The sequence below is a fragment of the Lissotriton helveticus genome, chromosome 4_1 (assembly GCF_964261635.1).
Source record: "Lissotriton helveticus chromosome 4_1, aLisHel1.1, whole genome shotgun sequence".
Classification (NCBI taxonomy): domain Eukaryota; kingdom Metazoa; phylum Chordata; class Amphibia; order Caudata; family Salamandridae; genus Lissotriton; species Lissotriton helveticus.
Genome location: NC_136063.1, coordinates 250,311,594 through 250,383,682, shown reverse-complemented (window position 1 = coordinate 250,383,682; position 72,089 = coordinate 250,311,594).

Here is a 72,089-nt window from a genome sequence, read left to right as displayed (position 1 = left end):
AAAAACCTTAGAAATTCACTGAAAAATCCATAGGTTTCAGGGGTGTTATAGTTAGTTGGATATTTCACTCATACAAAACCTTTGAAATTCCCCCGTTACAGTTAGTTCAGCTAACTATAACTCGCGCGCCCACAATGCACTGCTGATGACGTCACATATTACATCACTCATGACATGGTCAGTGACATCACTCAAGACATCACTGATGACATCTCAAATGACATCACTGATGACATCTTCCTTGTGAAAGAGTGGCAGACCTCCTCTCACCCTAATATAACCTTTGATACACACATTCAAAAATAGAAACTAACATTTAAAAAAAAATTGAGATAACAATACCAGTTACAACAACCTATTAGGTAATTCCAACATCTACATACACATCCACTCATTCACAAACAGTTCTATATAGTCACTCATATATGTACTCAATCATTATATGTTCTCATACACCTATACATCCTGTTTCACACTGATACTCATCTATAGAGTTACTCACACACATACTCACACATGCAAATAAACATCCATTTACTTGCATATACAGCTATACACACATCACTACACTTACTTCTACAGAAACGTACACATACTTACTGTCTTAAACAAATGTCCAGCTAACTAAAACATGTGTGAAACCTATGGTTTTTTCAATACATTTGCAAGGTTTTTTAAATACTAATTCCTAACTATAACGTGTGTGAAACCTATGGTTTTTTCAGTGAATTTGCAAGGTTTTTTAAATGCTAATTCCTAACTATAACGTGAGTGAAACCTATGTTTTTTTCAGTGAATTTCAAAGGTTTTGTAAATGATAATTATTTAATGTATTAATTATTATATTTCTTTCTTTTTATACTAATTTCTTATATTTTTATTATACATATTAATATTTATTTTATTTTTACAATTATATTTCACATTCCTAATGTAAAATAAGAACAAAACTACATTAAAATTTTTTTTTTATTGATTACATTTTTAAATAGTAAATTAAAATTAGATTCTATATAATTCCTTTTTTATTGTTTTTTTTGTAATAGTACGGTAGGCGTACTGTGATCGCACCATACTTTGTACGGCAAATCGTACTCTGCACGTACCCGCGCATACATTACGAATGCGCTTTGACGTTATGCGTCGCATCAACGCTTCCATGTGACATCATGTACGGCACCCCGTGCGGGTACGGCGCAAAAGTTTCTAATTGTTTAAAAACATATATATTTATGTATTTAATGTACATACTAAGGGAAGACAATATCTGGGATAATCATGAAAATACTTTTTTTAACTTTTAATAAGCGTATATTACTTTTGAAAGCAATTACAAAAATCCAAACGGTACATCGTACGTACTCGCAGCGTAAACGCACAGTAAATGCACCGTAAGGGTACGCAAAGCCATGTGACCATAAAAGGAAAGACTTGATTGGTTAATAATGCTTCCTATTTCAACTGTTGAAAGACCCTTCCCATTTTGATCATTCTACTTGGACTTTCTCAGGAGAAGCGTCTATTCTGTGAAGCTGTAGTCCTTTAGAACCAAACTATACAATGGCTGCTCTTTTTGAGACTTCATCAGAACATTCCTCTGTGGAAGAATTTGTTGCTGAGCAACCTCAGAAAAAGAGAAAGGAAGCTTTCATTTGGAAGTTTTTTACATATCCTGAGGGACTGAAAAAAGTCAATGCACCGAAAGAAACTTGCATGATCTGTGAGGTTACTCTTTCCAGGGGTGATCCCACTAAAAAGTATTTTTTCGGTACAGCCAGCATGGTTCACCAGGTCAAAAATGTGCATCCAAATAACTATGCAAGGATGGCAGCACAAAGGTTGCAGGAGAATCCTCTACCTGCAGTTCCTTTTTAAAAAAAAATTTGATTGATTTGTTCGTCAACAAAGCAGCCATGTCTCTTCATTACATAATACATTCCAAACATAATTTCATAATTTCAAATAGAGCAAAAATTCAAAATTCAAAATGCCTTAGTTCATAACCAATTAGCCAAAGGGGACCAAAGGTTTTGCCCAAATAACTTTTTCCTAATTCCTTCTGATTTATAAACAGCAGTCTCTAAGTAAAAAATAGACAGTAATCTAGATTGCCAATTAATAAGAACTGGTGGTTCAACATCTAGCCATTGGGTTGTTACACACAAACGAAAAATTGACATACAAATAAATAGAAATCCCTCCTCTGCTACAGTCCTATTTCTAACTGGATTTGACTGGAGGCCCATAATGCTCAGTTCTGCTGATAGCTGAACCTAAATCCCCAAACTGACATTCAGGAAATATTCCACATCAGTGATAAGTTGGCTCAGTTTGGGACACAGGAAAAACATGAGAGCAGCATCTGCGGCGAAGCGACCGCATCGATTACATTTATCCCCTTTTACAGATTTCCATTTGGCCAATTTCGCCATTGTGTAATATAGATCAAATAGAGACATAAAATGCTGGCTTTTTAAGGAACCATGATATAATACCTTCCGTGATAAATCAATGATTCTAATCAAATCTATTCTCTCAATTACGAGTTTTCTCTGCCACTTCTCCTCCCAAACGTCCAAATCATCCTCTAGCTTAGTAACCAAAAATTGATAGATTGGACCAATTTTAACTCTTGTTCTAATTGCTTCAATAATGCCAACTTTATCCGTCAGTATTTGATTTTGTACTCTTCTAGAATCCAGAAAACTTCGTAGTTGGAGATATTTGAAAAATTCTGTCCTGGGTAAATTATATTTCTGCTGAAGAAAAAGAAAGGAAGCTATCTGGTCACCCTGAAATAAATCGCCTAATATATGTATCCCAGCTAAATACCACCTGGTCATCACCTGATCCCTAATCAACCTGCAGTTCCTAGTACCTCAACTGCACCACCACCTCCTCCGAGCAGTCCTCATCCTATTACTGTGCCACAGTTTGCGGATCTGAAATTTCATTGTTAAATATTGCAACAAATTACTTTGTTAATGTGAGCAGTCTATTGATCTCATTGTGAAGAGGAATGAAGAGCACCGTTGTCCAAAACATTAATTTTTTTTTTTTACTTTTTTGTTCCTGTTCCACAGTTTTTTTGTTTCCAGTTCCATTTTTTATTTTTTATTTTTTAAACTTGTTGAAAAAATAGAAAACTAAAAAGACAAAAAAACAGTTCTTTTCAGAACTACCTTCACTGGTCAAAGAAATAACTATATTTCTATGTTAGTGTGTAAAAGTTTGTCAAAATAAAAGTGTAGTTCATAAATAAATGAATGAATACATTAGTAGTGTATGGTGAATGTGAAATTGCCAAGTGAGAGTGAGAGTGAAAGTGTCTGGCTGAATGCATAGCAGCTTCACTTTTAGAACAGTATATACATAAGCACATACTGCTAAATGACTCACTGCAACATTGAAACAGTAGTGTGAGAGTGTTTGGTGAACGTCTAATGATACAGACTGGGGAATAGAAGCTATAAAAGACAAGTTTGCCGGCGCATAAAAAAATACATATGTTGTCTATAAGGGTTCGAAGCAGTCCATACCCTAAGGCCCACTTTGCACCATGAGTACTTGGGTAGTAGCTGAATGATTACAATTCTGGAAGCAGAGTGTCTCAAACCATTATTATTATATAATAATAAATGTATTCTTGTAACGTTTCATAATTTAATACAGCTTCTAAAATAATTTCATCAGGTATTTCATTTTCCTGGTTATCAATTTCAAAAGTCATCTGATGAATCTCAATCTCATCTAATGCTTCCACAAAAGCATCATCCAAGGCTTCATCAAGAAAATCACAGCTGATATCTCCAGCATTCATTTATTCAACTTCATTAACGTTGCTCGTAAAAGATATGTTCATATCTTCTACGACAGTGTTAGTATTTTCAAAATCGTGTTCCATATTATTTTCTTGATTTTCCATTGTAAATTTGTTATGCTGAGGTCCTTCTACAAAAACATATACACTTTATTTTATCATTTTGCCTAATACAGAACACAAAACTAGCTTTATCAACTAATTTGCCCTTTAATAAATATTATATAAATACCATTATCAACTACTTTATAACATTATATAATTATAATTATTTATATGAACGTTCAGTTTTAAAATTTCTTAAATTTTCAAACCAGTCACTCCTTATCACTATCGGAAAAAAACAGGCTGTTATTATAAAATGCAGTAATAAATAAAGTACAATATGTCTATTCACCTTATATGGTCCAAACTAGTAGATGTTTTGTAGTAAAATGCAAAGAATACTGGAACACTCAGTATATTTATATTTTAAGTTTTTCAAATGTATATAAAAGATACAAACCATCTTTGAACACTTATGTACTCCATCCATGTTTTGTTATTTCACCTCTGTAGAAGCACAATCCATTGGCCATTCTTAACAGTTATTTATACTTACCTTAAACATAATAAATAATAATAAAATTATATTTTATAAAATTAGCATCTGTGGAAGACAAAAAAAATACAGTTACAATATATCCTTTACAACACCAAATCAATTGCTGTTCTAAGAATATATTGAGTTCAATTGTACTCATCGCATAATAGCGGGCAAAAAAAGACAATCAATAAGATTATCTTAAAAAAACAATCAACATTCTCAATAAAATAGAAAAAATTTAAATAAAACATATGTTAAATGTTTTTTTCAAACAGCAATTTCTTACGTAACTATGAGATATCTAAAAGAATCTTAAAATACGAAAACACTATCATTAATTTTCAAACACTGTAAAGAAAGTTACTTTTAAATATATGCTGAGAAAATAGACAACAAATAGTCCTTAATAGTATTATACCCTTTTCCTCATGGCCAAATAGTACATCTCAAATTCTTAGTAAAGAACTTCCTCAATATTAAGCCTCAGCATCCGTCTCACACCTTTCTGATCCAAAACCTCTGACATCATTTGCAACGTCCCCCAAGGATCATCCCTCAACTTGACGCTATTCAACATTTACATGGCACCCTTACAGAAGTGGCCCACCATCACAACCTCAACATTATCTGCTAAGGCAACGACACCCAACTCATCTTCTCCCTCACCAAGGAGCCACACACCACTGAAAGATGTAACCAAATGCATAAGGATCAACTCTCTAAATCTCAACTCGAACAAACACCTACAATGAGTCCAACGAATCCAAAACACCTCCGCCCGACTGATCATCAATGTCCCCTGCCCCAAGCACATCCCCCACCACCTGAGAGACCTACACTGGTTGCACGTCAACAAGAGGATCACCTTCAAGCTGCTCACCCTCACTTACAAAGCACTCTACAACTAGAGATTCCTCTAACACTTGAGACGGGAACCTGGTGATTACTACTAGGCTGCTCCGGCCACTAGCGCAATAATTTTCCCTTGCACCTGAGGCGGAAGCCGGGTGGTAGTCAGCTTGTATTTTTAAACGTTGTGTAAATAAATTTCATTTGCGGCGAATTTCTGACATTCTGTCATTTTAAAATTATTATCCCCACTGCTTGAAAACTTGGATTGCACCCCCTCCGAGCTCACAAACGACTAGGTATTGTGGCCGGTAATCGCGGGACCAGACCCCTGTAAACTCCGGGGGGGGGAAATACAAGTCCCAGCGCCCTTGCTGTAGAAGGGACTACAAAGGGGAGGAGCGCCCATTGAGCGCGAGATTCCTCTAACACTTGAGACGGGAGCCTGGTGATTACTACTAGGCTGCTCCGGCCACTAGCGCAATAATTTTCCCTTGCACCTGAGGCGGAAGCCGGGTGGTAGTCAGCTTGTATTTTTAAACGTTGTGTAAATAAATTTCATTTGCGGCGAATTTCTGACATTCTGTCATTTTAAAATTATTATCCCCACTGCTTGAAAAACTTGGATTGCACCCCCTCCGAGCTCACAAACGACTAGGTATTGTGGCCGGTAATCGCGGGACCAGACCCCTGTAAACTCCGGGGGGGAACTACAAGTCCCAGCGCCCTTGCTGTAGAAGGGACTACAAATACAGATGGCCACTGCTTCGCGCAGCGAACGCAAGCAGCAGGCGTGCCATGGTCGCGCCGGTGTCGCGCCTGAGTCCACCCCGTCGGCGCTCGTCCGCGCCGAGGACGGGCCTAGGGCCACCTACTATACTCAGGTGACTCCCTTATCCAGAAACACCATTCTTGCATTAAATGATAGCTGTTCCCATTACCATCATGCCCTTGACGTAGACCAGTGGGCAGGTCCCATTTGCTGTGCTATCTGCAGAGATACACTTGAACCCTATCATCCCACTGTTAATCAACCCACTCCTCACTTCCTGAAAGGTGGTCTGATTAATGCACGCTCAATGTGCAAAAACTCACTTCATATATTTGATTTAATTAGCGAAAACAATTTAGACTGTTTATTTATAACAGAAACCTGGCTTCGCAACTGCTCTAACCCTGATATAGTCCATGCCGTCCCCCCTGGCTACTCTATATGTAGACAAGATCGAGTAGAACAGCGTGGTGGTGGCTTAGTCATCATTTATAAAGACATCTACAAATGTTCAATTAGAGAGCTTCCGGACATTGAAGAAGCTGAGAGCTTATATTTTTGTATTCAGGGGCATGACACTTTCTCCTTTTCGGGAGCACTGCTCTATCGCCCTCCTCGTAATCCCACGCAGTTTCTTGCAAGTGTGGGGGAAGTGTTTAGTGACCTGACTCTTAGATACTCCAATTTCACTATAGTAGGTGATCTAAACCTTCACCTAGACGACCCTAATGATAATCACGCCTCCAATTTTAAAGAAACATTACAGTTCCTGGGATTAACCCTCAAGACTCTAAAAACAACTCACAAGGCCGAACATTCCCTTGACTGCATTGGCTCTAATGTGGATAAAATGATGGTTAAGGATCCCATACCTCAGACCTGGACCGATCACTACTTCATTGAATTCCATATTGAATTCACAGGAAGCCAATCGAAGTCCAAAGAGGCAACTAATAAGGGAAACGCTCTACCCAATTGGGGGAAAATTATGAATCACCCTGATCTTATGAGTTGGGCCAAGAAAAGCAAACCTACTCTTTCGGGAAATACTATCATAGACTATCAAAAATTTGAAAACTGGATGACGGATATTGGTAACAACATCAGAACCCCAGAAAGAACCAGAGATCCCATAGGAAAAAGAAAAACTTCTGCTCCCTGGTTTTCAGACACCCTAAAAGAGCAATTAGTGAGAATTAAACTCTTAGAACGCAAATGGCGACGGAACTATGACAACCACGCTAAAGTAATATATAAGACAGCGAGGAGATCATATCACTCTTCCATTAAGGACGCAAAAATTAACCACTTTACCTCCCGTATTGAAGCAGCAAATAATAATCAAAAATAAATATTTAAAATCGTCAACAATGTCACCAAACCTACTATTGCAACCCAAGAAATTCCTCCGTCCCAGACCCTATGTAACGATATAGCCTCATACTTCACCCAAAAAATTGAAACTCTCACTAACGACTTTCCCCAATTCTTAACAGCAGAACTTGAGAGTGAAACTGTTCTCAAGCCCCATCAACCCAGATGGGAAAAATTTAGTCACATTAGTCTTGACGACACTTTACAGGGAATTTCTGCCCTTAAATCAGGATCCCCTTCTGATCCCTGTCCCCCTTCATTTCTTAAATCCATATCACAGGAGGCCAACCCCTATAATAACGCCATCATTAATTCTTCCTTCCAATCTGGGGAGATTCCTCCTCAATGGAAGGTAGCAATAGTGAAACCACAACAGAAAAAGGTCTCACAAGACCCCACTATACTATCCAATCTACGTCCCATCTCCCTTCTTCCTGCCATCTGTAAAATTGCAGAATCTTTTGCAAATAAACAACTAATGGCATTTCTTGAAGAAAATAACATATTACATCCTTGTCAAGCAGGTTTCAGGACCCATCACTCCACTGAATCTGCACTCCTATCCTCTACTGAAACAATTCGTGCTGCCTTGGATCAGGGCAAACATGCTGTCCTGATCCTATTAGATCTTTCGGCAGCTTTCGACACGGTATCCCATGCTATCCTTTTACATCGCCTTATTAATGCAGGCATAGCAGGAACCATGTTCGAATGGTTTAAAAACTATCTAGCATTCAGGCACCAAATCGTAAGGCTAGGCGATTTTTCTTCAGAAGAAAAAAAACATTAAAACAGGGGTTCCGCATAAACTTCAAATGGTCCAACATGCAGCTGCCAGACTGGTCCTCAGACTGCCTAGGAAATCTTCGGCCTCTACAGCTCTGGATGTACTACACTGGCTCCCTATACATAAGCGCATACTTTTTAAAGTTCTTACCATTACTTACAGAGCCTTTCACCACCACGGCCCACTGTACCTGCGCAAACACCTTAAACAATATCATCCGTCAAGATCACTCAGGTCCTCCACGGCCAATCTACTCCTTGTCCCTAGGTTCAAAATGTCAACTAGAGGAGGAAAATCCATTGCAGTCATCGGCGCGAAAGCATGGAACAAACTTCCCTCTTTCCTGCGTCAATCCACAACTGAACTAAAATTCAGAAAGTCTTTAAAAACATGGATCTACTCCTTGTCCAACTCCGAATGCATGGGATTTATATGATGTGCTTCTTAGACTGGTAGTTTTTTCATCTACTACCTGCTGTTTTCTGGAATCCAAGCGCCAAGATACTCCATGGAGTGGTAGTGCGCTATATAAGTCCCTTCTCACATCACATCACATCACAACACCAGTCCAACCAACCTTAACAGCAGTAATCCTGAAAGGCCAAATTTTGTTCTTAGAATTTTGGCTTCAAAAATATTAGGTAAGAATTTGGTAACTCTTTAGGCAAACGTTGTTTAAAAACCAATTGGCTATCATTACAATGTGTCCAACCTTTCAGACATTTTAAATAAACAGTGTAATGTCCAGATGTTGTATAAGGTCCATCATGAAAAATAATTGCAACAGCTACAAAAAGTTCTTCCTGATATTGAAACTTGACCAGCTACAACATTTTTTATTAAAGTTTCCAATTTTCTTCTATCAGCTCTACAACGTGGCAGCATTAAAATTACATACTGTCCATATCTTTGTATAAATAATGTTGATGACATTTCTGATTTACATTGTCTACACTCCATGTTTTGACTTGCTCCTCCAATTAGATTGTTAAAAGACACTGATTCACTGTCAGGTAAAGTCAAATATATGAATCTTTCACTGTCAATGTTACTGCTACATGTTAACAAACAATTTTCACAGTTATGTTCCGATTTATAAGAAAGGCCAAAAAGATTTTCAATATCTAAACCTTCATCTTCCAATACAACAAGCATATACATTACAAATTTCTCACAATCTTGCTGAATATTCTGCCTAAATTTAGTAGAACCAGAACATATGTCCAAAACATTTCGAATATCAGAAACACTTTGTATTTTATTTTTATCACTACTACATTTCTCATAAACAGAATACAACAACAAACAGAATCTTTCTTTCCGATTTTCAACAATTTGTTGTAGCAAACTTTCAAGAAAAAAACAACATTAACAACTACATTAGCATAGCAGTTGACACCAGAACTATTTTCAAACTGATAACCAACATTCTCTTCAACACTGTCCTTTTTCTTTTTGCCTCCAATCACAACTTCATCTTGTTTATTTCTTTCTCTACAGCTTCACTACGGATATTCTTAAATCTTCTTTTTCTACCTACTACACACTTTTCAAATATTGGATATTGACCTAGATTGGGTGCATATTCTCTTCTTAACCTATTATACTCTTTCACACAACTTGCATCTGCACTAATCTTTGTCTGATCAAAATCAATCAAGTACAATCCAGATAAAGTTCTCACTCGCAACAAAGCAACATATGCCATACCCTCTTTAAACACAGTACTTCCAATATTCACTAAAGCACTATCTACACTTAAACCTTGAGATTTATGAATGATCACCGCATACACCAAAGAAATAGGAAACTGTTTTCTGCGAACATACAAATCTTTTACAAGCAAAAACCGAGCTGAACAACGACTAAATTGTTGTACTTCTTCAATTTCATCAAATTTGATTTTCAAAAATTCAATACCATCTCTATTTACATATTTAAATAAATCAACAATTTTACCCATTGCTCCATTTACTAAACCTTTTTCTACATTCAAATTACGTCGTAAAATTACCCTACAGTTTACACATGCATATAAATTATTTTCTAGACCAGAAGTTTTACTTATCGATTTCTCTAAAGAATCCAATTTCCTCTTCAGATTTTCAGTCAAAATAATAGTGATTCCTTCATGTTCTATTTTATCAGTAGCTTCCAATTTAATAATTTCTTCATTTTCTAACTTTAAAATTACTTTATTGAATATAGAACATTCATGCAGTGTTGGCATTAAGCATAATACAGATTTGTTTTCTGCAATTCTCATACATATTTTCTCAGGAACAATATTTTCATTTGGAAACAAATTGGAAAGTAATCGTCTCTGTAAAGCTTCTTTGCCATGTATAGTCACTTTTCCAATTCTTATATCTTGAAGAATAGTTCCAGAATCAGCATCATTTGCCTGTCGCATATTTGTAATAAGTTCCTTTTACTCAAAATATGACCAAATGTTAACATTTCCAATGCTCCCAAAGACTTTCTGGTATCTTCATGCGCCAGTGTTTTAAACACTGGTTGTCCTTTTACAGGAGTAAGTTGTAGTAGATCTCCAAAAACCATGACGTATTTTCCTCCAAATAATACGTCACACTCTGTTTTAAGAATTTGCTGCCTTCTTAAATGCACAAAGGCAAGCATTAAGTTTGATACCATGCTTACCTCATCAATCATTGGTGATAAAAGACATCATAGCTTCTGATCTATGATTGAAATACCTACATACATTAACTGGATCCAAAGAGCACAATTCTCCAGGTGTCTTGTATTCAATATTTAATATATTTGCATTTGCCTCTCGAAGAAATTGAAGTAAATCATCACAAGCATATTCAGCACAGCTTATAGTAAGGAACCATGTAGGAGTTCCTAAGTTCCTTGGCATATATTTCAGTTCTCCATGACGACGGTATCAGTACTCATTAGTACCACGCTGACATGCCATGAGATTAATTAGCTGAGATTCCAAAACATTATCTTTCTGCAGTACTTTATCCATGAATTCCTTTGCCGTAACATTTTGCAGACGTACACCTGTTTTCAATATATGGTTTACTGCATAAGAAAGTCCAGACAAATCACACTCAAACAAAAGATGAAACAAATACGAAATACATTGTCGCAATCTTGGATCGTCTGCATATAATCTTGATGTCTGGTATTCAGATGCAGGAATCTGCACAGGTCGGTCATCATATCGTCCTCCTTTTCCTGTGGGAAACAGCTGCGGAAACAACGAGCTTCCAAGCTTTTTTCCCATACACCAATGGGACTTCCTTCTTTCATTTGGAATAACTCTATAGTATCCCCCATCACTTCTTTAGAATGCAGTGGATGAACACTGTAATGTTCGTAGATTTCTTCAGTTCTGGACACATCCACTTTTTCAATTTGTCCAGATGGCGAGTCTCTATCTTCTTCTACAGTTATTTCTTCTTCTCTCACATACACATTTTTATAATATTGATTATTTTTACCAGATACAACGTTGCCTTTTTCACTTTCCTAACTTCTTACTCTTAGTAGGAACGCCATTAACAAGAATAACTAAAGGTTCATCTTCTACATTTTCTACACCATTTGTTTCAATATTTTTCTTTAAATCTGGAGGCAAATATATAACTCTTCCCTTTAATCCTCTCTGTAAATCTAAAGGAAGCAAATTTCCTGTCTTAGGCTCCATACGAGCAAAGTCTGAAATGGATGCACACATTGAATAAGAATAGACTCATAGGTATTTAAATCCATCAGTTCAGAAGGAATATTTACCAACTCAAGATTATTATGCACAGCTCTAGCAGGCATTTTGTTCTCATCTAATTTGTTATAACAATATTTACAACTACGCTGATCAGAACCCAAATCAAAACAATTCTCTACCAACAAATAAGTTGCAAAAACCTTCCACTCATTATCATTTTCCTTTTCACTTTTTAAATACAAATCAACAGTTATGGTCTGATTTTTATAATGAGTTCGTCGACAACAGATACAAGAATAATTTGGCCTTTCACCTGAAATCACCTTAAACTTTGTAATTTCTTGCTCAAAATTTTCTATACTACAACATTGTAGATTGTACATTCTCTTCCACATTTCCTTCTATTAATGTCTCAATTTCTGCACTGTCTTCCTGAGGACCAAAGTAACTAACCTGAATTTCATCACAAACATGTGTTACATCTGATACAGATTCATGCAAAAGATCACTGTTCAACCTTTTTAACATTAGTGCTGGACTTTTTGCATAATACAACGTTCTGACTAATTTCCTCATTTGAGTATGATGAACTGCTAACATCCTGAAATGGTGAAAAACACTTCGACATACTTTTTTAGAAAGAAAAGCCAGAGAATGACCTTGCAAACCAGTATTTTCTCTCACTCTGCAAGGGTCTAATCCTTGCAACATCTTAATCTTTTGTTTAACACTTTTCTTAGTATAATTACATAAGAAATTGCATAAAAAATCAATAGATTCTTGCCGTACATTACAAATACTACTACAATTCCAAGTGTACACTGGAGCTTTAGGAGGTCTCCCTAAAACTTCATCAGCTAACACCTCTTCTGCATTTCTAGGAACAATTTTCTCTTTCTCAATAGGACAACCTTTTTTAACCTCATAAGCACGACCACTAGTGTCAACTGCATGCAACAAGTCATTACTCTGAAGATAACTCTCTTCATTAAAAAAAGGCTCAGAACTTGAACTATGTTTCCATTCACCCAAAAAAACCTCACAAAAATTACTTCTGTTAATTACTCTTCTCCACTTATTTTTGGCCTTCATTAAATGGATTGTCTTATCTAGTGATCGAATTCTATTGATTACTAAAACAAATAATTTCTTTTTCAATTCCAAAGCTTTCTCAACTACATTTTCTATACGTTTCTTCTTCTTATAAAATGCTGTTATTTTTTTACATTTCTTAACTTCCTTAATCAAATTGACACAACTCTATTATAAAAAATGTTTTCCTAATTTCCATAAATAGGTTTTTCCTCCTTTTACTATACACTATTTTTTTAGGAGTTGATTTTCCACGATTGGTCTCTTTATTCTTCTTTTTCTTTTTTGTTGCAGATACACCAATAATATTTTTCTCTTTGTGCACACTACTCTTAGTGTTTAATATTTTCCTCAGAAAAGTCTTCCGCTTACCAGGACTTTTTTTCTTTTTGTTAACACATTGTCTTCATGTAAATCTTGTGGATGACTTCTCTTTAAATAAACACCTTTCTTTCGTTGTTTCCTCTTTTGAGCTTTTGTAGAATCTATTATAAAAAAATATAAATAACATTACAAAAATAAATATATGGAATATTCTATTATATTACTTGTAAGAAGAGAGGGAGGATTATGAGGACAAACGTGGGACTATGAAAATGGAAGGATTTACAACCGAGAAGGAATATGAAACAAGGGAAAATATGAGGAGAAAGGGGAGTATAAACAAACACTGCAATATAAGGGGATAAAGGGAGTATGAATAAACTGGAAAGTATCAATAGGTAAGGGAGAGTATGAAGAGAAAGGTGGAAATATGAGGAGAGAAGAAAGAGTATAAGAAGAAAGTAAGAGAGTGAGAGGAGAGAGGGGGCACTATAAGAAGAGAGAGAAAGACTATAAAGAAAAAAGAAGGAATGTGTGGAAAGAGGCGCAAGTATAAGAACAATAAAGGAATACTAGGAAAGGACTGTGTGTATAAGGAGAGAGAATTACAGTACCAGAAGAGAGCACAGAGAATGTGAGGAAAAGTGGAGCACAAGGAAAAAAGGGGTGTACAAGAACAGAGGATACAGTATGAGGAGAAAAGGAGTATAAACAGATGGTTGATTATGAAGAGTGAAAAGTGTATGACCAAAGAGGCAGAAGTATGACAAGAGAAACAAATATAAAGTGAGAGGTCAGTATGAAAAGACAGAGAATATGAGGAAAGTGCTGTAGAGTGTATGCAGGGAGTCAAGGAGGAGTAGGAGAAGAGAGAAAACACTAAGAACAGAAAGAAAAAGTATAAACAGAGAGGACAGAAAATGAAAATAGAAAAGGAATATGAAGAGATACAGGAAAATATGAACACAGAGAGAAAGACTATAGGACAACAGGGAATATAAGAAAAAGGCAGTAGTATGGAGGAGACATGGAAAAGTAAGAGAAGACAGAGGAGAATATGAAAACAGGGGGAGAATAAGGACAGGGGGAGAATGAGTAGAGGAATGTGACAATAAGAAAACAGGGCAATATCAGTAGAGATTGTGGAGTATAAGAAAAGAGAGGAGAAGTGTGAGCAGAGTGAGGTGAGCATGAGAAGAAAAAGAAAACTATGAGAAAAGAATAGGGAATATGTGCAAAGAATAACGAGAATAAGAAGACAGAGAATATAAGAGAAGAGTATATATGAAGAAAGACGAAGGAATATGAAGAGAGACAGAGACAAAAATGTGGAGAAAAGACAAATGTAAGGGAAGACTGAGTATATAAGTAGAGAGGGAGTACTATGAGGAGCCAGTAAGAACTATGAGGACAGTGGTGAATATAAAGACAAGAGAGAATATAAAGAGTAGGAGAAATATGCAAAAAGAGGAGCAAGTATGAAGATTTTTTTTAAAGAGAGGAGAATATAGGAAAAAGAAGATAGTATAATGAGAGAGGAAGGAGTAATACGAGAGAGGAGGGAGTATGACAAAAAAGTGTAGAAAATATGGAAAAAGGGGCGAATATAATTCCTTAATGTACACAGATGCACAGTGTGATATTAGACAAAAAAATATAAGACCATGCATTTTACCAAAACACATTTACTACTGTAAAACGTTTAAAAAGGGGCAAATATAATTCCTTAATGTACACACATGCACACTGTGATATTAGACAAAAAAATTAGACCATGCATTTTACTATTTACTACTGAAAAACGTTTAAGTGACTATGTATATTCCATGTATATAATTACTACGTTTCAGTGAACAACCCTGACTCATTTTCCAAATACATATGCAATTTATTGCATTATTTCTGCCAACATTACATCAGAAAAACTGACAGAATAAAACAATAAAGACACACAAGGGGCTTGTAAATCTGCCCAGAGTGTATACAGGGAGAGAGAAAGGAGAAAGAGGACAGAACAGGGAGTATCAAGAAAAAAATGAAATAGGAACAGAGAGGGAAGAAAATGAGGACACAGAAGGAATAAGAGGAGAGACAGAGAAATATAAAGACAAAGAAGGGCAATATGAACACAGAGGACAATATAAGAAAAAGAGGGTAGTACCAGGAGAGAGGAAAGAGTAAGAGGAGAGAGAGGGAAGTGTAACAAGAGAGGGTAGAAGTTATGGAAAAAGGGACAAACATAATTCCTTAATGTACACAGACGCATAATGTGGTATTAAACAAAAAATATAACGCCATGTATTATACCAAAACACATTTACTACTATAAAACGTTTAAAAAGGGACGAATATAATTCCTTAATGTACAAAGATGCACAGTGTGATATTAGACAAAAAAATATGACACCATGTATTTTACCAAAACACATTTACTACTGTAAAACGGTTAAGTGACTGTACACATTACATGTATATAATTACTACATTTCAGTAAAAAACCCTGACTCATTTTGAAAATACATATACAATTTACAACATTATTTATGCCAACATTAGATTGAAAAAAAGTGACACAATAAAACAACAAAAACGCACAAGGGGCTTGTAAATCTCCCCAGAGTGTATACAGAGAGAGAGAAGGGAGAAAGAGGAAAGAACAGAGAGTATGAAAAGAAAAATTAAGTATAAACTGAGAGGTAAGAAAATTAGGAGACAGCTGGAATATGACGAGAGACAGGGAACTATAAACACAAAGAAGGGCAGTATGAGGACAGAGGAGAATATAAGAAAAAGAGGGTAGTATCAGAAGAGATAAACGAATAAGACGAGATATGGGGAAGTATGAAAATAGAGGGTAGAAAATATGGAAAAAGGGTCAATTATAATTCCTTAATGTACACACGCACAATGTGATATTAAACAAAAAATATAACACCATGTATTATACCAATACACATTTACTACCATAAAACGTTTAAAAAGGGGCGAATATAATTCCTTAATGTACACAGATGCACAGTGTGATATTAGACAAAAAAAATGAGACCATGCATTTTACCAAAAAACACATTTACTACTGTAAAACGGTTAAGTGACTGTACACATTACATGTATATAATTATTACATTTCAGTGAACAACCCTGGCTCATTTTGAAAATACATAGGCAATTTACAACATTATTTTTGCCAACATTACATAAAAAAAGTGACACAATAAAACAACAAAAACGCACAAGGGGCTTGTAAATCTGCCCAGAGTATATAGACAGAGAGAGAAAGGAGAAAGAGGAGAGAACAGAGAGTATGAACAGAAAAATGAAGTAAGAAGAGAGAGGTAAGAAAATGAGGAGACAGCTGGAATATGACGAGAGACAGGGACATATAAACACAATAAAGGGCAGTATGAGAACAGAGGAGAATATAAGAAAAAGAGGGTAGTACCAGAGAGAGGAAGGAGTAAGAGTAGAGGGGGGGAATCATGGCAAGAGAGGTTAGAAAATATGGAAAAAAGGGGCAAATATGATTCCTTAATGTACACAGACGCACAGTGTGATATTAAACAAAAAAAGTTGGAGACCATGCATTTTACCAAAAAACACATTTACTACTGTAAAACGGTTAGGTGACTATACACATTTCAAGTATATAACTACTACATTTCAGTGAACAACCCTGACTCATTTTAAAAATATTTATGCAATTTACAAAATTATTTTGCCAACATTACATCAAAAAAAAGACACAATAAAACAACCAAAATGCACAAGGGGCTTGTAAATCTGCCCAGAGTATATATATAGAGAGAGAAAGGAGAAAGAGGACAGAACAGAGAGTATAAACAGAAAAATGAAGTATGAAGAGAGAGGTAAAAAGATGAGGAGACAGCTGGAATATGACGAGAAACCGGGATATATACACACAAAGAAGGGCAGTATGAGGACAGAGGAGAATCTAAGAGGAAGAGAGTAGTACCAAGAGAGAGAAAGGAGTAAGAGGATAGAGGGGGAAGTATGACTAGAGAGGGTAGAAAATATGGAAAAAGGAACAAATATAATTCCTTACTGTACACAGATGCACAGTGTGATATTAGACAAAAAAATACGAGACCATGCATTTTACCAAAACACACTTACTACTGTAAAACGGTTAAGTGACTGTACACATTACATATATATAATTACTACATTTCAGTGAAGAACCCTGACTCATTTTGCTAATACATATGCGATTTACTACATTACTTTTGCCAACATTACATCAGACAAAGTGACACAATAGAACAACAAAGACACACAAGGAGCTTGTAAATCTGCCCCAAAGTATATGAAGGAAGAGAGTGAAGAGTAAGAGGACAGATCAGGGAGTATGAAGAGAAAGATGAAGTATGAACAGAGAGGCAGAAAAATGAGGAGATAAAAGGAATATGAGGAGACACAGAAGAATACAACAACAAAAAGTCAAAAGGGGCTTATAAATCTGCCAAAAGTGTATGCAGCTGTGTATGTATACTGACTGCAAAATTGTAGATTTAGAACACAAGCCAAATTCTAAAGACGCAACACTATTAACTACTCTACAACTGAAAAAGTGACTGCACACATTCTACATGTTTTAGTACTGCACTTTATTGCACAAAGGTGACTCACTAAACAAATGATTTTATCACAATAGTTATCCAAATGCAGAGAATACATTACTCTAACTAAAAACAAAATGAACCACATACATTCCCATACAACTTATCAACTCACCTTTGAAATTCATTTCTAGATTAAGAAGAATGCCCCTCACACAGTAGATATTCTTATACAGAATCTCTCTAGTTTAGTGTTTGCAGCAGAACCAAGAAATGGCACATTTTCCCTCTCAATTTACACATATATACATGTAAATAACAAATTAAAATCCTTCACACATTAATTCAAAACGAAACACACATTTCTATTGGTTCAACATTTCAAACCTTTCCAACTGATATAATTTTCCACCCTACCCCCAACAGATCATGCAAAAGTCAACTATCAACAAAGGTCAAAAGTTCAGCACTCTATAAAACACTGCTCCTCAACAAATTTAGACTATGCATAAGCACTTACTTGTAAGTACCAATAAAGAGAAAATGTCTCATTAGAACTAACCAACATATCAACACATAAACTTGATAGATATCTGTAAAATATATATATTTTAATAGATTTTTTCTTGCTTACGTACGCTTATGAAACGACTTACAGAATTCGCACTGTACGTCGTCCGTACGAGCATGATACGCGTACGGTAAATCTACCATAAAAAATAGCCTCTATCACACATTGTTTACAATCCCCGGGGACCCCATCCTCCGGGGCTCAAATATAACGTTCAGGACCGTGGGGGGAGCCTCAAAACCCCCACGATCCCAGCCAGCTCCCTGCGTCCTTCGGGAGCCGGCATTGCTTTTTGTCAGAGAGAGCAGCTTACATGCTGCTCTCTCTGAAGAAAAGCAATCTGCGTTCCTACTTGAAAGAGAGCTCTCGCCCTACCATAGCAAACAGCAGTGTCCCGGGGATAGGCACCCCGTAATACTAAAGGAGCCGGCCCTGGGAGGTGGTGGTCCCCAGGGCCATCAAAGGCTCAACAAAGGCCATCAAAGATTTTGACCTTGGGGATCATTGTAAAACCCCCTAAGCAGTCCTAGGGGGTCAGGAAGTCCTATAGCAGTGTGGATTGTGGGACACAGCTATATTTTCTGGAGCCAAAGGTACGCAGAACAGAAAGAAATTCACAAAGACTTAGATTTACCAAATGTAGACATTAAATGGATTGGTCAGAGAGGATTAAAGTGGCACCAATTGATGCCATTGGTAAAATCCTTTTTACATCTCCAACACCCTGACCTCATAATTGTGCACTGTGGTGGCAATGACCTAGGCACTTTGACAGGGTTAGGTCTGGAAATGCTTATGAAGGACACCTTTGGACAATTGATGACACTTTTCCCCAAAACTGCCTTTGTCTATTCTAATCTATGCCAAAGGCAGAAATGGAACTGGTCCAACAACTATTGTCCACAGATTGAAAAAGCTAGGAAACGTGAATAAATCTGTTTCTGCCTTTCTCCAAGACTATAGAATGGGGTCCATCTACCACAACAATCTGCGTTTCAATATGCATGACATCTATAGGAGAGACGGTGTACATTTTACAGATGAGGGAATCAGAGTCTTCCTCTTGAACTTTAGACTCTGCATTGGTACTTACTTGTAGGTACTAAAATCTCCCAATAAACACAAGGGCTCTTTTTAGAGCCACCCAACATCTAAACACATACACTTCATAAATATTTGAAAAATATTTTTCTTTTTCTTCCTTCAGTACGCTTATGGGACGACTTCCAATCTTCGCATGGTACGTCGTCCATACGTGCATGGTACGCGTACGATAAATCTACCATAAAAAAATAGCCTCTATCACTCATTTTTTATAATCCCCGAGGACCCCACCCCCCGGGGCTCAAATATAACGTTGGGGACCGTGGGAGGAGCCCCAAGGCCCCCACGGTCCCAGCCGGCTCCCCACTTCCTTCGGGAGCTGGCATTGCTTTTCGACACAGAGAGCAGCTTACATGCTTACATTTTTCTTTCAAAGATGATTTCAAGAGTTATACTCGTAAGCAGAGTACACAGTTTAAGTTAAAAGCACCCTACCACAACTAGTTTTTGAAACGCATTGTACAATAAAATGCGTCAGATAGAAAAAAGAAAGCCAATCAAAATTAGCATGAAGAACACAGACGTAAGTAGACAACAGCCAATCAAATTTTTTTCAAACTCAGCGAAAGGAAAGGGATTGGTCGCTAATATGTTTTCTTATAATCCTTCACAACCAATCAAAAACAGTTGTAAAAAGTTTTTGTTTTTAACATACCAGTAAATCAGATATTTTGGCATGTACACGAAGCGAGAGGGAATTATTAAAGATGACTTGCTTTCGCAAGACCCCAAAAGGCTTGTTCCAAAAAAAGTACGCACTTCACTGCCAGACCCCATTTAATGATTATCCAGGCTCTCAACTTAAACACCTCAGAAATCACCTCTCATCACTTTGTCTTCTTTTTTAGTGTATTGTATGAAGTAGAGTGCGTGACTCTATGCCCAGTGCCCTCGAAGGTTCTAGAGACTGCTACGCCCCACGGCCAGCTTCTGCAGTGTCCTGCAGCCGCACGGTCCCTCTCCCAACATTTAAAAGCCCCGGGGGAGATGGTAAAGGAATACTGAATACGTTAGTACAGGCCACTCTTACGCTACCAGGAAAACACAACAACAGTTCAAGGCCCAGATTTCCATTGTAGTGATTTCTTAATTGCAGGTCTAGCTGTCAGATCGACACACACACTCCCTCATGGCTGGTACACAACCACACCACACCCATCCAGCACATTCGTCACTACACATGTGACCCTAGGTATAAAAAGGACGGAGCGCACAAGTTGTACGCCATTTTAGAGTTGTTCCCAAAGTACCGAACAAGGGGCCCACTACTACATCCGTGGCCTCTTTGGTCCCTAAGTTAGTGGTGCCCGAAGCACGGAGCGGGTGAAGAACCTGCGATGATGATGATGGGAGCACGAGTATGTCGTTAGCCATAGAGATATCAAGACTCAGCACCATATATGAGACTTCTTTGTTGGAGATCGGGACTACTTCATGCAGAAGGAGGGAGTCAGGATTTTAGCAGACTAGATACAAAAATGTGACTTAGTATTTTAGACGAACGCACTCCTATATAGTGTATTAATTTACATGTATACATTTTTTTCCCAATAGCAGGAACATTTTTATAATCACTGAAATGTCCAGAATATTACCAATACAAACAGTTTGTAGAAATGTGAGAAGGAACGTGTATAAAAGCGCGATGTTATCTAACTCCAAATTAATATAACAATTACCAATCATAACATCTTTCTTTTAATATCTTTTAGATGTAGAGCTTCAGGATGGATTATGTAACAAGGATGACGGCAATGGCACAAGGTGAGCAAAGAAGCTTGTTTCCGAAAGAACGACAAGGTATCTCTGAAAGGAGAGAATGTGTAGTATGGAGCAGGCGTGCAAACACACACATTGGGCTAACGGGGCTACAGCTAGGATGAGTTAGCTTCCTGGGCCCACACACAGTCGCACCCGAGTACTTTACAGGTCTTTTAAAGATATTTTGCTTGTTAATGAGGCTTTGATGTCCCCCCGCTTACATCCCCTGCAGCTCCACTCTTCTTTTTGCTTGAAGTTAAGCCCCCCGTAATTTTTTTCTAGCCTCCCCCCCGATATTTTTGACTGTGGTTGCGCCTCTGACTCAGGCACCCCCCACCCGTAAAGTGTGTCTCTCCCACATTTTAATTTCCTTTTTTCTCTCTTTCTCTTTCTTACTCTCTCACATCGTTTCTCTTTCTTTTTTAAAGTTTTGGACGCTGCTATCTCCAGTCTGCTGTATACAACCTTATCTGAGTGAACTCTCTTGATTACAGTGAAGGCTTCTTCGACACGTAGAGCACCCTCTTTCAATCACGCCAATGGCACTAAGTGAGCAGAGAATTTTGTTTCTGAAACACCAACAAATTATTTGTGAAAGGAGAGAGTGGGTAGTGTGCAGCAGCTTGACTGTGTAGAAATATATAATTACCTCCAGGCAGTGACAACAGATAGGTTACAACAGTCTGAGAAACAGATCTACAAGCTTATTGCGCCACTTTTGTGTCACTTTTAACATGGGAAAAGTGGCGCAAGGAGCTGGTAAATCTGCGTGTGACTTTTCAAGAACAAATCTCAACTCCAGACTCTGTGAGACAGTTTTAATCTTGTTTTCTCTCTCACTCTCCGTGACACAATTTCTCTTTCTCTTTTAAAGTTATAGACACTGCTGTCTACTTTGACATGTAGAAGCAGAGTTGAATTGAAGTTGTGAACTCCGGTGGCCGCAGTGTTTATACAAGGTAAGCACAGTGGCCTAGATATACAATGCCTCCATTGCAATGCATTAGAAATAAGTCGGCGTATTTACAATCCCGTTGTGCCACTTTTGTGTCAGTAACGCAGTAGGCACTTCCATATAGACACCACTTGAACGCGGGACTATAACAGAAGTGAAATGTACTAGGCACACTGCACACGTAAAATCGTAGTGTTACCTTCACTTGTAATGCTTCACCTTATTTAGTCACATCTACATAACTTTAAACTCTTTTTTTTCTTTTTTGTTTTGCAGATTACCTACCCAACGTCTTTTGGAGTCCACATCACAATTTGTTTATAATACTGTTTTATTAAAGTTATTTTTCTAGTTGTTTATTATATTATCTTTAAGTTACATTTACAGTTATTCTTGTTTTAATAAAAGTGAATAAAAAAACTATATACTTGTTTTTTTGGGGGGGACGGTGGGACTGTCCACAACAAAAATAATATTTATAATTTGAAGTACTATAGTAAGATGTTTGACAGTAAGGTTGAAAAGTACTGGCTGTACAATAAGTTATTTTTTCTCTGGATGGACTACAACATAGAAAGGAAATCAAAGTAATATAAAACAATGTGTACCACATTTACAAACCTCTTGCAACATTTTCGGTTGCAAATCTACCCCCCTACAAAATTAACTGTGTGGGCCTCAATGACGCCCCTCAAACTACAAAAACGACCACCCCCCCGGAGATTTCTATATTGTGTGAGGGAGGCTGCGTGGCCCACCGCCTGATGCCCTGGAGTCCGCCACACCCAGACCGGGTTTCTGCAGTTTCCTTGGGGAAAACAGCCATTACAACGCGGTCATAACCACGCATGATCGTCACCACAAATTCATTAGCACGCATATGGCTTTACCACGCATACCTTTACCATGTATGCTTTTGCAAATAGTATACATTTACCACGCATGATAAAGGCATAAGCATGATAATGGCTTTGTGGTGACGGACACGCGTTGTAATGGCTGTGGCTTACGTGCTTCAAATTAGTTTTTAGGTATGCGTGTGACCAAGTCTGATAACATCAGAGACCAAGGACAAATACCGTGGTGTCTGTGGCAGGAAATCTCATCGTTCACAGAGAAGATAGGCGCAGGGTAAAATGAAAGTAACAGGTATAACAAAAATAACGGAGGAAAACTACTAAAACGGCGGTGGACGGAGTATGTAATCAACGTTTGGCGCCTCGGCAATACGTTTCAAATAAATATAGATAGAATATGATTATTAATATATTACAAAAGTATAGCAGCAGATGACACACACGGCCCGGGAAAAGAAAGCGGCAAATTTAATACCTGAAATGGGGACAGCTTTGCTTGGCGAACTTGAAGAAAAAGAAAGAAACATGGGCTTGGAAATGAGGCTGCGCATGCATAGAGAGTACAACTGGTGCACAAAAAAACAGAAAGTTTTACATACTATCATAGAAATATAGCTCTTTTTTTCTGACCAGTAAAGTTAGTTCTCAAAAAGAACTAGGTTTTTTGAGCCCCAATGCCCCCACGATCCCAGACAGCTCCCAGCGTCCTTCGAGAGCCGGCATTGCTTTGTAAGAGAGAGCAGCTTACATGCTGCTCTCTCTGACGAAAAACAATCTGCTTTCCTAGTTGAAAGAGAAAGCAGATTAACTTGCTCTCTCTTTCAAATAGGAAAGCGGTTTGCTGTGGTAAAGTGGGAGCCGCGACGCTCCCGCCCTACCATAGCAAACTGTAGTATTCCAGAGGTAGGCACCCCGAGACACTGCAAGAGCCGGCCCTGGGAGGTGGTGGTCCCCAGGGCAATCAAGGGTTCCAGGAGGCGGGCCGCGCAACCCCTTCCCAACATTAAAAAGCCCCAGGGAGTGGTAGATAGGACTCATTTCTTTGTGTTCCGTTTTAAATCATTGTGCTTCTCACTGGCTGTGTGATTTTAAGTTCGAGTGGTGTGTAAAAACGCTTGCGCTCATTTTAATTTGCCTTTTAGCTGCCCTGTTCTGTTAAAATTACTCTTTGGTACCGCCTACCTGTGTTTTACTTGGGTAGTACCTAGGTGTGCCTTCCCTGCCCCGTTACACCGCAGCTTGCTGTGCCGATTGAGTGGAAGGCAGGCGGCCATCTTGGGAGTAGTCCCGGACCCCGGCTGGACTGGTGGCAGCGCTCTAGCTGGGGTAGGGAGGCTCTCACATAAATTGCCTATGTCTTCCCGGCCGCACAGCGGCCGCGCGCAGCGTGCGCGCCAAAGGGGCGCCAAAGGAAATCCCGTCTGCGCCCGTCCGCGCCCCGGGCACGCCTAGCGCCTGAAATGCTGCCCGTTTTTCCTCCGAGCTGACGGCAGGTAAAAAATGGTATAGCCGCGAAGAGATAATGGCTCTAAACACTGCCAAATGTAACGAGGTTAGACACTAGGAAGTTGCTGATTGCTATTCCAGAATCTGCCCTTCCTGCCATTTCCGCTTCCATCTTACCACAGCTGGCCCTGCCCCTCAAACTACTAACCATACTACGATTTCAGCTGCGCTAATTAATGCTCGGTCCATGGTCAAACATGCCGCCGATGTCTTTGAGCTTCTGGCGGAGGGCCGACTTGATCTACTCTTCATTACCGAGACATGGCTAAACAACTCTTGGGCCCCGGTGGTGAAGCTCGCCATTCCCAGAGGCTTTAAAATTATGCGGGCTGATCGTTCCATGGGGAGGGGAGGGGGCTCTGCTGTGGTGTTCAGGGACACTTGGGCCTTTTCTTACGAGACATCAGAAGAACTGGGCGAAGGGGAGGTTCTTCCCTTCTCTCTTCTTCTTACCCCTCATTTTACGCTGGGAGGTACGCTGGTTTATCGTCCCCTGGGGCCAGCTGGTCCGTTCCTTATCGCTTTGGAGGATGTTATTGTGCCACGAGCATTAAGGTTCCCTAAGTTTCTCCTTCTAGGGGACTTTATACAGTGGGTTAAGCTGCCGACGCACGTTGGGGGTCACCTACTTGATTTAGTCTGTTCCAACTTTGACCTTTCCTTATCATACCCAGAATGTGTTACATGGTCCGATCACAATCTGATTAGGTTTACCTGGTCGTTAGAAAAGCCCTCTGGGGCTTCTGTCACCCTTCCTAGTGCATGCCCCCCAGAAGATTAATCTCCCCGCTCTATCTGACACCTTATCTCAGAGCCGCCCAAATTTGGGTTCTGAGCTATCGGAAGCAGTGCAGCGTTTTAACGCCTGGATTGGTGGGAGGGGGGTTGTGTCCTCTGCAAACCCGGGCACCAGCTGCAAAAATCACACTTCTCCCTCCAAGCCGTGGTTTTCTCACGCTTTGAGAGAAATGAAGTTGGGCTGTAAAGAACTCGAACGCTGCTGGAGACTTGTCTACTGTTCAACTGCTAAGACGACTCTCCGCGCCGCCCAGAGAGAATACTATGCTGCCATTAGGACGGCAAACGGTAATTATTATGCAGGCAGGATCTCCAAGGCTAATAACAGCAAAGAAATCTTTGCCATCGTTAAGAGTTTTCTCTTCCCTTGCGCTGAGCAACCTTCACTGCCATCCTCTGAACACTGGTGCGAGGATTTGTCCTCTTTCTTTGCTGATAAGATTGTGAAGATTCAGGATAACCTGCGCACAACATGTCTCCATCAGAGGAATATCGCCCTGCCCACCCGGCTGTCTGCCATTGGTATTACCGGCTCCGCTTTAGAGTGGCTGACATCCTTCCTGAATAATCGGACCCAATAGGTGTTGATGCCTCCCCAGGCATCTTCAGCCAGGCTACTATGCACTGGGGTACCTCAGGGGTCTACTCTTAGTCCCCTGCTGTTTAATATTTATCTGACACCCCTGATCTTCTTGGCCGAACAACTGGGCGCAAAAAGTATTGCCTACACTGATGACACCCAGCTATTGTTCACTTGGCCGGGTGCCGATCTGGATACTTCTTCTGCCCAGCTTTGCCTCTCGTCGGTCTTCCGTTGGCTTGCACTTGCACAACTGAAGTGCAACGAGGAAAAATCAGAAATCCTCCTCTATGGACATTTCCCTACCAACTTTAGAGAACTATTGTGGCCATCTGATGTTCCCTGCCCCGATTCAATGGGAAACCCTGCAAAAAACCTGGGAGTGTGGTTTGGTGAAAACCTTAAATTTGAGGATCACATCAAAAAACTAACCGGTGTATGCTTTGGTACTCTCAAAGCCATATGCAGCCCTATGCAGATTTTTCCCCTTGCTTCCGAGGGACAACAAAGAAACAGTGGCGCGTGCCCTTATTCTTTCTCGCTTAGATTATGCTAACGCCTTGTTTATTGGCATCCCTGCCTACTTGACCAACCGCCTTCAGATTATTCAGAACGCCGTCATTAAACTTCTCTTTGACATCTCGAGGAGTTCTAGCGTACGGCAACATCTGCGTAGTCTGCACTGGCTGCCAGTGGCCCAACGGATACTGTTTAAGACTCTTGTTTTTTCTTTCAGAGCCACACATGGTCAAGGGCCTCTCTACCTGAGGAGACGCTTCTCCATGTATGTCCCCTACCGCCCCCTTCGGTCGGCTAACCAGTGCCGGCTGGTTTTGCCACGATTTCAGCGCGCTCGTTTAGGTGGACAATCTATCTCCGCCAAAGCAGCTAGTGCTTGGAATGCACTTCCTCTGCAACTTCGTGCCATCCAGAACCTCAATCTTTTTAAAAAATCACTAAAAACTCATCTTTTTACTATGACACTATAATTCCCATTCCTTCTGTCTCTCTGCATGAGTTCGTGCCAGGACACTCCTGAGTATTTGAGCGCGCTACAAAACCTTCTATAGCATAACATAAAGGTCCCTATGGAAAATTGCATGGGGAAAACACGTTTTGGGACCCCCCTTTTTTCTAGGCCCCCACTTGACGAATCACCCCCAAACTTTCAGGGAAGGAGCGGAGCCGAGCAGGACATTTTCTATTTGAAATAGAATGTTGTGGATTTCCTATGGAAAGTAGGTCCTAACTATAACTACCTACTGGCAACCGCCAGTAGGTTATATATATATATATTGGCGATACTCGAAACGCGTCGCTTGGAAGGTATTAAATAAATCATTTGCTTGCCTGAAGCCGTGGGGTCCGTCTCTTCTTTTCGCCACAGCAGTGGAGGTTCGGAAGATTTGTGCTATATATATATATATATATATATATATATATATATATATATATATATATATATATATATATATATATTCCCCACGAAACATGCACTACTCACAGCAGCTTCACACGGACCACACCAGCAGTACTTCAAAAGTTCTTTATTGCATCAAAGGAACAGGCATTACGCGTTTCGACTTCACGTCTTAGTCATATGCCAGTAGTTGGTTCACTTCGTTGGGTTCGTTCAGTTTTTAAAATGTAACGTAACTTTATAGACATTGAGGGCGGACAACAATCTATTTCTCCAGTTTAAAGGGGCAGTCAAGATTTCATAGCCAGTATCGTCATCTTTATTAATACTTTGCTGATAACGAAGGTAGTACCTTTTATTCAACTCGGTTATCAAGTTAACCCCCAGATGGTGTTCTTATCCTGGGTTTCCTTCGAAATTCATGTACAGCCTTTCTTTCTGCAATCTCGGGACTACATTGCCCATAATGCATCAGCACTGTCCCCTATTACAATTCTGGTCCCAATGTCGATCTTGGCAGCAACAGCATTCAGCTTCACTCTGTGCCGGTGCATCACGCCTTTAGAGGAATCGTTCCATAACTCGTACACAAAGCGCCGCACATGTGTCCTGCTACCAACGGAATGATTATCAGTTTCCTAATTCCGCCTCTCAAGGAGATTCCGGTAAGTACTCTGTGCCTGGGAAAAATTCCCTCTGCAAATATATATATCCAAACACAAGGTTGTCCCCTTGCAAGAGCACACAGCAGACAGGCAAGTTCTTGGCGTTTTATTGATGTGAGCTGCAGCCTCTCAGTCCAAACAAATCTCCTCATTCATAAACAAGTCTCTTATGCCGACGCGTTTCGTGCGCCTCGCGCACTTCTTCATGGGCAGACTCTGAAGAAGACAACGCCATGCAGACACTCAGCACTAGAATCACCTATGACGCTCGCCCCAGTGGGCAGGACAAACAAGCTGCCTTCTGGTCTTGGTGGTTTATGTAGTGCCGGGCAGTGTTGATTCAAGCGAATTTGCATGCGCGCTGCCTGCTATTCAAAAATTTAAAACACAGTGGGCTGGTGAAATGGCCCACACTAAAGAAGATGAGTCAGGCAGTTACCTTTTTAAAAGTGGTGTACATCCGTTTAGTAGTTGCTGAGAAATTAGAAAAATAAAAGTTTCAATATCTGGACGGAGCCTAAGTCGCGTGCGAGAGCTTCACTTTGATTGGCTGCTAGCACTCCAAACCAGGAAGTGTTGGCAGCCATTTTGTGGCTCGGTAGAAGCGAGTCTCCTGAAAACGGAGAAACAAAGGTATAAAACAAGAGAAGGGGGTAGTGTAGAAAAACCCTGACCCCCTAGGTCTGCTCAGGGGGTCCCAGACGGACACCCAGGGCCCCAAAAAACTTTTAAAAAAACAAAAAATCTGCAAAAATGTACGCTGGGGTCGCCGGTTCTCGCGTTTCATTTTAATGAGCCCATAGGTGGGCTAGGTTCCGGGGGTATTTCTTAAAAAATATTAGCAGGGGCCCTCAGGGTTTGTGGCGGTCTGCTGGGGTCTGCGCTGCCCCGAGGCTTCACTTATGTTGGGAGGGGGGTTGCGCGGCCCCCCTTGTGGAGCCTTCTATGTGCTTGTAACTTTGGCGTTGTTTGATTAATCTTTATGAAATTATCCAAAATGTTTCTCATATTTAGGATTAGCTCCTATACTGAAAGTTTGGGGGTGAATGGTGTAGGAGGGGCTGACCCTTTGTGAGTTAGACCCGAGTTCTCCCTCTGTGAGCTAGCACGCTGGTGTGCATTTGCAAGCCGATGGCCCATAGCTCACACTGTGCGAGCCGAGCCGACGGCCTGTAGTTCTCCCTGTCCGAGCTGAGCCCACAGGCCACAGGTGTCCCTCTGCGAGGCTGCTCGTCTGTACTAGCTGGATCGCAGATGTCACTCTGCGAACCGACATTGGGAATATAAGGTGGCTCTAACCGATAGTGGGAATATAAGGCGGCTCTAAAAAGAGCTCTTGTGTTTATTAGTTGGAGCTACATATACGTGGGAATGCACAGCTTCAGGTTATTCAGAACAACTCAATTTCCCTGATCTGTGAAGTGTACTCCATCACTTCTGTAGATATCAGCCATATCAAAACGTATGTTGTAGTTGTAGATCAACCCCATTCTATGGTCTCTGAGGTATGCAGACACAGCTTTCTTGACATTCTTCCTAGATTTCTCAATCTGAGGACAAATTTGATCTGACCATTCCCACTTCTGTCTTTGGCATATATTGGAATATACAAAGACAGATTAGGCAAAAGCAACATCAATTGTGGAAGAGTGTCCTTCATTAGCATTTCCAAACCTACCCCAGTCAATGCGCCTAGGTCGTTTTCACCACAGTGCACAATCATGAGGTCAGGGTTTTGGAGATGCAAACAGGTTTTAACAAAGGCAACAATTGGTGCCACTTCAATCCTCTCTGTCCAAACCATTTAATGTCCACATTTTGTAAACCTAGGTCTAAGTCAATACGTCTCTGTTCTGCATACCTCTTGCACCAGAAAACATAGCTATGTCCTACGATCCACACTAGCATTTTGAAGGTATGTCTAGGAGAAATGCATAGATGTCTGTAGTTCATGCAGTCCGTTCGTAGAATAAGAGATATGTTTAAAGATCGGGAACTACTTTTTTTACCATACAAAAAAAAATTATGCCTGATTGGAAGATGAAAGACATTGTTTTTTAAAAGTATGGTGCACATTTATTTTGTGGAAAAGCATCTTTGTGATTGGTTAAGAAAAAGCAGTTTAAATGTGGGGTACATATCATAGGATAAAATTTTCTCAACTCAACCACACCTGCTACTTGCATCTGGAAGGCACTGTTCGAACAATTGTGAACTTTTAACCTGCACGTGGCGGTTAATGTTCGAGAAAATGTTGCAAAAAAATATTGTTAGGTTTAAAAAAAATGATGAACTTTTAACCTGCACGTGTTGTAGAATGTTCTAGAAAGTGTGTTGATAGAATACGTTGCACTTCTGACTTCTATGTGTCCATGAATATTACAAAAACTGTTTATATGGAAAATTAAAAAAAAAAGAAAAGTTTTGAAACCTAAAAGAATCAAGGAACTATTCTAATTTGTTCATTACATGTATTTATGTGTGGCGCAACAACATTACAGACACAACAGCACCAGGAAGAGGAAGAGGCAGGGAGTGGGGGGACGGGGGGAGATGGGCACCCTGGCACACATGCACAATTGAGTACCGCACAACTATAGACAACTATGGCCAAAATGAAACACACCAACAAGGAGCACAAGTCACACAACCCGCCAACATCACACCAGTGAACGAACATAGAAGTGAAAACCACACTGCCTGAAAGGGAGAAGGGGGAACAAAGCTCACATGAAGGGACATCTCATACACAATGCAGCACACACACATAGGGAGCAGAGTACACCAACATCCAACATAATGTTGTCCAAACACAAACATTTGCACAATCGAACACAGGACACAAATGCACTCGTCTGTGTCGGATAAGTGTCCAAAAGCGTCATTACGATACAGGCACATGAGAAAGCATAAGTACAAACCCACAGTCCGGATGGGGTAGCAATTCACGTATGGCAGGCAGCCAGAGAGTGCGTGACATACACATTGGCATACAAATGAAGACACAACACATTTGGAGACAAGTGAAAATGTATAAACTTTATATAAAAAATTGTGTGTCAGTACGGCCAAGAGTAGAGCACGATATGCAGACAAATGCAGCAGCATGCTTGAATAAGGAACGTACGAAAACGTCCATGTTCACCTCGGGGTAGTCCATCTCAAACACGCGTCAGTGTCAAGAAGCATTGGTTGTCTGCGCCTCGGACATAATTCTACGCCAATGCAGCCATGTCCACTGTTTTTTGGGACATGTGACCAGATGTACAACGTGCAATGATGAGGCGGGACATGTGCAATGTGGCACATCGAGTCGTGGTTGCAGGTACCTTGTCACTCGTCCATGAACGTGAGTGCAGCTGCGTAAGCCACTATCTCTAATGATTGATGGTTGGCCACAATATTTGACATGTCGTCGACTTAATCCATCAGCTGACCGGGACAGATGTGTTGACTCCAACCACTGTACCCAATGTGCACCAAAGCACAATCGGGAAGTGGGTTAATTTGCTCACTCTATTCTATGATACATTGAATCTCCCAGGCCCAGTTCCCAAAATGCATGCCAAACATCCATGCATGCCATAAACGGGCATCACTATGACACTCCTGGTCATGGGCCAACAGGGGGTGCAAACACATGTCGTAATCCATGTCAGCTACCCACTCGTTGGAAAGGTACACGTCCATTCACCACTTGGTTAGGCACATGCGACATTGGAATACAGGTTGAACGTAGGTGACGTCCGCAATGTGGTAAGTGATCTGCAGTACTGCTAAAGGTAGTGCACCCAAGACATTCAGCAGACATGCAAGGTATAGGTGGACGTGAATGCAGTTGACCATGTGTTCGGGATGCCCTGCCATTGCGTCTGTGGCTCTGCTTGTAGCTGCACTGGCTTGCTGTGTGTCAGTGTTGTGGATGAAATGGCACAGCTTGGCGCAATGAGCCGGGTGTTTGTGTAATGGGTGCAGGGCAGGGGTGTGGTGGGAGTATGTGTGAAGGCCATTTTACGCATGCTAACTACGACAAAGGACTTTTGAATGTGGGATGTGTACTCGTTCTCAAATCGGGCAGTGCGTAGTGTAGGAGACGGATGCAAATATTATTGTATCTGTCAGTTCCTTCTCGAAGCAGCAGATGTGCTAGTGCAAGATAGCTCAGACAAACAACCTTTCATCCCTCCAGCAGAATTCATACAGGATGTGTACAAAGGCTGGTCATGGGTGTTGTGGGATGTCTGCGACCCAGGTCATCATGGCCAAACAGCCACTCCTCCCTCCCACGAGCCCCCACACTTTTGTACTGTGCATTGTTGTATCCCGTGCACTCCTACGGCACACCATTGTAATGCCTATTTGCACATGTCCTGCGGCATTCCAACCACACCGTCACACTGCCGTTTGGAGGTAATGAATGCCACTTCAGAAGATCGACTGTTGCGGCCCTTGTGACAGCCACGCTAGAACACAGATACACACTTACCGCACTTCCTGCACACGGACATGTCCGAGACACCTCGTTCTCCTTGCCAGATAGGCACAACCCTGCGCTGACCTGTGTACGTCGGACCAGCACATGACGCTTGTGCATGCAGGAGGATGCATGCGTAGCTACATGTCAAGGGTCACTGCCAACACTGAGGTGACATGGTAATGTCTGCTGAAGACAGCACACTGTGATGTTGCAGGGTCCGTGGCCATCGTGCTAACACAATGACCACACGGACACACTTGCTCAGATGCGGCTTCGGAGGACGTTGGCGGTCCTGGGGTTGTTGCGATGAATGTTGTGGCCTTCATGGGTATCCCTGTGTCATGCTCATTGACTCTATGGCACCTGTGGGTATTCCGGTGTGGCTCTTGGCTGTGTTCCCTTTCATTCTGCAGGTAGTTGTCCTGCTTAACACCAGCAGAAAGAAGGTGTAAAATCCCAAGTGCTGACACAGTTTTTCGCCGGAATTTGTTTCGCATCGCAGTTGTTGTGAAAGTTGTGATGTGATTTTTTCGTGTACAGAACAATAAACGAACTGGGCAGTGTATCCTGCCAAGATCCAGCACCTGACCCACTATTCTCAATCAATATAAATACAATGAGATTTCTTCATTGATTTTGTGTGTACACTGTAAGTGCACCCACTACCATAGTACAATTCAATACAGGATTTTAGTATTTAGAATAAATTGCAAAGATGCACCTCATGTCTTTTTGCACGGGAACAGCTACTGTGCATTTCATTATCAGCACTTTAATGCAACTACAGTTGAGATAAATCTAATACAGTATTCAGAAGCTGGTGCAAACTGCAGACATCACCAGTATTCCTGTGATAACTGCCCCTAAACTAAACACCATAAGAACGAGAGAGTCACACAGCACTTAAGAAAACAACCAAAAACGTTATTGAATTCTTTTTTTTAAAAACTTTTTTTCATAAATATATATATAAAGGATAAACTAATAAACTACATTTAACACAAAGAACACAAAACAACAAGGCGGAACACTCCTGTGGGGACCATGAATGTCGACAACACAGCCATGAAAATAAAGCACAAAATAAGGACGTGTGTAATACGCATATCAGAGGAGTGAGACACAGAGAAACAGAGAAGGAAAAAAAAGCCAGAGAGGGAAGGAAAGAAAGGGAGTGAGACAGGGAGAAGGGAGAGACAGTGAGAGAGAGATAAGGAAAGGAAGGGAGTGAGAGAGAGAATGAAGAGAGGGAAGTAAGAGAGAGAGAGAGAGAGAGACACTGCTGCCCCTGCGCATCCATGACCAAATAATTACATGCTGCCACTGGAGTGTCTACCAGTGGGCACTCCACGTGCCCGTCAAAGCTCCGCTGCCCTGCAGATCTCACAGATGTCGCTGAGTCCTGAGGCCTGATTGGCGGAGAGCACATCAGCTTCACCTCGGCCTGGCAGAACTCAGAGATGTCGCTAAGTCCTGAGTCATAAATGGCAGAGACCACATTAGCTTCTCCGCGGCCCGGCAGATCTCACACATGTCGCTGAGTCCTGAGTCATCAATGGCAGAGACCACATCAGCTTTTGGTGCCGCTAAACCTGTGCAACTCAAGTCTGTGCCACATGGTGGTAGGCCGCTTACGGCCATAGAACTTTGGGTGCGACCAACCCTGTGCAAACCAAGTCTGTGCCATGTAGTGGTAGGCCCCTGACGGCCACATGAGCTTAGGGTGACACTAACCCTCTGCATCTCAAGTCCGCGACATGTGGTGGTAGGCCCCTGATGGCCACATCAGCTTCGGGTGGCACTTATCATGTGAAACTCAAGTCCACGCCACGTGGTAGTAGGCCCTTGATGGCCGTACAGGTCAGGGTGCGACTAACCGTCTGCGCAACTCTCCATGGACTCTTTATGATTCAGACCCGTGGTGCATCCGTCATCCAGTCACCACCGGCAATAAAGGATGTGAGGTTGTCAAACCATTATATTTGCGCGGTCACATGGCCTGTGACGCATGTGCTGGTTGGGTGTGGTGTGTGTGCAAACCTGCCCTCAGGGAGTGGCCGTAACATGTTGACAACAAGACCACTGACGCTATCCAACACTTTCCCTACTGTTGCACTCTCTGGAGTTGGAATAGTAATTTTAACCCCTATGCTATCCAACACTTTCCTTACTGTTGTACTCTCTGGAGTTGGAATAGTAATTTTTACCACTACGCTATCCAACACTTTCCCTACTTTTGCACTCTCTGGAGTGGGAATAGTAATTTTTACCACTACGCTATCCAATATTTACTGTTTTAGTTAATGTAGTGTATAATTCATTTTAAGAAAATGTTTTTAGTTTGTTATATATCGCTTTTATATTTTTATTTATATTATTGTTGTATGTGTATGTATTTATCATTTATAAAATATGTTTAACAATTTATGAGTTATTATAATAATTAATTTTAAATATTATTAAGTATAAATATTATAAATATATGTATTATTTATTTTATTTTACATTATTTTTAAACATTTTTAAAAAACTATATTTTTGACAATTATATTTCTTTCCGATATTTTGTACTTACCATATTGTAGATAGGACTTCGATATTCTTTTTAAAAAAATATCTTTTTATCAAGTTTGGCAATAATCATATACATTGTACCATTCTCTGTTCTATGCAATTACCCAACACATTATACCAGAATCAGGGGATAACGAATCACAATTACAAATATGTCATATCTCTGAGTCCATTCCTTCCCATTTCTAGTTCCACCATTGGGGATATACATATACTTCCCCGATAAACATTCCATGTCTTCCTCTTCTTATCCCACTTTTTAGGGCAGCCGCGTGTTGTGAATACTTCCTTTTCCGCCACCATACACCTATCGAGCTCTTTCGCCCACATATGGATGGATGGTGCGTCCGTCACCCCCCCATTTTCGTGCTATCTCTTGCTTACCTAAGGTATATCCTAATGTTGTCATCTGTCGTTCAATTTCTGTGAGGTCTGTGGCTAACTTTAGTGAGAGGTGCAAGCACTCACACATGCTGCAATGGCAGGCCGGTAGTCACAGTTTAAGAGAACTCCCATGGGTGGCATAATACATGCTGCAGCCTATTGGTGACCCGTGGTTTACCTATGCCCTGGGTACCTTACCACCATATACTAGAGACTTATAAGGGTACACCAGTAGCCAATTGTGGACGTGTCAAAATACTTACCATGCCAATTTAGGGAAGAAAGCACAGATGCTAGGGTCCTGATTGGCAGGATCCCAACAGACTAAGTCAAAACCCACTGACACTAGGCAAATAGTGGGGTTTATCATGAAGGCAGATCCTCCTACTTCCCTGTTCAACCACCCCCCACCAAATGTAAAGATGTGAGACTAACCTTGCCCAGGTGATTCCTCATTATCTAGTTGGAAATATCTGGAAAGTCTGTCTACGTTGGGATGGTTACTCCCAGGTCTATGTTCCACTGAAAAGTGTGGGCTTTACATACTTCATCTGTTTAAGCCATAAGAGCAGCTTATGGTCTGTCTGAACAATGAAGTGAGTGACAAATAGGTATGACCTTAACTTCTTCAAGGCCCAGACCACAGCAAAGGCCTTCCTCAATGGCTAACCAATGCTTCTCCCTGGTAGTCAACCTTCTGCTTATGAAAGCTACTGGTTGATCCTGGCACTCCTCATAAAGTTGTGACAAAACTGCACCTATTCCCATCTCAGAAGCATATGTCTGGACAATGAAGGGTTTGGAGTAGTCAGGACTTTGCAGAATTGTAGCAGAGCACATAGCTTGCTGCAGATCATCAAATGCTTTCTGACAGCGAACTGTCCACTAAACTTTCTTAAACATTCTTTTGGAGGTGAGATCAATAAGGGTTGTCGCCAGTGTTCCCTGAAAGCTGCGCACCCGCGCGCGTGGTAACGCCTGTGCCGCCAAGTGCGCAGTGTCCAGTGTGAAGCGCGCACATCCGGGGAGAGCATTCGTACCGCAAGCTTTACAATCGCGAGCGGCGCGAAAAACAGTATTTTGCTGATTGTTTCAAGCCGGTGCACGCTGGGGCTCCTGCACTTGCCACATTTCTTTATTAATGGGGCAAGGCTGGGGGCTGTTTGTGGCCGCCTTTGTGAAAATATTTGTTAATTGCAGCACCGTCATGCGCTGCAATTTACAAATATTTTCACAATGGCCCGCAATCAGCCCCCAGTCGTGCTCTATTAGGAGAAGAAATGCAGCAAGTCCAAAAGCACGACGTATGCTTTACACATGTGCTTTTGGACTTGATGCAAGTCTTGTCTTAATGAAACACATACTGCGGGCTGATTGTAGACAACTGTGAAGATATTTATGGTATTTGCAGCGTATGATGGTGCTGCAATTAACAGCAATACTTTCACAAATGTCCACAATGAGCCCGCCGCCGTGTTCTGTTAGGAAAAGAAATGCAGTAAGACCAAAAGCACGACGTGTGCTTTACACATTGCGCTTTTGGAGTTGATACATGTCTTGTCTTAATGAAACACGACTATGGGCTGATTGTAGACAACTGTGAAGATAGTTATGTTAATTGCAGCGCATAGTGGTGCTGAAATTAACAGCAATACTTTCACAAATGCCCACAATCATCCCACAGCCACGCTCTATGAAGAAAAGGAATGCAGCAAGTCCAAAAGCACAACGTGTAAAGCACACGTCGTGCTTTTGTACTTGATGCATGTCTTTTCCCTAGCTGCCAAAGTTTATTAATGAATGTGAGTGTCATTATGAGTGACATTGAAGGACTATGAGTGACACTTTCTCTCGAGTAAAAACAAGCAAGGTTTTTTATTTTGCACAGCTTGCTTAAGAATCAAGACATTAAATAAAGGGCATAAATAAACTAAATTGCATATATATTATGAAGACGATAATGAAAACATTACTCCTTCAAGAGTTGTCTTCTTTTTGCAGGTCGTAGAATATTTAATGACTATTTGAACATTTGAATATTGTGACCTACATTGAAGATTACCCAGTGAGAAATTGTTTGCATTTAATATAGAAAATTCTTTCCTCAGTCGATGATATTATCTAAAATCATTGTAGAATTTCTACTTTACCCCTTTATGGTGATAGGCTTTCCTTTGAGACTCGGCGAGTGCATTTACTAACAGTGTGGTATAGCCCTCCACTGCAAGGTAGTTAGTCATCAATTAAATGGGTTAGCATTCATTATGATGTAATTAGAATGAATATTTAACTTATGGCTTGTAGATCACACACCTAAATTAAATGTTAAAATTGTGGCAGTACAATAAATCTACTTCGTCTGACTTTCAACTGAATCCTAATTATTAATATTTTAAATTTTTGGCATTCAAACAAACAAACACAAGGCAAGTATACTATTATCTTGTAGAATTAAAACCTCCTTCCTCAGCTATCATGCAGAGCTTCCCCATCTCAATTTAGTTGCCTTTCTAACTTTCACAACACCCACCTGTGTATCTCCATCTAATCCAGAATCGTTGACCCAATACTCATCACATCAAATACACCACTATATCCATGCACACTGGTTCTTCTATATTGTTATCTGCTGTTTTTAGTTATAAGCATACCCATGTCAGGCATACGGACAAGGAATGATGGAGGAAAATAACCCCAACTATGGGTTCTGGTGATTTCCCTCATATTGCAACTCACCAGAGACTGCTTAGGAGATCATTTACAGTTTGATGGAATGGAAGTACCATTCAGTGCCACCAAATGCCTGGTCCACACACAGTGGTGGTCGAGCCGCTGCGTTTCCGACTGCAGAGTATCTGCTGACTCCACTGTTGAAAGCCCCTAGTCAGTGACCTTCCTGTAGCCAAAGGGCTTCCAGCTGTGTATGCCACATATGGGGTGGGTCTACTGAATTTTTCCTGCTTGAGGTTACCTTGTGATGCATGGCAGACTTCAAGAGAGGAAAGGGGAGAGGAGCTGGCTTATCGGCTAGGGCGGGCGGCTTCGAATCTGAGGAACTGGGTTTGTGTCTCTGCAATGACAATGAACATCCTGTGATTCTGGACAAATCACTTAATCTCCCTGTGCCTAACAAAAAACATAAATGTGTTCTCATGTAATGCAACCGGTGCGATGTCAAGCGCTCTGATACCCGATTCGGGGCAAGTTTGCGCTATATAAAACTCTTTAAAGAGGAAAAAGAAGCAGTGAAGATAAGGGAAACATAACAATATCAGAAATCACACCCATTTAAGCAAAACTCTAAGAAGATTTTAAAGGCGCTATAAGCACAGGAAATTGCATGGTTTTCCATTAGTTGGGATGTGAGTGAAGGAAAATGGGCTCTGTAAGATGACGGCAAAGACACATAAGGTGGAAATGCAAGTAGTGCAGGTATGGGCTGCAAGATCTTTTAAATCTCACTTCCAGCAGAGGCTACAACCAAAAACCATTGAAAGAACACATTCTCTCCTAGCTGCCAATTTTTTAGATTGCTTATATTTCATGTTTCCATGGTTTCTGTGTCCTTAAGAGTGACACAAGTGCCACTTGTTTGACAGCTAGGGGGAGATTTACCAAAAAGTCCCTCAACGTAGCGCAGTCCCCCGCGAGGCTGCACTGCGTTGCGCGGCTGGTAGGGAGCAGGAGAACACCATATCTTCAGAGATATAGCTCTCTACTTCACTGTTACCTGTAAGGTGCAGGCGGGCGCACCTCTGTCCTCCTGAGCGTGCAGTGCTCTGTATGAAGCACGCACACACAGCACATCCGAGAGAGCGTTTGTGCGCCGAAAGGCAGAAAGTGCTCCTGCACTTGCTGCCTTTCTTTTCTAACTAGAGCGCGGCTGTGGGGCTGACTGTGGGCCTTTTGAAAGTATTTATGTTAATCACGGCGCCTGTCAAGGGCTGCATTTAACATAAATAGTTTCAAAAGGCAAACAATCAGCCCCACAGCCACGCTCTATTTAGAAAAGAAATACAGCAATTCTACAAACTCGAGGTGTGCTTTTAGAATCATCTGAAAGCACACGTTCGTGATTTTAAACTTGATGCCTTTCTTCTCTAAATAGAGTGGACTGTGTGGCTGATTGTTTGCATTTTGAAAGTATTTATGTTAAATGCAGCCCTTGACGGGTGCTGTGATTAACATAAATACATTCAAAAGGCCCACAATCAGCCACGCAGCAGCGCTGTAAGAAAATAAAAGCATCAAGTTTAAAAGCACAACGTGTGCTTTCAGATGATCCTGAAAGCACACGTGTTTGTAGACTTGCTGCATTTCTTTTCTTAATGCAGCACGTCTACGGGGCTGATTGTGGGCCTTTTGAAAGAATTGATGTTAATCACAGCGCCGTCATGGGCAAAAGGCAAACCATCCGCCCTGCATTTAGAAAAGAAATGCAGCAAGTTTTATATAGTGTGACCTCAACCCAAAAATATTGGAGCCCTTAGTCTTTACATGATTTATTTATTCATTTGGTATGCATGGGGAGTTTAATTGATTTGCCCAGATCACAGGACGTTAGGCTGACCAGAGACTCAAAACCCATCTACTAAGTCAGCATCTCGAGCATTACGCCACAACCTCTACAATATTCAATATTATCTGCAAATTTATGCAACAAACAACCATTGACAAAGCTAAGAGTCCTGGCTTGTTGTAGGTGTAATGTTACTTGTATTATATATCTGGATGCAATGACAGAAGAAGCAAAATATCAGTTGGTGGCACACTATTCTAAGCACAGGTTTTTGCATACTTGCTTTTAAGTCATGCCTTTAATTGCATCGGTCACGCCCCTTTGATAAACCCCCCTAGTTTTTTCATTCAACTTAAAACCCTGGTCTACACGCATGGTCGGGGTCTTGGCGCACATAGACTTGGCTGCAGCACACAGAGACCTTACTTTGCCGCACATAGAGGAAAACAATTAGAGGGAAAATTGGTTGTCGCTATGCATCCATAACCCTTAACGAATCTTCTGTAGTAACCAGTCAGGTCCAAGAAAGCTCTGACCTAAGTCTGGGTCAGAGGATTGGATTGCCCCCACAGATGATGGTCCAAATGTTGCTCTCCAGTGGTTGGACCTAGCCTCCACCTACCTGGTGGCCCTAAGTAAACAACTTTACTCTGCCCTATCTGGCACTTTGTAGTCTTAATAGTGAGGCCTGCCTTTCACAGGGCCTTAAGTACATTTCAAAGGTGGACCAGGTGATCATTCAAGGTGCAGCTAAAGACATCCATATCATCTAGATATGCTGTACTATAGGCTTCTAGACCTGTTAGGAATTTGTTAACCAGTCTCTGAATTGTGGCAGGTGCATTCTTCAAACCAAAGGCATCACAATCAATTGATAATGCCCACTGGGGGTTTGGAAATGCTGTTTGGGGATTGGCATCATCAAATATTCTGATTTGCCAATAACCAGCAGTCAGGCCAAATGCGCTGAGATACTTGGCATAGACCAGTGTATCAATCAGCTCATCTGCCCTTGGAATTGGATGGGCATCAGTCCTCGTGACTGCATTGAGGCCTCTATAGTCAACACCAAACCTCATATATCTCTTACCATCCTAGATGTGAGGTTGTGGTACTAGGACTACAAGACTAGGTATCTGAAATCTCGATGACCCCCAACTCCAGCATCTTCTGGATCTGTCCTGATGCAGCCACTGACATGGTGAGACTGTCTGTAAATGTTGCTTTTCACAGTCAGACTATCACCAGTGTCCACTTCATGGGTACACCAGGTGGTTTGACTAGGTGTCAGAGAAAAGAGACTGGGAAACTGATTGAGAACCTATCTACAATCAGCTTGCATTGGACCAGAGAGGTTGTCTGATCCATGTACAGGGTCTATTGTGAGGAGATCAGAGAGAGGAGCACTCTCTTCTTCCAGTTCCTCATCCTTGGCCATGAGCAAGCTCATGTCAACCCTGTCAACAGAAGGTTTTAGGCGGTTCACATGAAGTGCTCTGTGGGGACTTCTGGGAGTACCTAGGTCACCCAAATAGAGGACCTCACCTTTCTATTCCAGTAAAGTGTGGTGGCCACACCACTTGTCTTGGAGAGCTACTGGGGCCACAGGCTTCTGGCTAGCCTCAAGATTTTTGCTGGCCTTCTTCAAGTACTCAGTCATACAAGAATGTAGGCCCAGTACATAGTCAACTATGTCCTGTTTAGGAAGCTTTTTTTAAATGTTATTTTATAGTGTAACAGCAAATAGCACATTCACAATGAAAAAAATATATAAGTGCATATTGTGTCATAAGTAGCGGATAGCATGTAGTATATAAATGGCTAATATACAACCAACCTTATAAGAAAAGAAAACAACAACAGTGCAGGATTACATAAGTGCAAATTCCAGATGTTATGAGTTATCATATATGCCAACCGGTGTATTCCAAGAGAGGAGATAAACAAGGCTTTCAAGTTGTGAGTTCGGGGTGTAATAACAAATTCGCAAGCAGTGGTTGCCAAATGTTCTTGGGTCGGAAGGCGAGAGGAATCAGTGTCGCATAAACATTGCTAGTGGTGTCACAATACATCAGTTCTCTCAGCCACTCCTTTATAGTCGGGGGTGTATGTCCCCCCAGTGTAAGGAACCCTGTCTCTTGGCCAACAGTAAGGCAATAGCAGTAAAGCGGCATATATCAGTTTCCAGGGGATGGGCATATCCCAATAATGCCAGCAGCGGGGAGGGGGATAGCCCAAAGTACACCATGAGCATGAGATGACCAAAGACTGCATCCCAAAACGCGAGGACTGGGGGGGCAGTTCCATGCCAGCTGAATGAAGTCAACTAGCGGGGCCGCACATTTCCAACAGGTATCAGGCTTTGTGTGATCCATTTTCGCAAGAAGCCTGGGGGTGAGATAGGCCCTGTGTATATATTTTAAGTGAAGTAGTTTATGTATGTAGTTGTTGGAGATATAGCAAATCTGCTTGCAGCAAAAAGTTCACACTTTTTCTGTCAGCAGATACCCCAGCCCCAAGTCTATCTCCCAGGTTGCCTGTGACTCCTTCCCCTCCCCCCCGGACGAGAAGTCTGGGCAAGGTGGTACAGCTGGGAGACCGAATGTGTGCTATCGGGCGATGGTATTATTGTGGATAAGGGAAGGAACTCCTGCGGTTCCAACACTGAGGGGCGAATTGCAGTAATTACGGAGGTTCTAGTCTTGTGTATTAGAAACAAGTCCAATGTAGATAAGTCTCGATTCTCCACCATGTCTACGACTGGCTGGACCTGGCCTTCCTTAAACGCATCCCTAAATATTCGGATCTGGCAGTGGGAGAGTTTTTGTTGCGTTAAGCTTTCGGTGGTCAGGGGCACCTACAGATTGTTACATAATGGCAAGTGCGGGGAATACAGACGGTCAGCCTTCACATATTGACAAAGTCTCTCCCAGGCCCAGCAAGTGGTTTGTAACGTGTGGATTTCCGCAAGGTGTTCTTGTGAGGCCCCTTGGTATGATAGCAGAAACAGGGCACGGACGAGCCTGAGAGTGCCCAGGTTCTGTTTAGGAAGCTTGAGCGGTTGCTACCATCCTTCTTTAACCAAACATATTGGACCCCTAACTGGATGTCCATACAGAGGTTCACATTGGCTGTAGCCCAATGCCTTCTGAGGAATTTCTCTGTAGGCAAACGGAAGGCAGGGTAATAAGCCATCCCATTTTCACCTCTGCTTTTCTGGGAGTCCCATGATCATAACTTTAAGGTCTTGTTCAACCTTTCAACAAGCCCATTGCCCTGTGGATGGTAGGGTGTGGTAAACTTATAGTTAACACCACACTCTTTCCACATAGAAGTGATGTAGCTGGACATGAAGTTAGAATCTCTGTCTGACAAGACTTCCTTAGGGAACCCCACTCTGGAAAATATTCCCTGGAAGGCTCTGGCCACCATAGGAGCTGTGGTGGTCCTAAGGGGAATAGCCTCTGGATGCCTAGTGGCATAGTCCAGTACCACTAGGATACAACTGTCTCCAGATGCTGTTGAAGGGTTTGAGGGACCTATAATGTCTATCCCTACCCTCTCAAATAGAACCCCAACCACTGGTAGTGGTATTTAAGTGGGCTTTGTAGTGCCACCTGACTTACCACTGGCTTGGTAGGTGACACATGAGGGACAAAACTCCTTGGTGTCTTCAGACATGTGGGGCTAGTGAAAGCCTGTCCCAAGACTTGCTTTTCCCAGGATGTCCTGCAAAGGGTATGTTGTGTGCTAGGATCAATAGTAAACCCTTGCATTTCTGAGGTATGACCAACCTCCTGGTGGAACTAGGCTTGGGGTCTCTACTTTCAGAAAACAATAGCCCATCTTCACATTAAGTCCTATGGGACCCACTAACATTCCCTGCCTCCTCAGCAGCAGCTTGTTATCTAAGCTGTTCAAGAGAGGGGCAGGCCTTCTGCTCCAGACTCAGGTCTTCCCTTGTCAGGCCCAAGCTCCTCTTGGACAGTGCCTTCCCTGGTACTGAAATCACCTCCCTGAGGAGACTGATTCTCACTTGGAGTCTGAGAGGAGGATAAATCCTTATCCTTCCTGCTTCTTCTCTTGGAAGCTGACTGGTTCATTCTTTCAGGATCCAGAGCTCCCTCAGCGCTTAACTGTTTGGCTTGAGCCCTAGTGACAGCAAAGGCACTGGCTGAAATTCCCATCATTTCTGCATGCGTCCTGTACTCCACCTCAGACCAGGCTGACGTTTCCAAATCATTACCCAGTAGATAGTCTACAGGTAGGTCTGGGGTTACCACAAGTCTATTTGGGCCAGTTGCCCCTCCCCAGCTGAGATTTACAACTGCCATGGAATGATCTGTACTGACAATGCTAGCATTAGTCACTTGGTAAATTTGACCAAGTAGGATTTTCTCAGGAGACACAAGTTTCTCTGTCACCATAGTGACACTGGCCCCATAGGCTACAGCTTCCTGACCATTTATGAGAGGCTGTTGTCTGTATTTGCCCAAGGTAGTGAGACTTATAAATAGGGTGGCAAGCTGCACACCACCATCACAGACTAAAACAGCCTGAGTGAGTGTCCTGACTAGGCCAGAACTGACTTCAGTACCCAAGGTTAACCCAACTAATCTCTTGGGGGGACTAATCCTACATGTGCTATTGCTAGAGACATTAGAAGTCTTAGGAGTAGAGGAGTAGTAGTAGTTGTAGTATTAGTGCTAGACTTATATCAATTGGCATTCTTTGCCCTATGGCCTTCATCTTTACACAAATAGCACCAAGGTTTCTTGTTAGAGGAAGATGATTGGGACCCACCCCCGGAGGATGTTTATTTGGGGACCTGCAGAAGACTCTTTTCTTGTCTTTAGCTTTCTCAACATCTTTCTCTAGGGCCTTAGAAAAATCTTGCTTCTTCTGGTCACCACTATCATGAGACTTCTGTTTCACCCTGGTATGAACCCATTTGTCTGCCTTCTTTCTTAATTCTTGAGGAGAAGTTAGATCTGTGTCTACCAGGCACTGGTGCAGTTGCTGAATTTGACAGTTAAGAATTTGCTCCCTCACTAGTAAATTATACAGTCCTACATACTCATGCACATTACCTCTTTGATGCCAGCCTTCCAGAGTCTTAATAGCACTGTCAACAAAATCTACCCAGTCTTGAGTGTGTGTATTCTGTCTGTCCCTAAAAGTAACCCTGTTTTACTCAGTGGTTAAACCAAACCCATCTATGAGGGCACTATTCAAGACTTTGTAATTGTCTGCATCTTCTTCCTTTACAGTCAAGAGTTTGTCTCTACCTTTGTTAGCAAAGGAGGGCCACAGGATAGCTGACTAATGCCCCTAATGAACCTTCTGAACTTCTATATAGAAAGAGGTACCCCCTAGAAGTAATTTATAGGTCAGGGAGCATGGGCAAAAAAGACAAAAAAACTAGAAAAACCTCCCACACGACCTGTATTCCTTCTCTGTAGGCTAGCTAGAACTCTTTGGGCTGTCCATTACTAAACATATTAAGGCATAAAGATAGACATACAGGAAAGTATCAATTTTTTACATTTTTTAACTTTTTAATGAGTTTTTTGATTATACAAAGTTAAAAACATATTTGTGAAACCACAAGAAATTCATTAATACAAATATACAGTTCTTCCACATTGTAATACATCAGACTTTGTTTAATCAGAAAAAAACTCATTGAAAAAATTTGAACAGGTTTAAAAATGTAATAAAATGATACATATCAGTATGTCTATCTTCATGCCTTAATAATTTTACTAATGGGCAGCTCTTAGAGCTCTAGCAAGCCTACAGAAGGAATACAGGTCATATGGGAGTTTTCTCGAGTTTTTTTAACCTTCTAAACTTTACAGGCCCTCTGTAAAGCAGTAATCCAGTTGTGGATGTGATCACCCACCTGGTAAGGAGGGGCTATCCTGCTCAAGTTCTTAGTGTTAAAGGAGTGTTCCCTAACTCTAGTTTCACTAGTGCTGCCCATGTGGGATCCTAATCCAAAATTCTTCCTAGCCCTCTGAAATTCTAGGGTCTCTTTGTCTAGGTTCAACTGTTTCATCTTGAGTCTGAGCTTGGCTTTCTCAAGCTTCAGTAGATGGTATTCCATTTTTAAGAGTCCTCCCTCTTGCTAGAGATGGCAGTCCCTATGGAAGTGTTAGAGAAGGTTGAATTGCCTGAGGAGAACCTGGCCTCCCCTGGGCTCTTTGAGTTCTATCAGGAGGAGGAATAAAGGGGGGTCTGCCTCTAGGTCCTTCCTCTGACCTTCAGTGCTATTGCCTGGGGGATTAGAGTTCACCAGTGAGTGGTCGTCAGACTCCACCTGGTCATGCTCAGAATTTGGGTCACTAGGGTTGACTCTTCTTCTGGAGCAACACCACCCATATCCAAATTATGCTGCCCTTCTGACCTATCAGGATTTTGAAGGTAATCCTGCAGTAGCATCTCTAAGAACTGTTTTGTGTTAGGGTTGCTACCTGTCTTAAGTTTTCTATATGTAGCCAGGGTCCAGAGTTCCTGGAACTTAATATCACTGTATCTAGAGGGTTGAGCCTCACTGGAATCACCAACTAAAGACATGGTAATAGGTGTTGTGTGGTGTTGCACCTACCTGCTCTGGTGAAACTAAACTTCCAAAGATTGGAGAAAAGGTGATAAGAGCCTTGACAACCAATTAAAAAAGTTCAGTAGAACTTACTTGATCACAGTATTTTATATGTGCCTAGCAAGTGATGGTTTTTCAGGTAACCTTCACCTTGTTTAAATGGTAAAACAGTGCAGGCGTTCATCCCAAACGCTGAACACCAATGCAGCAGGCTGGTCTAGTATACGGTGCACACTTATTCAAGTGGTGCACCCTGCACTAATCTTGACAACCCTTATGATGATTCTAGTGGTCTTTGATAACCATAGAGAGCTCTCAAAGTGGTAGCTGTGGAGAACAGCATTCAGGGTTATCTTGAAGGAGTGTAAAGCAGCTTGTTTTACCAACTATATTCAACAGTGTAAGTTAAGTGAAAAAGAAACACAGTGCTTATATAAAAATAAGTCTATCTATCACACAACACAATCACTAACACATTAGTAGATATTGTACCCGGAGATATCAACACATAACACAAGAATACTTTGAAATAATCTGGTAAGTAGTAAAAACTATACACTGGTCTCCAGGGGAGACCAAACCATATATTAAGAAAGTGGAATGCGAGCTGCAAAGGAGCATAAGACTTGGACCTGAAGACTCAGAGGACCTGGGGACACACAGAACCAGTACAAATCAACAGAAGAGTGACAAAAAACAGAAATGGGACGAGCCATAAAAGGGGATAGATTACTACCACCAAAGTAGGAATACTAGACAGATACGCGCACAGTGCTAGAAAAAGAGCCCTCAGGCACCAACAGACAGTCGGTTGCCAGTTGTCGTCATTGGGCTCTTGTTAAGAAAAAAGGGAATGGTATCCAACAATAGTGAACAAGTGAATTAAAAGAAGTACTGGCTACTCCCCAGTGAAGAAAAATTATTTAATGCAGAGGTAGCTCTGATTTCATTAAAAATGTTAGTGCAAGACGGACATAGACCTGGTTGTGTAAATTTGAACCAGGGGAGTCCTATACAGAATTAAAGATTAACATGTTTCAGCTACAAAAGAGCCACAGGTCGGCTTAGCATTCATCAGGACCAAGAGAAAGTAAAAATCGCCTTTGTGGGTGACGCACTCTAAGGCGCCAAACCCACCTAGGGCGAACAGAAAACAAAAAAAGGTTACAAACTTGAAAGTAAACCATGCACAGGAACTTCCTCGTGCGTACCCTCAAAGCGTGAGGGCTGAGATATCTGCAAATGATCAGAAAACAGGGAAAACAGAAAAACAGGGTAAGCTATTACAACATTTCCCAGTATGTCTTTCAATATGAAATCCACAGTTGTTATCAGCAAAAGTGCATGAGGGTGAGCCCACCAAAAAAGTAGTGCAAAGTGGAAACACACATAATGTTATATAAGTCTCACTGAATCACATCTACTTACAGGTTTAAACCCCACTAAAATTAGTGAGTTTTACGTACACCAATTATTGCTGCTACAAATTTATAGAGCGCAATGAAGGTATCTTAACCCAAAGGAATATCAACCTCAACATAAGCACACTTCATTATTTTAAAATACTGGGAAATGTTGTAATAGCTTACCCTGTTTTTCTGTTTTCCCTGTTTTCTGATCATTTGCAGATATCTCAGTCCTCACGCTTTGGAGGGTACGCATGAGGAAGTTCCTGTGCATGGTTTACTTTCAAGTTTGTAACCTTTTTTTGTTTTCTTTTCGCCCTAGGTGGGTTTGGCGCCTTAGAGTGCGTCACCCACAAAGGCGGTTTTTACTTTCTCTTGGTCCTGATGAATGCTAAGCCGACCTGTGGCTCTTTTGTAGCTGAAACATGTTGACCTTTAATTCTGTATAGGACTCCCCTGGTTCAAATTTACACAACCAGGTCTATGTCCGTCTTGCACTAACGTTTTTAATGAAGTCAGAGCTACCTCTGTATTAAATAATTTTTCTTCACTGGGGAGTAGCCAGTACTTCTTTTAATTCACTTGTTCACTATTGTTGGATACCATTCACTTTTTTCTTAACAAGAGCCCAATGACGACAACTGGCAACCGACTGTCTGTTGGTGCCTGAGGGCTCTTTTTCTAGCACTGTGCGTGTATCTGTCTAGTATTCCTACTTTGGTGGTAGTAATCTATCCCCTTTTATGGCTCGCCCCATTTCTCTTTTTTGTCACTCTTCTGTTGATTTGTACTGATTATCTCATAAGGGGTTTAAGAGTGGCCTTTTTGACCCTTTCTCTCCTGTTGATGAAATATGACACACAGACCCACCCATGGTAAGTACCCAGGAACCCCACTGAGGCTGTGTGCAAAGTGGAAAAACAGAAGTGTACCCAATGGAAGTCAATGGAGAAGTTGCAGTTTTAAAGAAGGACCCTTGCTGGAGGACCGTGAAGAAATCCTTTCGAAGACAGAAGGTTGGAGAGCCACCTCACATGTGGATGCCCCAGGAACCAGGTTACCTGCGCCAGGGAAGCCGGGTGCATTGGGGTGAAGTGACTTCGAAACCTGCCGTAGACACCAATGGGAGAATTTGAAGAAGATGCTTCAGAAGAAGACTGTGAAGGAGTCAGGTGGAATTCATGGTTGGATTTTTGAAGTGAAGAACTTGCAAGCAGAGGGGGCAGAGTCTATGCCACCAAAGAGGAGACCAGGCGGCATGAAAGCACAATGCCCACCGATGTCAAGAGGTTCCGAAAAGATGAAGGTGACCATGACGCTGCATCTGCTTCTGTCAGGACCAGGCGATGCTGTGGAAAACCAGGAGCCATGCATGAGCAGCCACATGTCAGATGTCAGTGTCTAGGTGGTCGGTGTCTGGCAGGAACACTAACAAGCCTTGGGAGCCGCAATTGCCATGGAGATCAAAAAGGAACAAATGTTTGGCCAAGCAAGGTATAAGGGACTCACCAAAGGCAGGAGAGTCAGAGCAGGCCCTGAGCAAGCAGTGGAGCCCACTGAAGCAAAGGAAGACCCTTGAGGGGACCACAGGCTGGAGGCACAGGAGCTGCAAGATGATCTCAAACAGCTCAATAAAGTCAGAGGCCCATGATGCAGGAGATGCAGGGAGGACTCTGTTCTTCAGGAAGTGAGGTGCTGGAAGCTGGAGCTTCTTGCAGCCTGGAAATCTCTGGAGTGTCAAGCCTTGGCAACGGTAAGTCAACATGGTGCACAGGGGTTCAGTCCCAACAGACCATATTAGGGATACTGTCCCCCAAATTGTAGGGAAGGCAAGTCAGGTCTCTAGAGACCCACAGAACCACCACCTGTGTTGCTGAGCCTTGGGATGTCCGTAGGACATTAAGAGCAGCAGACCGGTAAGCTTCATTGTGGTGCCTGAAAATGCAGGGGAGTAACTCCTTCACTCCAAGGGAGATTTCTTCTGATTTCCTTGATGCCCACAGGTCTTTTGGAGAACCTGAAGCACAGAAACAGACGATGCAGAAGACTTGAAGAACAGCGAGACCAGGAGCAGCAGGATGCCGTTGAAGTCCATGTGTCCAGACGATTGAAGAGCAACGTAAATTCAGGGTTGAGACTGGTCCCACGACCAATCTGAGGACCCACCCATAAGGGACCACATACATAAAGCAAAGGGTTGGGACAACCCGGTGGTCCCTCCCAGGGGAAGTGGCTGGACAGAGGGGAAGATACTCCCATGTCCTTTTTCCAATTTCTCTCCAGAGCAGGAACCAAGGGTTCCCGAACTGGCTCAAACCGCAGTATGCAAGGAATGTACCATATGTGCCCTTCAAAGAAGTCTGGTGGCACTGGCAAGTGTCCCCACCAGGGCCCAATATCTAAGCCCAGTCTGGGAGGTGGTCACACCTCCCTGCCACAGAAAGCCTATTGTTCCACTTTCCCCTTCTCTAGACTGGCTCAACAGCAGGGGGGCAGAATCATGTTTGAGGTCAGCAGCAACACTAGCTTGGTGGTACTACTTGACAGCGGTTGAATATGGTATTTTGCACATTGTTTACTTACTGTCCTCTGTCTTGTGCAACCCTGGAACTCTTAATTATTATATGTAGGGATTCTACTTATTTACAAATAGAATTGCACTATTAGCTGTTTAGCTTTCAGCTTTTTAACAATGACTAATGTCTTGTCCCATGGCCTCAGTCGATGCCAAACTAGAACCGATCACCACGGCTCGTAACTGTTTCTTAATAAAAAGGACCAATTGTCTAGATGAAGTTTATATTTTAACAGCATGAACAAATAGAGATTCCTTGCAATGGTATTACTGTATTAAATGACCGCATTTAGGTGGCTTCTAAAAAAAGCATGAGGAAATAGTGTAAGCAAAGACACAGAAGTTTAGTTAATGCTTGTTTACTACCCTATCTGTAAATATTTTAGCAATTGTCCGATATACGTTTTTTTTTACTGATGCACGCCCATTATTATATAATCACAAGAGGGAGGTAGAAGACTGATCCATTCAGTTTCCTAGATTTGTATACTAATCAAGTAGGGAAGGATCACTTGTCCTGCACAACCTTTGGTATGCAGGAGGAATGTGGGGTGTCCCAGATAAAAGACCCTCATAGACGTGATGGGTATGGTGGTAAAATTAGCGGTATATCTTGGTTTTCCGCTTCTTTGATCACGTGTGTGCATAATCATCAGGTCAGTGAAGTTATGCAGCCTCCACCAGGAGGTTCTTACCCAAGGTTGGTACAGTAGTGAGCCAGTGATAGGGGGGGAAAAGGAGGGCTAAGACAGTCTAAAAAGTCCCGAAAAGTCAGATAATAGTTTTATTGGTACTGTATTTGGGACCAGTAAACTCCATAATAGTGCATTCTAGAGAACTGGTTATGAGTAATAGATGCACTCGGAGTATGAAAGGTTGTTTTAAAAAAAAGGGGGGGTGGGCTAAAAAACGGTTGACATGTGTCTGCCTCAACAGCCTTAACTAGGACTTACAGGCATTCATCAGGACCTACGGGTGAATAAAGTAAGAAAAATATATACATATAGCAGTGCTCTGAAAGTTGTGGCAAGAAATAGGAATATGTTAAACCTGTTTCTCTGTTATTGAGGTTGCAGTGTACCTGTGGAAAATAAGAATAAGGAGGGTTGCGTATCAACAAACAAGGGGCGGGGTACAATGGGACACATATAGAGCAGAAAACTGCTGCAACCGTCTATTTCAATGATAGACACATTCACAACTGAAAAAATGGCAATACTTTATAGAACAGCCAGTGTATGGCAATGTCAACTCATTCATCTCCAATCCAAACTCGTGTGAGGGACCTTAACATGCTTGCAGTTGGAACAGCATGCGTATATCAGTCATTATTCCACTTAAATTTCGGGTGTTCCTCAGATAATACAGATACCTGTGAGCATGCGTGCAGTCCACACTACTCGTTTTGCAAAGTGACTAAGGCTAGGTGATTTACTCCTAAATCATGTGCGTTTAATCATGCGTGAGTTCTAAATCGATGTTGAATTCTTAGCGAACGCAGTTACCTCACGCGCTTTGTTTACGCGCTCCAATCAGGTAGGGGAGCTGCGAGCAGACTAAGGGAAAGAAATATCGGGTTAGGGGTTTGCTTATGTCTAAGTATACTTGCGGTTTTCGTATCTTAGGCTTGTTGTGGCTTGCACCTCTTGCGTCTTGCACCGTCAGCTTCGTTGCACGTTCTGCTCTCCCTGACCCGGAAACAGTGAACTGTGTTTCCGGGTCGGGATGAAGAGACGGCGCTCTGGGCGTAGTCAGCGCTGATTGGCCACTCGGGGGGTTACTATGGTAACCATGACAACGAAATGACTATTGGTCTCCGTAAGAGTGTTTTAATCAATGTCAACATACACAACGAAAAACGGGGTTCTATTGTTACATTAAAGCTCGTTTTCTGCATAAAAAGCTGCGTGCTGAAAGGGAACGTGGTTCTGATGAAACCCTTTATCTTATCATTATGGTTGAAAATGATTATAGGAGGCTCCTACATTACCTCATTGTTGTCTCTAGAGGCAGATTATGGAGTGTGTTTTATTTTACTGATGAATGTTTAGACACTCAATTAGCTTTGTGTGAGACTGAGCCATGGAATATTATCGTTCAATCCGTCACTATGGGTACTAAGTCTATGTACCCATCTCTGTTCTTTTTCATAAAGAATCTTTTCTGCATTTCTGTCTTTCATGGACAAGGTCTCGAGGATGACCCACTGTAGATCTTCAGTGGTGTGGCCCTTCTCTAGATAGTGACTTGCCATTTTGGTGGTGCTTTTTTTTGCACTTCACATTACTTCGGTGCTCACATATTCTCTGTTTAATTTTTCTGCAGGTCATTCCAATGTAGCGGAGATGGCAGGGGCATGTGATCATGTAGACCACATGACTAGTGTTGCAGTTTGTGTGACTCCTTAGGTACCATTTGAAGTCAGGTCGTAGTTGTAACTCTTTGGTAGCTTGTGTTAGATTACAAACTGAACATGACCCGCATGGATAATGTCCTGTTACCTGTGGATTCCCCCATGGATTCATCATGTCTCTAGATTTCTTCGGGGCAGGTCTCGTGTGGACCAAGATGTCCTTCAGATTTCTGCTTCTTTTATTGGCGAATCTTGGTTTTGGCCAAGTCAGATCACCCGATATCAAAATTCTCCAGTTTTTATTAATCAATTTCTTGATATCATTCGTCATTGGACTGTATGTTGTCACACAAGTCAATATTCCTTCAGCAGGTTCTTTTTGGATAGTTTCAAGAAGTGATTCCCTATTCTGGTTTCTCGCCCGTTTCCTGCATCTGTTTATCGTTTTCCTTGGGTAATCATGGGCTTCCAATTTTTCACAGAGATCGCTAGCTTGTAGCTTATATTCGCCAGTGTTACTGCAATTCCGCCGCAACCTGAGAAACTGGCTGTATGGTAGGTTTTCTCTCAGGGAGCGGGGATGAAAGCTGTTATATGAGAGCAGGCTATTCTTGGCCGTCGGTTTGAAGAAAGTTCGGGTTTGGAGTGTATTGGCCTCAGCATAGATGGTCACATCTAAGAAATCAATGCTTTTGTCATCCGCAGAGTAGGTAAATTGAAGGCATTCATCTCTCTCATTCATCCAGGTGTGGAATTGTGATAGATTGTTCTGATCTCCTTGCCAGATTACGAAGACATCATCGATATATCGTTTCCAGAACAATATATGATGAAAAAATGGATTGGTCTCTTCATTCAGGATGTACTGGTCCTCATATGTGCTAACATAGAGTCCAGCCACACTCGGGGCAAATGTACTGCCCATCGAGGTCCCGTGGCATTGTAGGTACAGGGTGTCTCTGTATTGGAAAAAGTTTTCCGTCGGGGCCATCCTACAACACTCTAATATGAAATGCCTGGGGGTTTTGTAGGTCCATACAACGTTGAAGAGTATGTCCTCAATATGGATACTCTTGAGGACATACTCTTCCACGTTGTGTGGCTGGACTCTATGTTAGCACATATGAGGACCAGTACATCCTGAATGAAGAGACCAATCCATTTTTTCATCATATATTGTTCTGGAAACGATATATCGATGATGTCTTCGTAATCTGGCAAGGAGATCAGAACAATCTATCACAATTCCACACCTGGATGAATGAGAGCGATGAATGCCTTCAATTTACCTACTCTGCGGATGACAAAAGCATTGATTTCTTAGATGTGACCATCTATGCTGAGGCCAATACACTCCAAACCCGAACTTTCTTCAAACCGACGGCCAAGAATAGCCTGCTCTCATATAACAGCTTTCATCCCCGCTCCCTGAGAGAAAACCTACCATACAGCCAGTTTCTCAGGTTGCGGCGGAATTGCAGTAACACTGGCGAATATAAGCTACAAGCTAGCGATCTCTGTGAAAAATTGGAAGCCCGTGATTACCCAAGGAAAACGATAAACAGATGCAGGAAACGGGCGAGAAACCAGAATAGGGAATCACTTCTTGAAACTATCCAAAAAGAACCTGCTGAAGGAATATTGACTTGTGTGACAACATACAGTCCAATGACGAATGATATCAAGAAATTGATTAATAAAAACTGGAGAATTTTGATATCGGGTGATCTGACTTGGCCAAAACCAAGATTCGCCAATAAAAGAAGCAGAAATCTGAAGGACATCTTGGTCCACACGAGACCTGCCCCGAAGAAATCTAGAGACATGATGAATCCATGGGGGAATCCACAGGTAACAGGACATTATCCATGCGGGTCATGTTCAGTTTGTAATCTAACACAAGCTACCAAAGAGTTACAACTACGACCTGACTTCAAATGGTACCTAAGGAGTCACACAAACTGCAACACTAGTCATGTGGTCTACATGATCACATGCCCCTGCCATCTCCGCTACATTGGAATGACCTGCAGAAAAATTAAACAGAGAATATGTGAGCACCGAAGTAATGTGAAGTGCAAAAAAAGCACCACCAAAATGGCAAGTCACTATCTAGAGAAGGGCCACACCACTGAAGATCTACAGTGGGTCATCCTCGAGACCTTGTCCATGAAAGACAGAAATGCAGAAAAGATTCTTTATGAAAAAGAACAGAGATGGGTACATAGACTTAGTACCCATAGTGACGGATTGAACGATAATATTCCATGGCTCAGTCTCACACGAAGCTAATTGAGTGTCTAAACATTCATCAGTAAAATAAAACGCACTCCATAATCTGCCTCTAGAGACAACAATGAGGTAATGTAGGAGCCTCCTATAATAATTTTCAACCATAATGATAAGATAAAGGGTTTCACCAGAACCACGTTCCCTTTCAGCACGCAGCATTTTATGCAGAAAACGAGCTTCAATGTAACAATAGAACCCCGTTTTTCGTTGTGTATGTTGACATTGATTAAAAACACTCTTACGGAGACCAATAGTCATTTCGTTGTCATGGTTACCATAGTAAACCCCCGAGTGGCCAATCAGCGCTGACTACGCCCAGAGCGCCGTCTCTTCATCCCGACCCGGAAACACAGTTCACTGTTTCCGGGTCAGGCAGAGCAGAACGCGCAACGAAGCTGACGGTGCAAGACGCAAGAGGTGCAAGCCACAACAAGCCTAAGATACCAAAACCGCAAGTATACTTAGACATAAGCAAACCCCTAACCCGATATTTCTTTCCCTTAGTCTGCTCGCAGCTCCCCTACCTGATTGGAGCGCGTAAACAAAGCGCGTGAGGTAACTGCGTTCGCTAAGATTTCAAGATCGATTTAGAACTCACGCATGATTAAACGCACATGATTTAAGAGTAAATCACCTAGCCTTAGTCACTTTGCAAAACGAGTAGTGTGGACTGCACGCATGCTCACAGGTATCTGTATTATCTGAGGTACACCCGAAATTTAAGTGGAATAATGACTGATATACGCATGCTGTTCCAACTGCAAGCATGTTAAGGTCCCTCACACGAGTTTGGATTGGAGATGAATGAGTTGACATTGCCATACACTGGCTGTTCTATAAAGTATTGCCATTTTTTCAGTTGTGAATGTGTCTATCATTGAAATAGACGGTTGCAGCAGTTTTCTGCTCTATATGTGTCCCATTGTACCCCGCCCCTTGTTTGTTGATACGCAACCCTCCTTATTCTTATTTTCCACAGGTACACTGCGACCTCAATAACAGAGAAACAGGTTTAACGTATTCCTATTTCTTACCACAACTTTCAGAGCACTGCTATATGTATATATTTTTCTCACTTTATTCACCCGTAGGTCCTGATGAATGCCTGTAAGTCCTAGTTAAGGCTGTTGAGGCAGAAACATGTCGACCGTTTTTTAGCCCACCCCCCCTTTTTTTTAAAACAACCTTTCATACTCCGAGTGCATCTATTACTCATAACCAGTTCTCTAGAATGCACTATTATGGAGTTTACTGGTCCCAAATACAGTACCAATAAAACTATTATCTGACTTTTCGGGACTTTTTAGACTGTCTTAGCCCTCCTTTTCCCCCCCTATCACTGGCTCACTACTGTACCAACCTTGGGTAAGAACCTCCTGGTGGAGGCTGCATAACTTCACTGACCTGATGATTATGCACACACGTGATCAAAGAAGCGGAAAACCAAGATATACCGCTAATTTTACCACCATACCCATCACGTGCATGAGGGTCTTTTATCTGGGACACCCCACATTCCTCCTGCATACCAAAGGTTGTGCACGCCCATTATTGTAATGATTTTTACTAATCAAACAATAAAAGTATTCAGTATTCAGCTTGCTTGCAGACCCTAGAAAGCTGTTACCGGGAATAGGGGGTCCCTTGGGGGACCCCCCCAGTTCACGGGATCATACTTTCAAGACTAGAATTGGTGTTGGGGTATCATTCCAACATGTTTGATACCAAACATGACTTGGTTCAGTGCAGCCATTATATAGTTAGACATCTCGTAATAACTGATGTGCACTATATATCTTAAAATGGCTGACCGCACTTACAAAGCCTGGAGATTTTCCTCAGGGGTTTGTAGGGATGTCCTGCTCATGCAGGGGCACCCTCACACATGTAACCAAGTACCCTGCCTTCAGGACAGAAGAGCCTGTCATAGGGGTGACCTATAGGTTTTAAGTGCAGTGACCTCAAATATAAGGAAGCTTATATCTGACGTGAGAGGTGCAAGCACCAACTCGCACAGGCTTCAATGGCAGGCATGTAGTCCCAGTTTAACTGGACTCCCATGGCCAGCATAATACATGAGAGCATCTACAGAGTTGCGTCTGAAGACAGTCTCAATGTACAAAAGTTTTGGCCGATCTTATATACAGTTCGTGAGGTACAATAAAACGATTTCAAATTCTTGGAAAACATGAAGATCCGAGCCTGGTCATTAACCATAACTACAGCCATCTGATAAGGGGGACTCATATGGCTCTCAACCTCGGGGAGAGCTGGTGTGGGCCAGTATGTATGTGTTCAGATGTCGGGCATGGGGAACGAGTGATGACTTTGTGCGGGGTGTATGCTGTGCCCTGATTGGCTTAGTGTTCCTAACTACAGGTGGCATCTGACTTTGTGGTAATTTGGGAACGCACGCCTTTGGCCAAACTTATTTTATCCGGCCAATCTCCTCTGACCTGTTTGTGGTGCATTTACCTATCTGTGGGATTAACTAGGGTTTTCCCTGGTTGAGTGTTTGTCTTCAGGCTGAGTGTAACCCCACATGTGACCTATCGATAAGTATGCTTGGGTTTCGGTCGCAGGAGTTGTTTGACCACATATTTCTGACTCAGGGTTGCTGGGGAGGTCATCTTGGGTGAATTCGACAGCAATGATACAAGTTCGTTATTTCGTGTCCATATGACATAGTGGTCACTGATAACATATTTACAGACATTCTCAGTATTATGCGTACAATTATCATTGCGTACATCAGCATTGTTTTTACTGGTATTGACATTGTTATGTGTGCATAGTTTATGTGTACATTGACATTGCATGTATTGGTATAGCCGTTGTTATTCATGCATATATCATGGTGTACATTGGCATCACATTCACCAATATTAACATCAATATATACATAAAAGTGAAAATATATATACATGTATCAAAAGGTACAAGTACAATCATAATACAGACTGTCACAAACGATATGCTTAAATTCAGCATACCTTTGCGTTACATGGCCTCGCATACAGTTCACACTGATCGGCAGGCCGCCCACAAAACATAACGATATGCATGGATTCACTTGTTGTGCACATGTGCATTGGTGCCCAAGAGGGCTCATACATGGGACGGTATGTGGCACTTCATGTGTGCATTGTAGCGTTCAATTCTGGAAATTGCACAAATATATATACATATGTATATAAATATATATATATATACATATATTCACTGAAAAAACCATAGGTTATAGACCATATATAGTTAGGAATTAGCATTTACAAAACCTTATTTTACTCACACAAAACCATTGAAATTCGCATATATAGTTAGTTGTACTAACTATATATCGCGCACCCGCAATCCACTGCTGATCATGTCACATATTACATCATTCATGGCATGGTCAGTGACATCACTGATGACATCACTGATGACATCTCAAATGACATCACTGATGACATCACTGATGACATCTCAAATGACATCACTGATGACATCACTGATGACAACATCCAGTGACTGTGTATTTCTGTAAAGTTAAAATATGTCTTATATATTGAAGAATGAGTGGATGTATAAGTGTCTGGATGAAGGATTTAGTAGGTGCATGACTGACTGTATGAGTGAGTGATTAAATGTGTCTCACTGAGTGCATGGGTTAGTGACTAAACTGTCTTAATTTGTGCATCATTATGTCTGTTGTTTTGTACACTGCTGCATGTGTTGATCAGTAGCTATATGAGTCACTATATGGGTTATTGATTGGTTGCCCAAGTATTTGTATGGGAGACTGAGTGTGTGTGTGGGTGGCTGGGAGGTATATGACACTGTGCATAGATGTGTGAGCAGTTGATTCACTAGATGTATGGGTTCAAAAGTGCATGTGGAAACAGCTGTATGGGCGGTTGACTGTGTGCATGAGTGTACAGTACATGTGAGAGTTGACATATATAAATAACTTTGCATAAGAGCCAGTGAATGTGTGAGTGGCTGTATGGATCATTCTGAAATTGTATCAGGGATTGTATAAGAGAGTAAATATGTGTTAGTATCTGTTTGAATAAGTAAGGCGTGTATAACTGTATAGTTGAGAAAATGGAGGTGTGATTGATTCTTTGCATGACTGAGTAGGTGTGTGAGTAACTCCATGGATGAGTGACAGTCTGTGAGTGTCTGTTTACACTGAGTGTATCTAAGGTTATATTAGAGTCTGAAGAGGTTCATCGTATTATCACATGAATAATGTCATCAGTGATGTGCTCAGTAATGTCATCAGTGATGTCATCAGTGATGTCATCAGTGATGTCATCAGTGATGTCATTTGAGATGTCATCAGTGATGTCATCAGTGATGTCACTGACCATGTCATGAATGATGTAATATGTGACATGATCAGCAGTGGATTGCGGGTGCGCGATATATAGTTAGTACAAATAACTATATATGCGAATTTCAATGGTTTTGTGTGTGTAAAATACGGTTTTGTAAATGCTAATTCCTAACTATATATGGTCTATAACCTATGGTTTTTTCAGTGAACTTTCAAGGTTTTGTAAATGCTAATTCCTAACTATATATGGTCTATAACCTATGGTTTTTTCAGTGAATTTCAATGTTTTTTTAATAGCAAATATCAAAAGATTTAAAATGTATTCTTCTTTAAATCGAAAAATATATTTTATATGTTTTTAATACAATTTTTTTATGTATTTTTTTAATTATTTTTTTTGTTTCGCTCCCGGTCCGCGAACCGGGTAGCTTCCCGTTAGCTCAATTTGGTGCCGCGACCCGGTCCGCGAACCGGTAAACGTTCCGTTTGCGCAACTGCTGCGTTAGAAAACAACATCGTGACGCGTCGCGTAAGCGCGACGTATGGCGTTCTCGCGTAATGCGTCTTATGTCGCGCCGCATTAGCGCACCCGGAAGTGCTCCGGAGCGTGAACCGAGGCACGAAGCGCAGCTCCCCGCAAGCGATCCAGGGCTCGGCGCGCAGCGCGTAACGTAAGCGTAACAGGTCATGTGACTTGTTAATAAAACTTTTCATTGGTTCATTTCACTTTTGGTTTCCTAATGATGTAAGGCCTGGTCATGTGACCTAAAAATAACACTTTTCATTGGTTTAGAACATTTTTTTTCCCAAATGATGAAAGCCCCCACCTTTTTTCTCACTCTGACTTTCAACTTTGTGAGAGGAAGACCTATTTTGACTAATAAGCAATGGCTTCATTAGTAGCTGCAGCTGGTGCACCCCCACCACCACCACCACCTCCTAGGAAGAGAGGACCACCTCCTCAGGTAATCCTCAATCAAGAGGAGGAAGAAGAGGAAGAAGAGGAAGAGGAGCAAGGGGGGAGGCAGTTTTTGCCTGAAGAACCAAGGAGGTCCCATGTAAAAGAAGATTACATCTGGCAATTTTACTCATTTCCCCAGGGCCAAAAAAAAGTTAATGCCCGCTACGTTACTTGTCTCATCTGTAAAAAAAATCTGTCCAGAGGGACTGATAAGAAGTACAGCTATGGCAATTACACTATGCATCGGCATATGGAGAGGTGGCACCCTATAAATTATAGTGCTGCGCAGGTACGTCACCTGCAGGAAAAACCCCCTCCTGTGGCCAGTACATCATCTGGAGAGGCAGTGACGGGACCAGAGGCGAGGGAGATGGTCCCCAACATCCAGTTGAAGTTCGGGGAAGTGAAACATGTGTGCATTTATTGCGGCCAATTAATTTGCTACAGGGAGAGTAGCATAAATTTGATCAACGTAGCAATTGAAAATCATAAATGTCCAAAACGCCCCAGAAAGTAAATTATCTTTTTTTTTTTGTTGCTCCTGTTGAGCCCGTTATAATCAATGATTTTCGTTTCCCCCCCAAAAAAAACAAAAAAAATATAAAACCGTTCAAAAAATTAAAAAAAAGTAAAAAAAGTTCAGAAAAATAATTAAAAAAAATATAAAACAACAAAAACAATAAAAAAAAAGTTCTTTTCAGAACTACCTCCCCTTTATAAAAAATTGCTAGAATGTTTAGCACTCTGGCAACCTCTATTTCTTTTGATTCGCTTCCCGGTCCGCGCGCCGGTACGCGAACCGGAAGCGAAACAACATTTTTTTTTTTTTAAAAAGGAAGAGTGAGTATAAGGGAAGGAAACAGAGAGTAATGTTAAAAGAAAGACAGCTAGAGGGAGTAACACAGAGATACTGTTTAATACATCTATTTACCAAAGAAAAGATGTAAGAGGGTATAATTGAGAAACACAAAATAGATAAGGAAGTGAAAGAAAAAAAGGAGAGTAGAAGAATAATAAACAAGAGTTTCTTGGAGAATATGAGTGAATGTTCAAATTAAGAAGAAAAACAGTAAAGGATGTGGAATGAGAGGTATGGATAGAACCGGACTAAAAGAACAACCCTGAGGGAAAGTGTTAAGAAAAGAGTGAGTGAAAGTAAATAGGAATAAAACAAGATGTATGACAGTTACTAAGGTTAAAACATGTGGAATAACAGAGAGAAAAAACAGAAAGCAGAAAAGAAGAAGTGAGAGAAAAGGAATAATTGAAACAGCAAAGAAATGTAAATAACATAGTGTGCTTGAACTACAGGGAGAAAGCATAATGAACAAGTAGTGAAAGAGTGATCAGTCAGAGACAGTAAGAGACAGTAAGAGTAATAAAGACGGAGTGAGTGAACAGGTGTGAGGAACTATGAGAACAGAGGGACTGAGAAAAGGAGTGGAAGGAGTAGAGTAAGTAAGTAATAGAGAAAGGAATGAGGGAAGTAGCAAAGGCAGGAAACTGAGGGTTAAAGAAATGAAGCAGTGGAACTAATAGAAGTTAAATGTGATAGAAATTTAACGAAAAGAGTACAAAACACTTACCTTATAATTGTCGTTAACTTAGTCACTTGTTATTTTTATACTTTCAATCTGTGAAAGAAAGAACAAAAATTTGAAAAATATTAAAACATGTATTTAAAAATTAGAAAAGACAAGGGAAAAGATTGAAAATCATCCAATTTTACAAAGAAATAAAGTTAGAGATAAACATGGAGAAAAAAAGAGAAAGAAACGGTGATAGACAGTCAGAGACAAAAAGAAATTGTAATAGAGTAAATTAGTAAGAGAAAAAAAGGAAGATACTTTCAGTGACAGAAAAGAAGGATGAAAGAGAAAACTAAATTGAAGTTGTGTAAGCTACTAAAAGAAAGTGAGTAAGGTAAACTATATAAGGAAAGGGTGAATAAGGAAAAGAGAGTGAGGGAGAGAGGAGACAGAGGAAGTGAAGGAAAGAGTGTCAGATACAGACTGAGTGAGGCAACAAAGAAAGATAAATGAGTGAGGGTGAGTTATACTAACTGATTGCACCAAAAAAAGAGAACACAAAAATATTTAATTTAGAAAACAAAGGGAGGAAAGATGGAAAAGACAAGCGAAGCAGAAGGTCTAAAAGCTGAAAAATGGTGCAAGGGAGAAAAGAAAAAAGCAGAGTTGGATTAGGGAAACAAAGGTTGAAAGATAAGTGGAGTTAGATAGCAAGGGTGAAAGAGAATAAAACAAAAGGCAATGTGCGTATGTAAGGAGGATTGATAGAAGGTAGTAAAAGATGAGTGAGCATGAGATAAGACGAGTACAAATTAAAATTCACTATACAAAGTACAGTATTAATTATACATGTTAAATGGTTTATTTTTGCTGTTCTCAGAATATATCAAATTTCACTAAAAACAGTGAGTTGAAGGTATTCATCATATAACAGCGGGGGGAAAAAAACACAATCAAAATGATTGGGTTTAAAAAACCCATATAACATAACCAATCAGAAATCAGAACTCCTTAAAAGTAACTTACTTTCCATGACGTCGAAGGATGTCCTATGAACAGCTTATACTCTGTTGTGCTGTTATTATTTTCAGCCCGCCACTTTCTGAAAGAAAAGCTCCATCGTTTTGACAAATATGTTACATACAATAAATGACTTCTCGCTCTCTACCGCACTTCTCCTCAAGGCCAAATCGTGTAAGAGCCATTTATAACTCTTGGAATTCTTCTAAGCAAATCCCGTCATTTTCTTTTTCCGCAACTTTCAGAAAGAAAACGTTCAAGATCACTTTCACAATCCTGTACTAGTAATATCTCACCCTTCTTGCTCACTCATGCTCCACATTTCCTATGACACTGATACTGCTTACTATGAGGCACACTTACACTACCTCTATGACTACTACAACTATTTAATTCTCTACATCACTTTTAATCACAAAGCAATTTAAAACAGTACATAAAATTATATCAACTCCTAGAATCATTATAGGCCAGTTACCTACTCAAAATTCTCTCTTCTGAAAACAGAAAGTAAGAATATTTTTAAGTCAAAAGGCAACATTGTTTCATAGTCAAATGTGAATCATTTCCGAAACATCAGCTTTTTTTACATTTTAAATAAGCTGTGTAATAAGCGGATGTTGTCAAAGGACCATTATGTCATATAATAGCTGCAGTTACAAATGTTCTTCCTAAAATCAACGACTGTGTAGCCACAACATTTGTAATTAAAGTTGAAAACTTACTTTCATCAGGTTTATATAGTTGGAATTTTAAAATGACATTATAACCAAAAGTTTGTACAAATAATGTGTACAGCATTGCAGACTTACATTACCTCTACTCCATGTTTTGATTAGCTGCTTGAATTAGCTTATTAAAAGAAACAGTTTTTCTGAACTCATTCAAAGTGCAGTTATTTTTCCATGACGTCAAGTGTTATGGTAAGAACACCGTTTGCTTTGGGAAATTCTCTGTTGTCCTTTAACTAATCCGTGCCCACCACTTTCTGTAAGAAAACCTTCTTTTTTTTCAGGAACTACTTAAAACTCAAAAATAACTTTTTACTCTGTACTACACTTATCCTTAAGGCCAAATAGTGTAGGAGCCATTAGAACCTCTTGAAATTCCTCAGAGCAAATCCCGAGATTCTTTCCCTAAACTTTTGGTTGTAAAAACACCAGGTAAGAATTTTTAAGGTCAAAAGGCAAATTTTTTTTTAAAGTTAAAACAGAATCATTGCAGAATGACCAGCCGTTTCTAGACTTCAAATAAGCTGTGTAATGTCCTGATGTTGTTGAAGGACCGTCATGATATATAATTGCTGTAGTTACAAAAGTCCTTCCTGATATTGACAACTGCGAAGCCACAATTTTTTTTATTAAAGTTGTCCATTTTGTTCCATCAGGCCTACATCGTTGGAACATTAAAATGACATAATGGCCATATGTTCGTATAAATAATGTGGACAGCATTGCAGACTTACATTGGCTACACTCCATGTTGTGATCGGCTGCTTTTACTAGCTTATTAAAGGACACTGATTTACTGTCTGGCAAAGTTAAATATATAAATCTTTCTGAGTCTACACTAGTAGTACTTGATACCCTACAGTTCTCACAGTCATGCTGCCATTGATAAGAAAGGCCAAACAGATGATCTACATCTACACCTTCATCTTGCAATACATCAAGAATATACATTAAAAACTCCTGACAATCTTGCTGAATATTTTGAGAGAATTGCGTTTGACCTGAACATTTGTCTAACAGATTTCGAATTTCAGACACACTTTCTATTTTTGTTCTATCAGTGCTACATTTCTCTAACACAGAGTTCAGTAAACAGCAAAAACTTTGATCCGAATTGATCACAATCTGTTCTTTTAAAGTTTCTAGAGAAAAGACAACATTAACCACTACATTAGCATAGCAGTTGACACCAGAACTATTTTCAAATTGAAAACCAACAACATCTTCAACAGAATCCATTTTCTTTCTGCTTATAATTTCGGGTTGATCGACTTTTCGTCTTTTTGCTACAACCTCCCTACTATTGGTCACATTTCTTCGTTTCCGGCCTACCACACGTTTCTCAAACAAAGGATATTGAGGCAAATGTGGTGCATACTCTCTTCTTAACCTATTGTATTCCTTAACACAATCTAGATCCGCACAAATGTTTGTGACATCACACTCAATCAAGTATAATCCCGATAAAGTTCTGACTCGTGACAATGCCACATATGCCATTCCCTCCTTGAACACAGAACTGCCAATATTCACCAATGCACTGTCTACACTTAAACCTTGCGATTTATGGATTGTCACCGCATATGCCAAGCAAACAGGAAACTGCTTACGGTGAACATATAAGTCTTTTACAAGCAAAAATCTAGCAGAGCAACGACCAATTAACTGTACTTCCTCAATGCCATCAAATTTAATTTTTAAAAATTCAATTCCATCTCTATTTCTGTATTTCTCAAAATCAACAACATTACCCATTGATCCATTTACCAGACCTCTTTCAACATGTAAATTCCTTCTCAAAATGATACGGCAATTTAAGCACACATTCAGAGTCTTTTCAAAACCAGCAGTTTTAGATATAGTCTTCTCTTATGAATCCTATTTTGATTTCAAATTCTCAGACAAAATCATTGTTGCTCCCATATGCTCTATTCTGTCAATAGCTTCCAGTTTCACAATCTCTTGGTTTTCTAAATTCAACATTTTGTTGTTGAAGATGGCACATTCTGCAAGAGTTGGCATCAAACATATTCCAGATTTCTTCTCAGTAATTTTCACAAAAATATTCTCTGCCACAACGTCTTCTTCTGGATACAAATTTGACAGTAATCGTGCATGTAAAGCTTCTTTCCCATGCTCCGTCACTTTTCCGATTCTAACATCTTGTAGAATATTCTTATAATCTTCATCTTTCGCTTGACGCATATTTTCACGCAGTTCAGCATAATTGAAGTTTAACCATATATTAACGTTGCCAATGCTCCCTAGGCACTTCCTGGTATCTTCATGTGTAAGTAGTTTAAACACTGGTTGTCCTTTCACTGGTGTCAGCTGCAGAAGATCACCGAAAACAATGATGTGTTTGCCACCAAATAACACATCATACTCTGTTTTAAGAACTTCTTGCATTCTCAAATGCACAAAGGCAAGCATGACATTGGAAACCATGCTTACTTCGTCAATGGTAAGAAGTTTCATTTTCCTCAAGACTCTTGAAACTTCACAACAAGCATCTCCAGATAACTTGTGGTATTGTAATTTGTTATCATGCTCCACTGGCAGCATCAGTAGATGATGCAAAGTAATACCTTTAATGTTATGTGCTGCCAGTCCAGTTGGAGTGGTGACAACACAAGACAGCGATGACTCAGTTCTTTTCTGCAAATAACATGAAATTGCTTTAATGAGGAAACTTTTTCCAGTTCCTGCTTCTCCACTCACGTACAGTCGGACAGGCTTCAACGACATACATGAGCACTCTTTCTTCTCATGACTTAATCCATGATCAATTTGGTTGGTAACTTCGTCATATATTTTCCTCCGCTCAATGTTGAGTTGTCTTTCCAAATCTTCTAAGTTAACCGCATCCTCCTAAGCATGTGCCATGGCTCTTTCCACTTCAATCATGGCAGTGGCAGCTTCATTTTCAATAACTGGTCCTCCTAGTGGATCCTGACTCAATGAAACAGAACTCTGACTGTCCTGAGAACTGTCTCTAGCAATCTCGGCTGCAATTGTTGCTTCCTGCTCGATTTCCGCATTCAACATTTCTAGATATTTTGGAAAAACAGGACATTCTATGGTGTCCTTGGCTGCATTGAAAGAGTCTTCGTAACAGAGGAAATCTCCAAGCAGTTCCTCTTCTGCACGCCAAGGCTTGAAAAGTTGCAAAAGAGCTAAATAGAAAAACTCTTTTCTTTCAGGAGATTCGCCACTCAATTTTCGATGATTTATCAATTGGCATTTTCTTTGCTTGACCAGACATCCCTCAGTTCCAATTACAGCATACACTCCTTTATCAATATCTTCTTTGATGTTCCTCTTGAATATGTAATTTTGTAGAACCTCATACAGACAAACATTCTCGAGGTGACTGCTTCTATTTGGATAATATGTATCCAACATGTTGGTCTTCAAAATATCTGTACTGTTTGGCTCCTTTTCCGCCAAATACTCAATTTCCCGTACAGGTTTCAGAACTCGATTACGTGTTGCAGCAAGACCAAGACTCGCCCAAATGATACTCCTAGATTTGGCATAGAGATTTGCTGAAGATAACCGGTCAGAACATTCGTAAGCTCCGATTTCTCGATGCGACAACATCTTCAAACTGAAACTGTACAACTTCTTACTGAGGCTCTTTTCGTGGGAAATGTCCCCCCACATATCCTTCAATTCTGTCTTTTCTTTTTTTGTGATGTAAGATGTCACATACCGAGCCACAGCCATACAGTTATCAGCCACAAACTGTATATCCATGTTAGCATTCCACATGGACAAAATCACTGGGTTGTAGTCGTTGATGTACTTGGACTCTTCGTTTCTTTTCAAATTGTATGTATTTTTGGATGATTTCCTCGTCACATTATGTCGCAGCGAAGACATCAAACTGTTCACTCTTCCTTTAGAAATCACCGGTCGTGGAAAGCTGAAACGACATTTTGTGTAGAACTTGTCCTTGTTTCTGAATTTACGACAACAGTACTTTCCACAACGATGGCTTTGAAAGCGTAAAACTTGTTCTCTTAGGCTTTTGTCTTCCTTTGTCTTTGGAACAGCACATGTAGAATACTGTTCTATGAAACTCATCACTAAGTCATCCGGGTCTGTTCCAAATTTGGGCTCATCTTTGATCCAAAGCAGCATATGTATATGAGGAGCACCTCTTGCTTGATACTCCTTTCTCCAGAAGAAATCTAACACCTCTCCAAGAGGTGGATTTTTCTTGTTCATGATGAAAGACATCATAGCTTCAAATCTATGATTGAAGTACCTGCATACATTCACTGGATCCAAAGAGCACAGTTCTCCGGGTGTCTTGAATTCGATATTTTCAATGTTTCCATTTGCCTCTCGTAGAAATTCAAGTAAGTCTTCCCAGCCATACTCGGCACAGCTGAGAGTGAGGAACCATGTGGGAGTTCCTAAGTTCCTCAGCATATATTTTAAATCTCCATGTCGACGGTACAAGTACTCATTAGTACCACGCTGACATGCCATGAGATTAATCAGGTGAGAATCCAAAATACTGTCTTGCACATTGACTTTATCCATAAAGTCCCTTGCTGAGATATTTTGCATCTGTGTACCACTTTTCAAGATGTGGTTCACTGCATATGCCAGTCCAGACAGATCGCTTTCAAACAGTAGATGAAACAAATAGGGAATGCATTGACGAAACCTAGGATCTTCTGCATACAATCATAAAGTCCGGTATTCAGAAGCAGGAATTTGATCAGGTCGCTCATCATATCTTCCTCCTTGACCTGTTGGAAATAGTTGTGGAAAACACTGAGCTTCCAAACTTTCCTCCCAAACACTAATGGGACTCCCTTTGGCTTGTTTCATTTGAAACAACTCAATAGCATTCCCCATGACTTCCTTGGAATGCAAAGGATGAACACTATAATGTTCATATATTTCTTCATTTTTAGAGGCTTCTACTTTCTCAATTTGTCCAGCACACAAATCGCTGTCCTCTTCTTCACTTACTTCCTCTTCTGCAACATATACATTCTTGTAGTACTTATTGTTTTTCATCAAATACAATGTTGCCTTTTTGACTTTCCTAACATCCACTAAATCTTGCCAGATGTTCCTACTCTTTGTTGGAACCCCATTAACTAAGATAACCAGAGGTTCCTCTTCCACTTTCTCTACTCCAATTGTATTAATGTTTTTCTTCAAATCTAGAGGCAAATAAACAACTCTTCCCTTTAATCCTCTCTGTAAATCTGATGGAGGCAATTTCCCTGTCTTTGGCTCCATTCGTATAATAGCCTGAAAGGGATGGACACTTTGAATCAAAATAGATTCATAAGTATTTAAATCCTTCAATTCAGAAGGAATGTCAACCAATTCCAGATTATTATGAACCGCTCTAGCAGGCATCTGGTTTTGATTTAATTTGTTACAACAATAAGTACACACATGTTGATCCGATCCCAAATCAAAACAATTTTCTACCATCAAGTATGTTGCGAAATCCTTCCATTCACTATTATTTTCCCTTTCACTTTTTGCATATAAATCCACTAACTTAGTCTGATTCTTATAATAAGTGCGTCGACAACACACACAAGTGAAATTATCCCTCTCACTTGATTTCACCTGAAACGTGGCAATTTCCTTCTGAAAATTATCTGTACTGGAAACCTGTATACTCTCTTCCACATTACCTTCTTCTTCTGGGTCAATTTCAAAATTCTTCTCTTTACTTGCAAAGTAACAAAACTCAATTTCTTCACAAATATTCTTCACATCTACTTCAGAACCATGCAAAAGAGCAGTGCATAATTGTTTAAGCATAATTGCTGGACTCTTAGCATAATACAACATTCTAACTAATTTCCTCACTTTATTATGATGCACTGCTAGCATCCTGAAATGATGAAAAACACTCTGGCATACTCTCCTGGAAAGACAAGCCAGTGAATGACCATGCAAACCTGTCACTTCTCTCACTCTGCAAGGATCTAATTCTTGCAACAACTTCATTTTCTGTTTTAGAGTTTTCTTATTAAATGTCCGTACAAAATCACAAAGCAAATTGATGGAATCCTGTCGCACACTGCAAATACTACTACACTTCCCGGTGTACACTGGTCCCTTAGGACGTCTTCCTAAAACCTCATTACCTAACACCTCTTCTGCCTCTGTTGACACAAGTTTTTCTTTTTCAACCGGACAACCATCTTTCACCTCATATGCTCGACCACTTGTGTCAACTGCATGCACCAAATCATTATCCTGGAAATAACTCTCCTCATTAAAAAATGCCTCACAACTTGAACTATGCATCCATTCTCCTGAAAAAACTTCACAAAAATTACTACGATTAACTGTTCTCTTCCATCTACTATTTGTTTTGAAATCATAAATTACCTTGTTTAGTTTCCTAATTCTATTGATTATCAAAATAAATAACTTTCGCTTAATTTCGAATGCCTGATCAATAATTTTCTCAATGTTTCTCTTTCTCTTATAAAAAGCCACTTTCTGTTGACGTTTCTTAACATTTTTTAACAAATTGCCAATTATCCTGTTGCGGAACATTCGTCTACGAATGTCCCTAAACTGATTTTTCCTTCTACTACCATGCACAGATTTATCTCCTGCTCTAGCAGTAACATTTTTGAGTGGCCTTTCCTTTCCGTTTAAATTGGCTCTCTTTTTCTGGACTAAAACATGTTCTGTAGTGATACCTTTTTTTTCTGGAAATGTTTCTTAGGAAAGATTTCGTTCTCTTACCCGGACCTTTTTTGGTGACTTGACAAGTTTTTATTGTAGAGGACTGCTGCAAGCATGTAGTAAGCTGCTGTGTTTGACGTTTTGTAGCCTTTCTCCTTCTTTGCTTCGAAGGCATTGTGTAATTTTGAAATGATCTGCAGTTGAATCTGTGGTAAAATATAATAAAAAATTTTATTAACCACTATTACCAAACAGTAAATCAATAACAGTCGTCAAAAAATTAACACACTACTTGTCAATTCTACATACAATAATTTTTAGTGCATTGGCAAATTTAAAACTCACAAATAGTAGCAAAGAAATGGAATGCTTCTACATTTGACCTTTGCTCTTTTATATGTGAATCTGAACTAATTTTATTAGCATATTTCACTATTTTATTAAAGACACTTCACACAAGCTGTTTTTGAAGTTGTATTTAATTTTAAATGAAACGGTTAACATGGTTACTTTTCATTTCCAGTAACTTTTAAAAATAAGTCTTTATAGTTCCATAGGCTCGACCAGGTCAGCTTCCCACCCTATGTCATACAATTCTGACAAATCGGCATCCTCATCATATTCTTCATCATCCACAGGATTTAAATCATCCAAGGGATCTACTTCCACTGATGTTTCAATGACAAGTTCAATGATAAGATCGAGATCAACAGATTGCTCATTATCACTCATGCTTGATGTTGTCGTTATCTTTAAAAAAGAGAACAACAATGAGATGTTGCAGAGTAAGAGACAAATCTCAGAGACTATAATAGTAAAATTGTTTAACAAGAGTAACATTTTGCAGATATTATTTAACCATGTCCAGCAATGCTGAGGAGGTGAGGCCTATGTCCAAGTTTTCAGTGAACAGGACTCACCTCTTCTTAACCTTGGATAAGCCTCACCAACTCTGTGTCCCCTGCTCATACTTAAATGTAAAGGGGCAGATTTATGTTAACTGGCGCATCCCCAGGGATGCAACAGTTAACGTGCGCCGCTGCTCTGCCACCCATGATGTTCCGCATTTACAATGTGGAGCACCATTGAGCAAAAACAGCACAGATGCATCACGCATCTGTGCCGCAAAAGCGGCGCATTGCAGGAATCACGTCGTAAGCGCGACATGTCTACTGCAATGCACAGGGGCAAGCCACACATTGCATGGTGCATCACTCCTTATGCCTGTTTCAAACAGGCGTAAGGATTTGATTCAGCAATGCCATAAAGCTGACTCAGTGAAATCTTCTAAATTTCACCGTGTTAGTTTTACAGGGATTTCATGCAAATGAATGCCCACCCTGCAACAAAACGCCCACATGAAACCTGACGCAGGTTTCATGTGGCACAGGACTTTACACCATGACACATCTGCCTAGATGCATCAAGTTGTAAATATGTCGCAACATAGCGCATCTTTTGCACCGCCGCTGCGTCACAAAAGTGACGCACAGCGGCGCAAAAGAGGCACACGGCCATCATAAATCTGCCCCTAACATTTTAAATGATTGGT